This window comes from Gavia stellata, chromosome 9 (genome assembly GCF_030936135.1).
Source record: "Gavia stellata isolate bGavSte3 chromosome 9, bGavSte3.hap2, whole genome shotgun sequence".
NCBI lineage: Eukaryota > Metazoa > Chordata > Aves > Gaviiformes > Gaviidae > Gavia > Gavia stellata.
The window spans coordinates 29,364,435-29,434,254 of record NC_082602.1 but is presented as its reverse complement, the minus strand read 5'-3'; the positions used below and the strand labels follow the sequence as shown (position 1 = coordinate 29,434,254).

At 46.5% G+C, this 69,820-nt stretch overlaps 1 protein-coding gene across 1 annotated transcript; it reads left to right on the top strand.

Moving 5' to 3' along the window:
* Positions 1 to 18,981: 18,981 nt before the first annotated feature.
* XPNPEP1 (X-prolyl aminopeptidase 1) lies at positions 18,982 to 49,786 on the top strand. The gene is made up of 20 exons (XM_009821555.2): positions 18,982 to 19,064; positions 21,813 to 21,943; positions 27,750 to 27,813; positions 29,650 to 29,754; positions 30,049 to 30,141; positions 31,084 to 31,227; positions 31,621 to 31,716; positions 33,941 to 34,022; positions 34,983 to 35,193; positions 38,580 to 38,669; positions 40,006 to 40,056; positions 40,921 to 40,979; positions 41,666 to 41,743; positions 42,283 to 42,354; positions 44,123 to 44,183; positions 45,024 to 45,093; positions 46,305 to 46,478; positions 47,320 to 47,396; positions 48,095 to 48,193; positions 49,231 to 49,786. The coding sequence occupies exons 2-20, from the start codon at positions 21,827 to 21,829 to the stop codon at positions 49,357 to 49,359; spliced, it is 1,872 nt and encodes a 623-aa protein (XP_009819857.2). The 5' UTR covers positions 18,982 to 19,064; positions 21,813 to 21,826; the 3' UTR covers positions 49,360 to 49,786.
* Positions 49,787 to 69,820: the final 20,034 nt, after the last annotated feature.

The following is a 69,820-nucleotide window of genomic DNA, read 5'->3' as shown; positions in this document are numbered from 1 at the left end:
GTGGGGGTTTTTGGTTTCTTTTGCAATCTTTGCAGCTTCAAGAACCGTACAGCAAAACGCCAAACGCTGGTGGTACTGCATGTTCCCCACGGAATACGGACCATAACAGCTTCCTGACCCTGGTCACTCCAGGAGGCAGGCTCCCTCGGGAGTGATGAAAAGCATTTCCAGGGACCAGCACTAATCCTACAGACCACTCCAGCTTCAGCTGGCTATATGAGGAACAAAGCTTCTAAATGCTGAGGGCTGAAGCCTTTTCCATGCTGCTGCAGGGTGAATCTCTAGCCAAGGGGTTCCGCAGTGCCTGCTGAGGAGTCTGCGGCCCTGCACGTGTGGTGGGAGACCTCGCCACAGCCATCTATACATTACGGCGAGAGCCGATGGCAAGAGAGCACTCTCACAGGCTTGGGTGAGGCTGCTCAGAAATTACCTAAAGTTCGGTATTTGCAGCTCTCCTCCTGTAAGGAACTGTCATGGTGGCAGTCAATAATGGCAGCTGCTCCTGAGTCCCTTTGGTTTAAAAGGGAGGGAGCTGCTGGACTTTTGATGTCACTTAGGAGGGCTGTCGGCTGGAAATTGCTGCACAATCTCTTCCCATGCCTCCCCTGCTCCCCAGTGGCCAGATTTCCTTCTGGAGAGAGCTGTGAGAATATACACATTAAAGCCAGGGATGTAGTCAAATACTGCAGGATAACTGGGGTTATGAGAGTATTATGAAGGAATACTATTTACTTTTTCCTGAATCGAACCCCAAGTGTTTCCTGTCAGTCCTCAGTACAATGGGACACAAATGTACAGTCCATTACGTTCACATTTCCTCCAAACAGCCGTCTCTTTCCTTCGAATGCAGAGGACAGGAAAGGATGCTTTCTGCCCCTGCTTGTCTCTCAACTGACTTTATCTCATTTGAAAAGGGATTTGAGACATTCAGCATTCGCTGTCTTCAGTAAGTTGCCTCCCTTCTAATGCCTACTGCCTCAGGATGGGAGAGGTTGTAAATATGGAGGAATTCCTTTGAAATCAAAGAGAGCTTCACTGGGGTAGCATCAGCATGAATGGAAGCAAAATGAGGTCCATGGGGAATAAAATGCTAAGTCTGGGGGAAAAAAAATCAAGATTCACAGCACTAGTCCAGAAGAATAGTAGCTCATATCATATAAAAACCCCATAGTTCTCATTTCCTCCTTATCCCTTCAGGACAGGAAAGAACATCCTGCTCTTCTAATATGAGCAAAATACAAGTTATTTTTGGAAGCAAAACCTCATGTTCAGAGCACATTTTTAAAAGACATCTCTAATCTGTGATTCTGATGGTGCATTTGGAGCACAGCACATCCTTTTGCATCAAGAAACCCACGTTTGTCGGCTCAGCACCATCAGGCAAAAGGTTTATGTTGGTTGAACAAGTTGGGAATTCTTTGTCAGCACATTAACTGTGACTTGAAGCTGAACTGCCACCTCTGACAGGGGTGTGCTGTTGCCAGACCCCCAGCTGGTGGGAAGCACAGTACAACTGCCTGGGGGAGAGGAGCATGGAAGTCTGGGAGCATAAGGTCATGGGCTAGGGGATGTGCATGTTGATTCAGTAGCTCTGAAAAAGGCTTTCTGTACCTATCCTGGACTCCAGGGTAAGCGTCCACTTTCTTCTTCATTATCCCAAGACAATTTGGACATAGGACAAAGCTAGAGTCACCCCCCTCCCTCAGTGGTGATATATCTTTGCACGCTGTGCTTGTTGTTCTAACTCTGGACCCGCAGAGGAGCATGTAGTGTAATTTCCTGAACAAAAGTTTTGAAGTTTAGAGCATCAAGTCAAATTGTTGCTTTTCATATTTGATGGATCACTTCAAAGGACAGCACAGAGATGAAATCAGCCTCAAATTTGTTAATACGCATGAACAATATTAATTCAAAAATAATGTTTGATTTTGGATTCTGCATAGGTAACTGTTACTCCCAAAGCCTCTTTTGAAGCAAACAAGATGGAAGAACATATGTTAGCGCTATCTCTAATGATAAGGATAAACAAATTGTAGATGAGTTAATCATTTACCAATTCAAGATTAACAAACTGCTAATGTACTGTAAAAAGAGTTCCACTTTCCCTTTAAAAAATGTTCATAGAGTACAAGATTTTAGCTCCTCTCAGTGTCAAGGGCCCCAAATACCTTAGCAGACTCTTGGGAATGACCTCATCTGTAGTTTCTGAGTGTATTCCCAGGGATGTGTAATGCTAGGAAAGGCCAGATCGAAAGCCGGGGGGCAGGAACTCGCTGCCCCAGCGCGGCAGGGCTCCCCAAAGAACTGCACAGGCCAGCAGCGCCTACGCGGAGCTCCCTGGCACTCGCCTGCAGCATGCGAGCATGTGCTCAGCACAGTGTCCTTCTGTCGCTGCAACCATCGAGAGCACGCTTCAAAAATCCATCCGGAGATATTCCTATGAAGTCAGTGGATTACTCACATGCTTAAAGCACTGATTTCCCTGGCGGGACAAACTGTGTTCAGTGGTTTTCATACTAAAGGACGTGAGATTGCTTCTGCTGACTGTCTCGGTTTGTTCTCAGACAGGAAGCGGAGAAGGGCAGTGGGACCGATGATTGGGTCTGTGCAAACAGACGCTGGAAACTCAAAACAAATCCATCGCAGAGGTATGTGGATAGTGTGCAAGAGACAAACCTTTGCTTGTCTTTGCCCAGCAAATCCTGGCAATTCTTCAGAATATGTTTTAACTAGCTCCAAGTCTGTCTCTTTCCCTGCTGATGACTTACCATAAATTGCGAAGTCAGTGGTTTTAACCGGGGTATCTGAACTCTCTGGGACTCTGCAGGGGAAAGATAAATGAATCTACACAGCAGACTTCAGTGCCACAGCCATCTTCCTAAGGGAGATAAGGAAACTGTGGAGGAGTAAAAGCACAAATTCCCTTTAACAACAGTAATGTGTAATTCTACATACCATCACTTATATACTAGAAAATAATACACAGATCCACTATCTACGTAGAGTTCTGAATGTGTGTGTTACTCAGCAGAAGAAGCAGCTCAAACTACTGTGCAGAGAACAGACCTTGAATTGTCTAAAGATAGATGGTGAAAAGATGTCAAACATCAACAGAGTTCCCTAGGCTTCACCAGAGTGGGAGATACATCAGTACAAATTGAGTCTCTGGCCCCCTGTAGCTCTGCAAATCATCAAAATAGACATTAATGTCATTAGCAAAAGCAACAAACGTGCCTATACTTATTACTTGTTTGTAATAAGATTTGGCTAGTATATAATTAGCAGGCTGTAGAAGTCTTTTACGACCTCTGAGAACAGTCTCTCTGCCATGCTGATGTTCACTGGAAAATTCCCATTCTTTCCGTGTAGCTACATACTTCCCCATCAGTTTCTACCCCCTCAGATGGACTGATATAAGCATATGCAACATGTCATATAAATCCATGGGAACTATATATATATATACACATACACACGCATTGGTTTGGTTTGATTATTTATTCTACAAGGATAGTCTTTGATCAGGAATGCTTGTTTCCCAAGAGGCAATAACACTCTTCTGCCAAGCAGGACAGTGAGTTATGTTGTGGATTTGTGGTACGTACACACAGGATTACCCATTAGCTGGCTTGAACACATCTCATTGTGCATGGTTGATCGAGCCGGTTCTCTGTCCTTCTGCTGGGATACTTTTTCTCAAGGCTTAAGCATGGCTGTAGTGAATTATTTAAACATGTGCCTAAGGATATGCACAGCCCAAGGGAGGCTGGAATGGGAGATGTCCTTGTGTAGCTGCTGAACTCGGGTCCTGATTTGGATCCCAGTGTCAAAAATATGAATTGGGTGACAGCAAAGGGCACTGAAGAAGACTGCAATTTGTGCCAACACTCCTCAGAAAGCTGGGGGGACTTTAGTCTTTGGTATAGGCTTGGATGGTGCCAGATGGGAAAATGGCACACACATGTTCAGCCAACATCAAAGCAGATGAGAACGGCGGTGTTGGAGTTGGCATTCTGTCAAGCCAAACTGCAGCTATGGATCCAGCATGCTGCCTGGCTTTCGGGTAGGAAACCAGCTCCAGACCTCGCAGCTCTGCTCCATTTTTCTACAATCGGGGGGCTTTTCAAAGCTGTTGAATGAATACATGAGAACCGGCTGTTTCACTTCCTTTTCCAACACCAGAGGTGTAAAGAGGCCAGCACGCAGCCAAGAAATGGGGCCGTGAGTCAGCTGGGAGTTTCTGAGCATCTGACTGATACCCTTACTCGGATCGAGCGCTCCAGCTGCCAGGGCCAGGGGTGGCTGCTGCTGCTGGGGGCCAGCTCTCAGGGAAACAGCTCCATTAATGGTGTCTTCTGAAGCTCAGCTCAGTGACACAGATGCTTTGGAAAGCCATCGTTGAGGGACCTATTTCATCATCCGCATTCTGTCACTTGCACTGGTGCTGTGCCCCCCATCCTTTGAGAAAGCTGCTCCTCGTTTACAAAACATGTAACTCAGACCTTGCCTCTCTGTCCTGCGAGCAGGCGCTCGGGACAGTGATGTGCTGGGGCTGCGGGAGTGCTTCCTCCCCATCTCATGAACGAACAATACGGTCCCTTCACTTGTGATGTTGTTATCAATGATTCAAAACGAGATAGCAAAAATACTTTCCATGCTGTGTAACTAGCTTCCTAGCAGAGAGATCCAGCTGCAGATATGATACTCATGCTCTGGTGCTTTCAAGGATTATCAGTGTAATTTTGGACAATAACGGAAAGATAACATTGAGTGTTAACCCCTCCCCCCCCCAACCAACAGATGTAATAAAATGGGACTGTAGTTCTGTTGCTGCTACAAACTTTATGTATGAGCATGGGCAGGTCTTCAGGAGGAAACAATCAAATTGCAACCCCACATATGAGAGTCCAAGTTTTCAAATATATTGTATTTCAAATCACAGTGCAGCAGATGTTGCCATAATTCACAAACTCTCTTCCACCTGGGTGTTCATTTTCCCAACCCTTGACTGAAGTGTCCTGAGCCACTGATTCCTCCAATTGGATCCGATACTTCATGCTTCTATTTTGAAGCCTGCTAGCAGGCAGGCAACACTAGCCAGCTTTACTTGCATAGTACTTCTGGTTTGTGGTGAACTTTCACTTCTCTCAAAAAAAGTCAAACTGGTGATTCAAGACTAATGAACTGCTGTGAATACTCTGCTTTATCAGAGGAAATAGTTGGAGGCTGAAGTCTTGGTCCCTAACAAGTCTTTGCGAGGATATTAACATGTCTTGCCAAGACCTAGTAATTCCCTCGCAGCCAATGCAACATTCCTCAGAGGCCATAAGGCAAGACTGGAAAAGAGGATCATGTGGCTCAGTCCAGGCTGAATTAGCTACTCCAGAGAAACATCCCGAGCATATGACTTCTTTGCAGACACATATCTAAGGTAACAAAACCCATCAGATTTTGGTGAATCCATTCAAGAAATCTATTGTCAAGATGTCTTGTGTAAGAAAGAGAGAAATAGATTTTCAAAAAAGAAATTAAAAACTGCCCATACAATGCAATTTTCTTGGGAAAACAAGTAGCCTTGATGATCTGGGTTTAAAAAAGAAATTGGGGAAGAGGATATTGTGCAGCTATGACTAGATTTTGTTTGCAGGCTGTCCTGTGAGATAAGTGTCAGAAGAAAAACAGAAAAATGCTAAACCTATACCCTGCAATGTAACTGATTATGCAAAATACCGTCCTTCTGGGAGCTGCCTACAGTAGGTTAAACCTGACTTTCAGAAGATGAACAGCGGGTTTTCAATTATGGCATTTGAGACCTCCGGAGTGGGGGATTATGAGAAGATAGTGTAAATCAGACGGCCCTTTTAAGACATGCTTTTTATTCAGCAACAGGACGAGCCCTTAGACTGGTACTCTTGCAAGCACTCAGGGTATGTACAGTAAAGGGCAGTACAAAGATCCCCTGAACAGGCTTCAGGAGTGGTGGTGCATGGTTAGGGCTGGGGGGGGGAGCAGTGCTTTGGCTCCCGGGGTGTTGCCATCGCTGTGCCCCTGCTAAAATGCCATGCAGCTAATTAGTTGTGGGAGTAGCCTTGCTGCCTGCTATTTTGGTTACCTCTGTGCCACATGCCATTGCTGGGCTATTTCTCCAGCCTGAAGGGCAATGGGAATTTTACCAGCAGCTTCAGTGAAAACAGGCCAGCAGGCAATGCAGATCTCCCATGCTAAGGATCTTTATTTGGTTCACCACTCATTGTTCTGACAGTTGTCTCATTTATTCACTTTTTACGTCAAAATCCATTCCTCTAAAGCTTATGTTCAGCCTTAAGCTTCAGCATGTGCTAATAGTATTAATCATTCTGGAAATAGCTCTGTCTACTCTGCTATCAGTAGCTATCTTGATGACATACTGTCCTGGTTCCACGTTGCTTCCCTGCTTTCTGGGGGTGGCTCTTGAGCAACTAAAAAGGTGCACAACAGGGGAGAGGAGTAGAAGGCAGAAGAAAGCAAGGGGGATGCCCTTTGTGCCTTCATGTTTTGGAGCATGTGCCAAGGTGCGCTTAGCTGCAGTGCGATTCAGTCGTGGTTTCTTCTGGAGGGATCTGAGCTTCCCCTATGCATCCCATCTGTCCTGGAGGAGACATCACACAACATGCTCGGGGTGGTAAAGATGGTCTAGAACCTTTCCAAGAAGGGTCCTACCATCACAGGTGTCAAGGGCAGATGGGACCTGCAGATAGGAGAGCCAGTCTTGGAAATGCTCTGGGATCCTGCAGATCAAGTAAGTGTCAATATTGCTGCATGACCTGCCCATATGGTTTTGCCTTTTTACTAGCCAGACTTCGGAGTGTGCGTCTCTTCAGAAAAAGGAAGGATATTCTGGATGGCTTTGAAATCTTCTCCTGGATATATTAAGAAGTAACACCATGTGTGGAATCACCAGCAGGGAAATTCAACTAAGACTAATAATAGAGTTTCGTTTTGCTTTCTTATTCAAAAAAATGCTAATGCCCAGTTCTAGGATCGTCATGTTTCTTTATCTAATGGACAGTCTTCAAATAAAAGCATCCTCTGGGGCAATGTCATGTTCCCTTTACAATTGCCTGAACCAGGTTTTATCTTCTTTCTGAACATATAATATCTTACAGCTGGCTATGATGACTGTGGAAAAATGCCAGTAACAGTAGTAAGGTTGCAAGTAACCCACTGCTAGCTTCTTTGAACATAATTTAGCTCCTGAAAAACAAATGATGGTTACAAGCATATGACCAGTCACCTGCCTGCTTTCTGGCCCATGGCTTAAGAATTTCAAATTAGGACAAAAATATTTCACAGTTAATTAAAAGCCTTACTTTTATGAAGGTCAATAGAGGTGGCTCTGCCCATGATTGCACACAAAAAATTTCCAGTCCAATTGGCAAATCACTTCCTGTGTCTTAGTTTCCCATTTTTAAATAGTACAAAGTACTTGCAGACCTGACTTTTCCACAATCCACAGCAGGTGTCGGGAGAACAAACTCCACCATGGGGCATTTGGTGGTCTCAGGTATACTACTGTACACTGCTGCTGTACTGCAAGATGCACATGCTGAAATACTCCTTGAATAGGAAAACATGAGGTCATTTTTAGCTATTGATAGTCCATGAAAACATAAAATCCATGGGACCTCAGTAGAAGCGGATCAGAATACTGCTATTGTAATCATTTAAGAAATATTATGCTTTTACTCACAAATCAATTGACAAGTCAACAAGTTCATCTGAGATCATTGCGTATCTATTTGAGGCACTTTGAGGCAAGTAGAACTGGCATTTTAGTACCCTGGTATTCGATAGCACATGTCAAAAATACTGTATTGGTAGTTGAAATTAACTTAATTGCCTGACTTCAGCATTGATCATCTATTTTGACTCTGTGGTCCTTGGGGTAGTACTCTTCCTTGAACTCAGAGCATACTGTCAACATTAACAGTGAATCATAGTCAGGAGAGAATAATCAACTTGCAGCCTCATCTCTTTTCCAGCTAACATTTTGCCATGAAGCATGTTTAAAAAGGCTGGAAATGAACATAAAATTGGATGTTAAATGAGCTGCTTCATGGCTTTTCCTACAGCAGCAACAATACCCACGTCACTGAGCAAGTTTACTGAGAAAACAATTTTTGCTGTCAACACCATTGGGAAAAAGCCAAAGTTCCTATTCAAGTTACAGCAGTATTGCCCAAGTTAAACAAATGTAAAAAATGAGAATTTTGTGATTTTTTTTTTTTTTACTCCTTCCAAAAATGTGGTGCATTTCTTGCATTACAGGCTAAGACATCTTATTCAGCCACATTACTTGTTAATCGAACAGTTTGCTTTACCTGTTGCTTGACATTAACCCAGTGCTCCTCCTCTGGATCCTCTCCTCCATCTCTCCCTTCTTCTGCTGCTGCACTGTTTAAGTTAACATTACTTTCCAAAGTTCCCTTTTAATCAGACCGAGCCTGCTGGCATGAGCTGTCAGCAGTATTCATTCCTCTAGGCTCTTGCCTTATGTTGCATTGCCTTGGCAACAAGATTTAGCAGCAAGGCAACAGCCTTGGACTTGTCAGAGTCTGTTGCAACGCGCCGAGCATATATTACTCTCTGGCACCTTGGGTTGCTATAACAACTACTAACAATAAAACTCATCTCTCGGCTTTAAATACAGGAACTTTTACAGTCTGTTTCCTGGCAGGGCTGCAGAAATATTATGTGAATCCTGGCTGTGCTTGTTTTGCCTTCTTTTTCCTTTTTGCACGTGATAGCAGCCTCCGGGAGCGAGGCGCTGAGGCACAGGAAGGAGCTCAGCAATGGGCAGTGTGGCCCGCAGCAGCGAGCATGGGCACTGCCGGTGCTGAGCGCGGGGCTGGATGAACAAAAGGCTGAGTGACCGCAGGGACAATGAGGGGCACAGAGCCCCAGCAGCAAACCCCAAATGCTCCAGACTGCAGGCTGCACCCGGTGATGCTCAGCCCTGGCCTGCACCAGGCCTTTGGCTGTGGCATTTTGATTTTTCCCCTGCTCCAGTAAAATACACCCTGCGTGGCTGGTAACGGCATCCTGGGAAGGAGACCGCAGCCATCAGAGGGTCACTTTTGGTCTCTATCAGCACAAGTGTTTTCTCCCACTCTTGCAAATACTCAGCTGGCATTACTGATGAGAATAAAGGAGCACTGCTAGCGTGGAGAGATGTGCAAGGGACCGATGATTGTCCTCATGTCATCCAGCTCTGCTCAGCACAGCTTGTCACAACACAAATGTCACAAATTAGGTCTGAATCACTGGTGTTAGGTATTAAAAAAACCCCCAAAACTTTTAGCAGAGACAAGGCTTTCAGTGCCAGAGGAGCCCTTTATGAGGAACATTTTCAGTCAATGGAAATGCAGGGTGAGGATGTAAATTGAGCCAGCGCAGCATCAGGAACTGTGGAAATTTCCCAACAACTCACCCGCTGCCCTGTCACACCTCCTTCCTGTGGCTTCATTCATGAGGACAGTGCAAAGCACTCATCCTTTTCCTGTATGTCACAGCCATGAGTATCTCGTGCAGACTTAACATCATTCTCACTTTTCCATAGCACGGGTCCTATTTCTTCAAAGGGACAGAATTCATAACTCGTGATTCGAACAATGGGAAGGCTTGTTTAAGAATAACTCAGGATACAGCACATTTCAAGCGCGGTGAGGGATGCAAACAGGAACAGGAAAGAAGCAGCAGATCTTTCCTCCTTTATGAGTGAAGCTCAGCTCCTGCAGCCAGGAAGCACTGGCAGTGATACAGTGCTTGGTGAGATGTGGGAGGAGGCAGAGCTCTGTCTGAGCAAAGGTCTGTTTCTTTAGACAGATTTTAAAATGTAAAAATGGTGCTTTTCATTTTCCACAATTGCTGCCAGCCGAAGGACGGTGGTTGCAGGTGGCAGGGGCAGCTGGAGGTCTGTCTCACGCTGCTTTCCAGTGACTGCCACCCTGCGGGGCCAGAGGCTGCGATTCCTCAGGGACCCCAAGCACAGAACACTGCCTGGACCCACAGGTCTTTTAGAAATGACCCTGAACAGGACCCACATGGGCAATGATTTCCTGCTGACAATAACTGAATTAGTGCATGGCAGAAAAGTTGCAGGTGAGGAGCATCCCTGGATATGCACTGTCTTTCTACAGGGACCTTTTCATTGCTTCATTTGCTTTTTCAGGCTCATGCTTTCTCCTGCAGAGTTTTGAGTAAACATTCCCCATACTGAGTTGCTAAGAGCCAAGCAGCTGACCTGACAGGGACGCCTCAGCCCCCAAACTTCTCTGGAGCTCCTCACATTTTCATTTTGAAAAAAAAATCAGCCCAGTTTTCCTGCCTCCTAATCTAGAGTTTTGGTTTCACAGATAAAAACAACTCATCAAAGATAACGAGCCATTTTTTTAAGGAAAATGGCTCATATGAAAAGCCCAGGTCTCAGTTCTGCAGTTAGATCTCAAGACAGCAGTGTCCAAAGACCTGAAATATCATAGACAGGGTCTCAGATGGTCCCAAACCTCTCATGGACATGGGCTATGGATCACCGTCCCTTGGGCTTGGGAGTTAAAAAATGCGGCCAGGCACCGAACTGAAGCACCCGAACAGCCTCAGTTCGGTGTAATGTGCAGGGCATATGCCGGCACCCAGGTTTGTGCCTGAGTGCAGATTGCAGCCTGGGACTGCCGCACGGCAACTGCAGGGTTTGCTCCCATAAGGCCAGTTACAGGATCTGGGCTACATTTTTAAGGTTTACAGTTGTTACGTGGGACACATGTAGAATGTTTAATCCCAACTTTTCCGCTTTGTCCCATTATCTGAGACAGACAGTAACCCAATACTTTGTGTCTGGACTCCTGCACCCACTGGAATAAACATCTGTTTCTTGTCCTGTGATTTGTTTAATATATTGCACAGCATGGGACACCAAATTGTTTCAACACGTTCAGGCCCAAGGGATTTTTTGGCAGGTGAATGGGCCTCGCTCACAAAGGTGGTGACTTCGGGTGGGAGTTGGGGCTTGTAAAATGTGGCCCTTGTATATATATTTACAAATAAATTTCTGCTATACTGCAAATGTTAATTAGAAACAAAATCCATGTCTGGGCCCTCACTGGCAATCCCAGATGCCAGAGACTTGGGCTAGCGCTGCCTGGAAGAGACATGCCACTAACCCAAGCCCTGGCAGGAGCTCGCAGGAGTGCTCCTGCTTGCTCCCCGAGCAGACGGGGAGAGGAGCGGGACCTAGCAGTGTTATAGAAGGCAATGACACCTGGCTTCATTAGTTTTATTGCCAGAGCAGATAAGGAAACCTTGTGTAACAAAAATGCTTCCCAAGTGACAGGCCAAAACACAGGCAGGTTACTGCACCCTGTTAACGTTTGTGCTAGTGAAAACTTTGAGGAAGAATGGCATCATATGAACAGAATAAAAGTCTCTGTTGGGCCATAAGCATGATTTACATATTTAAATATGGAGTAGATCCATAAATATATCCAATTCGTCAGGATATACTTCCTTAGCAGCATGGAGTTTTATGCAAGCTGAACAAATGAACTCCTAAAGCACTTAACAGGGCACCAGTGACCACTGTGGTCTCTTTTGCATGCATTAGATCTAGCTTTTGCCATCTTTTTTCCTGCTGGAACAGACAAGGGAAAACTAAGAAGTCCTGGAAATGGCCACGAGGCTCACATTTCACTTGCAAACAGGCGAGTGCAGGTGAGCAGGGATGTGTGTGCACTGTTCGGTGTTGAAACAGAGCCAGGCAGAGAACTCAGCAAACATTTCATTTTCATCCTTGTCATTAAAGGTTTACAAGCAAAGTCGTAACATCTGGTATTTAACTGAAAAGAGCAAACGTGGAAGTACTCGGATATCTACCTGGCCTGCTGCTGCCTCCCTTTCCTTTCCAAATGCAGCTGCTGGGAACCACCCAACCATGATCAACTTCCAGTGCTGGCTGGATAAATTGTCCTCCCAAGAAAAACTAAGATAAGATCTCCAGAAAGGCTTGTCTCTTCTCTCCCTGCTATCTTTTCCCCCAAACACACCATTTGTTGTTGCAGTTTCTAGTTTCACTGTTTCCAAACATACAAAATTTATTTTAAACGTGATCCAAAAGGACTCATGCCACACGTTTGAAACCTCCGTTTAACTCAGAGCTGAGAGCTTAAAATACAAGCAATTTTCTGCTGAACCACTCTCAGGCCTTTCCTTGCCTTAGCACGTTACAGCACTGCTGTTATATACTACCAAAACACTGGCATTAATTGTTGTTAGGTAATTTTTCTAGGGTGGAAATAAGAAGAAGACGGTAGTTAAAATACTTGCTCTCTCCTGCATGGACACAGGCATGCCTCCGGGCTGGGAGGATGTGACCTTGCTGAGCCAGCGCAGAGGCATGACCATGACCACGCTCACTGCAGGGCTTTTGTGAGTAAAACAACTTGCACGTGATGGTTTGCAGGACAGCCGTCTTGAAACACAAATGCAACTGGGTCGGTTATTGTCCTGGCAATCCCAGCGCTGTCACGCGGATGGAAAGGGCTGATTGGCCATGTGTGCAACCTCATAAAAGCATATTTTCCCCTGCTCCAGGGAAAGTGATCCCCCTCCCTGTTTCTAACCTCCCACAGGTCTCCTGAGATGTTCCCTGGCTTGCAAGCGGTGCTGGGGCTGCTGTGAGACCATGGCAATGGGAGAGGCCAACAGTGCTGGCAGCCCCGGTCCCCGTGGTGGGAAAGTGGGGCTGAGAGCATCCTTTCACCTGTCCAGTGCCCAGATGTCCTAAGCCACTGTTGGGATGGCATGATCCAAAAGCTAGGCTCATAGCATGAGTTGAGCTGTAGCATCTCCTGCCCTCCGTGAGAGCTGTGCAGATGCTCAGCCTGCTACTACAAATCCCTCTTTCCTATTGCTGTCTCCCACAGCATCCTGCACCACAACCAGTGCTTTGGGGGGAAAAGAGATGTGTCCCAGTCACAGACTGGTCACTGGGTCAGCCTCCAATGCTGTGGTCTCATCAAGATGCCAAATAGCTCCGACCACGAAAAGGCTGTGGGCTTGCCCGGTGGGCAGGGGGCATCTCTGGAGATTAGATTGCAAAACAGGGGTCTAAATTTCACAGGTGCCCAATAGGAGAAGGTGTATGAAATTAAAGTTACAACCTGTAGTAAAGGTATCATGGCTATAGGAGGGTTGATAAGATAAGGGGAGTTCTTTTATGGCTTATTTCCTTACCTTGATCACTTGATACAGATCAAGATTACAACAGAGTTAATGGCTCTGTCACTTGGCAAGGTTGGTCTCGGGCAATTTTGGTTGCTACTTGTCAGCTCTTCCTTCCTTGCCCCACTCTTTTGTAATCTGATGCAAATACAGCTCTAGAAGAACATAAAAGATAGTCCAATTACAGAATCACAGAATCACTATGGTTGGAAAAGACCTGTAAGATCATCAAGTCCAACCATCAATTAGGACAATTGATGGTCACATCAATTAGGAAAATTTAATTAAAAACAAGGTATATTGAAGTGCTTTCATAAAATGTCTTTGCAACAGAACTTGCACCATTTTAGCTGAGATCAAACAGGTGCTTAGAAAGGACAGTTTAATCTCTTTAAGCATTTCAGATTATATATCATAGACAGCACTGCTTGCTAAATTAATTATTAAAGTATTTTACATTATCTACATTGGCAAGTTCATTAGGGCCACTTCAAAGCTTCCCAGAGACCCAAAATGCCCAGGAAACAAGCATCAAACATTTTGGCTTAACCGGAAAGCTCATTCCACTTTCTCTTATTTAACTTATTAGTCATGTATTATTCAAACGAAATAAATAGTGTTGCCTCCCGTGCTCATCTGGGCAAAGCCTTTAGCAGCAATCCTCTGCTGGCTCATTCAGCCTGGGCATCCACCAGCCTCCACATGGGCCATGTCTCAGCACCAGTCCCCCATGCACCCCAGACCCCCCAGGGCTCATCCATGGGCTTAACACTGGTCCTGCTGGGTCAGGCCACCGGTAGTACTGAGATGCTCACGGTGTTTAGACCTAGGTGTCTGCAGACAGGCGGGACACCAGCCCATGTGGCACAGTCACGCCTCCACCTGTAAAATGGCTGTTTACTGCAGAGGACTTGTCATGAGCGGCATCAGGAATTGTCTACAAAATGCTTTCTGGCCTGAATACATCTTTTCTTACAAGACCATTCCTCTTCTGGAATGAGGTTCCTATGCAGAGTACCCATCAGTTTATCATTATTCATTCTACCAGGAGGGGAAGGAAATTAGTCTAAATTTTAGTGCTCAATGAGCCAGTTAGAACCAGTTAGAAGTCACCTCTGGGTACAGAAGCCTTCACAACATGGCTCTGCAATACCAGGTGCTTAATAGCAACTAAGAAGCTCTTGCAGACATCAATATTTTCCCTTCTATTTTCTGCTTCCTTTAGCACATTTTTGGGAGATGGGAATGCAGACTTTTTTTTAACCTTTATTAAATCAAGATCCTCATCAGGAAGACAGAATGGGGACACATTTTGGTCACCAAAAACGTAGTAAGGTGTTTTCAGTGGTTGCTTGATTTATTTAATTTTAAATTACAGAGACACATCGATATCACATTGATAGTCTGTCCACAGTGGCGGTTGTTATTTCTGCCCTGAGCTGGCACCAAAGTAGAGGAAGTTAATCAAACTCAATCCTCCTGGCTTGCTCCCCTCTCACTCTGGGGTTGTAGGGTAGCTAGAGGAGGCAGGATAGATCTGCTGTCACGCTGTAGCTGCTCTCCTTGAACTGGCTGTGGACAGGCAGGATGGTGTCTCCAGACCTGTAGGAATTAATGAGGATGGAGATGCTGAGTTTTCCCCTGCTCTGTCCTTCCCCTGGTATGCTGGGCTCTGTGAGCAGCCTGATTATTTCACGCTGTGGACACTCCCCAAGTCACACTCCCACACAGGAGTAGTATGTATTTTCTTTCCCCTCTGTATTTGATTGCCGCTGCTCCCACGGTCCGTTAGCTAACCCAAACAGATTTAATAAAGATTCACTGGCAAAAAAAGAATCAAACAAACAATTTCACTGGCACAGGCATTAAGATTACCTTGTGTTTAAACCACTGTCCTAAATTCAGCCAAACAAAAAGCTCTGCAGAGCAGGAAGGGAAGAGGCCAGACACCCTTAGCTCTGCCCTGGGAAGCTAGCGTGGAGCATGTGGACCATGCCAAGGGGTGGTCGGAGTATCCTGTTCGCTTGGGTACAACATGCACAAGCCGGGAAGCACAGGGGAGGAAAAGGCATCCCTGCGGTGCAGCACTACTTGGTGAGCTGGAAAGACATGTGACAAACATTTGAAATGTTTTGGACTGATCCATCCCCTTTCCCTGGGCTGTCGCAGAGCTCCGGCAGGTGCAGTTCTCCACAACTCTCTATTAAGAGACGCAGCTAAATGCAAAATCTAACCCCGAATTATTATGAGTCAGAGGAGGCTGAAAGAACCATTTCACAACCCTGATTGGATTCAGCTGTACAGTTCACCATCAGCAAATGATCTCTGTGATTGTCGTGCCAATGTTGCAGTGCTTTTAAAATGTCCTGACATGTGCTTTAGTATGAGCATCGCTGGATTCTGGCCAGTTTCCAAGAAATGAATCTTCTCAGCAAATATTCTGCAGGGTGAGCATAACGTGGTCTGTAACACAAATGCAAAACACGGCTGTAGTTTACCCTGAGGGGGACACTGGTGTGATGATTTAAATGGGCCTTTCTGGCCCAGACTGCTGGGATTGTATAAGTCCCTTGTGGGCAAGGCTGGAAGATGGGGTGAGAATAATCGGGAAACAGCAATTAGTTTCACCCAAGGAGATTAATGAGGAAAGAAACTCTTCCTGATGTAACACTCGTGGTCACCAGCCTCCAGCTCCCCTCTCTCCTGTCCATCCTCAGGGACAGCCTGCAGCCCCAGCCCCATCCAATGACCCTTTCTAATGACCCTTCCCAATGCCAGAATGCTGGTTGCAGGACAGACCTTTTATTCTCTTCTGTTGGATTACAAGTTTTGCTGTGCTGTGTTGTGCCCTAGATTTTACTCCAGAGATGTATGAGACAGAGCTCTGCAACATGGAGAGAGCCGCAGAGGGCAGCAGTTGCTGGCCGGGGCTGGCTGCAGGATTTGGGGCTGCAGAGGAGCTGGAATTGCTCAGCCTGGAGAACAGTCAGAGAGAAGAGGGAGCCAGACCCTTTGCAGATGTGCACAGCAAAAGGGCAAGGGGCAAGCTGCAGCAAGGAAATTCTGATGGGGTATCAGGAATAAACCTTTTCGTTCCAGGGTGGTCAGCACTAGCATGGGTTGCCCAGGGAGGCTGTGCTTCTCCTTTCTTGGAGATACTCAAAACCCAGCAGGACAGTCCCCAAGCAACCTGCCCTAACTTTGAAGGTGGCCTTGCTTTTAGCAGGAGGTTGGACTAGAGACCTCCAAAAGCCTCGTCTCCCCCCCAGATTATTCTACAAGTGTGGGGGCCAGAGGGTCCCCAGGGTACCAACTGCTGCAAGCAAACCCCTCCAGCCTGGACACGGTTACAAGGCAGATTTTTAACTTTTGTTGTAGCCTTTCTTGGTGGTGATCTTCTCATTTCTGCGTTTCTGTAACAGCCTCCTGTTTTTGTCAATAGGCTTAACTTACAGCCTACCTGTAAAAAACTGCCAGGGGCAGAGGAGAGCGGCGGAAGGTATTTTCTTTAGGGAGCATGTATGGCAAATGGCCAGATTTTACAACAGTTGCACTCACTGTTGTTACAAATACGACCCTCCTCCCTTCCAAGCTGACAGTAATTTATCATGAAAAGTAGATGGTACCTTTCCTGCTGAGGCTTTAAGCAAAGTAATGGGATGCTGACATTTCCCTGGAACTATGCTCAGCACCAGAAAGCAAGCTGCGGGATACCCGAAGCCCGTCAGTTTGGTGCTGGGGGGGCTGTCAGCCCTCAGCACCTCCGGCGCTGCCCCGGCTCCTTCTCCCGCGCCTCAGGCAGCCCTGAAGCACCAGCGACGCCGAGGCCGGCTGAGTTGCGCGGGGTGAGGAGGGAGAGGAGCCAGCCGCATCTGCTGGGCGGCCTCAGATCCCCCCTCGAGAGCGCGTTTGTGGGAGAGCGAAGCGGGTGAAAGAGGCGAGCGCAGACCCAGGTTTTGGGGAGAGGGCCCTGAGGCGGTGCCAGGCGGTTCCTTCCGCTCCGGCTTTTCCCCTGGGAGAGGCACCGGCAGCCGCCAAACGCCGACGCTTCCCGTCGGTTGCAACACACCCCGCCCGCCCGGGGTCTCACACCGGCTTTCTGGCGCGCCTCCCCCGGAAGACGGAGCCCCCCGCCCGCGGATCCCGGTCCGGGCTCCCCCAGCGGAGGCCGCGCCGAGCAGCGGGCTGGGGGCCGCCGAGGCGGGAGGACGGCGCACCCCGGGGGCGGGGCGGGGCGGGCGGCCCCCCGCAGGGCTCAGACGAACGGCCACGCCGGGCAGCGCGGCTGTGGCGGGGTGCCGGCCCGGCAGGAGCACGGCGGGCCGTCCCGGTCCCGGTCCCGGTCCCGGTCCTCACCCCGCTCCGCGCGCCCCCCGCCTCGCGCCGCCGGCTCCCCCGTGACGTCCGCCGCGACGTACGCGACGGGTGGCCGCGGCGGCCCACGTGGGCGCTGACGTCGCGGCGGCGGACGGCGGGCGGGACGGCGGCAGGTGAGGAGCGGCGGGGCGGGGGCAGGCCCGGCTGGGTGCTTCAGGGTTAACGGCAGAGAACGTTACATGTACGTGGGGGGGCGGCCGCGGGGGCTTCGGCAGGGCCTGGGCTCGGCCTCCCCTGCTGGCCCTGTCAGCCTCTCTGTCCGGGTATCCAGGCCCATCGTGGTGTCCAGGCCCAAGTTGCCCTCTCAGCCCAGTGTGGAGCTGGGGGAGGCTTTTGGCTCAGGGGGGCAGGCCGGGCTGGGCGTTTTAGTGACTTCGGGGTGCAGGTGGGTACTGGGGGGCAAGCTGTGGGGTTTGTGCCTCAGTGCATGGCTGTGAGTGCTTGGGCTGCCCTGCATGCAGGCAGCCCAGGCCAGAGAGGCCTGGTTTTGAGGTGGTGTCGCTGGTTCCTGACAAGGCAAGCTTACATGCTTATTTTGAACAAGTGTATTCATAAAAGAGAAAATGAAGAGGAAATTTTCAGAAGGATGAGCGTATCTGAAGCAAGCAGGACATAAAGACTCAGGGTGGTCTAACACAGCAGCCACAGGCAGACCCAGATGTAGCCTGACCTTCATGGCCTCGCCTCCCTTCCCTGCCGTGGCACTGACGCACACCCTGACACAGATGCACACCCTGACACAGCGGGCCTGGTGTCCGCAACCCTTGCCATCGCTAGCGCCTGGGGTTGCAGCAGCCCATGGCTCTGTGTGCATGTGGGAGGCAGGAGGAGGCGTCAGGTTCCTCCTGCAGCATTTTCGTGGTTGCTCTTTGCCCTGTGTTTCTTATGGAGATGCTGTCCAGGCAGGATCTGGCCTGGGCTCTTGGACAACTGACTCCTGTGGTCTGAGTGGGGTGTAGATAATGTATGTCTGGACAGTGACAGATTTTGGGATCCAACTCTTGACTGCCATCATGCTCCAGTGATACTTTGCATGTTACTTCTGCTCTGCCTTTGTTTCCCCATCTGTAAAATGGGGAGTGGCCTCTGACAGAATGATTGCAAAAACAAATTGGCGTAAAACAGCACACGCTTGCAAGATTTAATCGTAAGTCTTGACAAGCAAATGCCTGGCCCTTGACGTTCCCTGCTGCACCCATGGTTCACCCTTAGTGCATCTCTAATCTTGCCAGTGGAACATAGTGTTAATGCATTTTCAGCTCTTTGCTGGGGGATGAGAATGTTTTATGGGGGCCAAAGTTTGTTAGCTGTTTCAGTTTTGCCCTTTGCTTTCTCAGGCCCAGTGGAGCTTATGAAGGCCAAGCAAAGAGCTGAATGGTATTTTGTGTGAGCAGAGGCAAGAGGTGTCCAGACGTGGGGAACTACAGAGGCAGGTAACGTGGCAGTCTGATACCTTTGAAAAAGTTAGGGCTTTTTCAAGAATGGGACTGTTTCTTGCACTGCTAAATCCACTACCTTCATTTCAGCTGTATTTGATTTTAATCACTGGACTGATTAAATAATGATAGAGAAGCTGTTTTAACTTTGTAGATGCTTATAATTATGGCCAAGAAAGGAAGAGTCACCTGTTAAAAATTACAGGGCGACCAGAGTAAATGACTACCAAAGATTTGGGAGAAAATAGATTCTCTTTTTCTGGAAATTGAAGACAATTTTATTGGAAAGTTTGTGGAGTATTTTTTAAAAGTTATTTCTTATACTGTATGGGTTATCTAAAATAGATATCCTCCTTAATATGGGTTTTGTTGCTAATCTAGCTTAGTTGTGTTTTTAATATTGCAAGCAAATCTTTCAACAGTGAGAGTACTTTTTAAATGATTTTTTTTTTTGTCCTTGAGAGAATCTCTTGCTTGCTAAGAAAACTGTGGCTTGTCAGCAAGGAGCTTTATTAAAAGGCAAAGCCTTGTCATTCCTTGCCTATTTAAGTGCGACTTTCAGGCTCCTGGAGACAAAGCACAGGTCAAGAAAGGAACCTGTGTCCTTATGAGTTTGTAGAAAGAGATTCTTTTCTGCTAGCTAGTTGCTGTGTTGTTGCTCTCTCTCCTTTGTGTTCTTCCTCTGTCTGAACATAAATCAGCAGCAATGTTATAGAATGTTACAGCAGCTCGTTACAGAGGACAGACAGAAACAATCACAGTATAATAAAGTTCAGTGTAGCTTGCAAACACTGTATAAAACTATGAAATTTGTCCTGGAAATAAACCTGAGGTGTAATCTAATCCCAGCGAAGGCACTGGAGTCAACATACCATACACTACATCCTCAAATTGGTGCCTTTTGAGCTTGATTTGCTTCTTGTGGTCTAGGTTTTAAAACATAGTGTACCTGTGGGCAGACAGTCAGTCACACGCAAGTCTAGCGTGCTCTAAACTTCCTGTGATGAGAGGTGTGAATGGTGGTCTTAGCTTGAGATTTTTACACCTGAATGCATCAGATCTTGTTTCAGTTCCTGACTTGGTCACTGTGCTGCTGTGTGACCTTGATCAAATCATATCTTGCTATGGCTTGTGAAATGGAGGCAGCTTTTCTGCCTTCCAGTTTAGATGGCAAACATCACAGGGCAGGGACTGTGCCTTATTGTGTGTTGGTATAAGACCGTAATGTCGCTTGGGGGTCCTGGTAGTTACTGAGGTGTAGGTAGAATAAGTGCCTGGATAAGCAAAAAATGTTTGAGCCTTGCATGCTGTTTGCTTCTCCCATCTATGATCCGTTTGCGGACATGGCTGTGAAATGAGCTGTGAAACGAACTGGTCAGAATAAAATACTGCATAGCATGGCATTCAAGCAGCACAGAGCCTACCCCCCTTGCCCTGGAAAGTGACAGCATTAAAGTTTTAAGATCCCAGCATGTTCTTAAAAATGTGAAAGGAATGGGTAGAGAACCGGGAAGGGGATTATGCCACTATGGGCACCCTTTGGAGATGTGAGTGAAGAAAAGATGGAGAGAACCTCTGAAGATGGTCAGGTTACTTGATTTTCATAAGCTTTCAGGCCAGGCCTCCCCCGCAACTTGAACATCCTCTGCAGTCAGCTGGTGCCTTCCACTGCAGCCTTCACTCGCGCCAGCACAGCAGCATGGCCTGATGCGTCACTGTGCGTGGTACTCACAGCGGGCCCCAGCTATTGATGGTTTCTGGGTAGCAAATTGAGAGGCTGGTGTTCACTGCAATGCCAAAGATGCATCCATTTCAAAACCAAAGCAAGGGAGGGTGATTGGCCTGTGCCCTTGTTTTCCCCTCTGATCTGCTGTCTTCCATCCAGCCTGTGCCCCACCCCTGCCTGCCTGACACCAGCTGAGATCTGCAGAGCATTTGCCAGCAGTCTTTAGAGAAGGTTGCTTTAAGCCTCCCTAGTTGTCCCCTGGCAGTCACTTGTGAGAGCTCAATAAGCTGTTCATCCTGTTACCGTTGTGTTCTTGCTAGGTGAACTAACATGCAGCCCAGCAGTAAATATGGCTAGTGAACGCATCCCTGTGTATGTCCTTGGGAGCAGGTTTCTTTTGTCTGCGTTAATCTGGTCACCAATCCACTATGAAACCCTGGGCTATAGTGAAAGTTCTAAACATTGCATTCTTACCTGGTCCCTTTCTGACTTCCTGATGTGCATGGCTTGCTGTCCCAGCAGCCTGTGCTCCTGTGGCATATAAGCCACAGTATCTCTGCCCCCAGAATGAAAAGACTGAAAGTTTCTCTCTGTGCACATGATGGGTGGGGCTACTTCTGATCTGTGGGTACTTGGGACCGTCAACATCACAGGCCAAGACCTTTCCTGGCTGTCATAGGGCATGTCTGAGGTGCGCTGGTTCCTAGTGCTGTCCACAAGCAAGAGGGGTTGGTAAGTGTGTTAAGCTTGTGTGTGTCACCACTGGGCATGCCAGTCCTTCACCAGGTGGGAAAGGTCCTTTACAGGATAGACCAGCTTTGACTCTTTGGCCTCAACCTGATCCCTCATTCTCAAGGAACATGAATGAAGTGACAAGACAGGAGAAATTCTGGGCTGAGAGGGATGATGTTGGCACAGTTGTCCTCAAGGGGAGTTTCCAGTGCTGATGGCCTCCAGCCTGTGCGTGTGAGTGGCCGGGGACGGCTGGAGAAGCTCTGAAGTTTTGTGCTTTGTTTTAGTTGCAGGTAGGAAGATGAGTCCAAAAATTACAACAGAGCTGCTGAAGCAACTGCGGCAGGTGATGAAGAGTCCCAAGTATGTCCAGGAGCCTGTCCAAGCCTACATAGTGCCCTCTGGAGATGCTCACCAGGTATGGATGGATGGATTATGGGAATGATTGCACTTTCCTTCCCTGCAAAAAATAAAAGCCAGGGATAACTAAAGTCATCCTTTATTCACTCGCTTTAATGGTTCTAGCATAAAAGCCTGGGTAACCTGAGAAACTTCAAGTTGCAAAAAGTTTGTGTAGTCTATTCAGGAGACTGAGGTTTTTATGTTCTTGTAACAGATCAGTGTGGATGTTCCACCAGCAGCTTCTCATCAGATTGTCTCCAGGGATCTCACGCTGCAAAAAAGGGAGCTTGCCAGAGCACTTGCTGTCCCCATCCTGGCTGTTGGGAAGAATGGATTTGCTGGGGGAGGAAGAGGCATTATCTGGGCTTTAGTTTCCCCATTAGCACCTCCTGATCAACACATACTCTTAAGCGCGGTGGCGAAGGATTAGTTGCAGAGCCTTCCCTTTGCTAGATCCAGTTCTTGCTGGAATTTGGTGCCTTATGCTAAAGCCCTTCAGATCCCATGCGGAGGGGCCTTTGGAGAGGCAGGGAAAGGAACAGACCACAACGACACTTCCCTTTCCATGCCACTCTGTATCAGCTTGTTCTGTGCACTAAAGACAGGAGGGAAGTCTGGGCCCAGGGTGGTAACCCGTGGCAGTAACTGTTGTGTGCTGCTTCCACCGTTAAGATTTTTGTAGTCCGTGACGTTAATTTTAAATTGCTGAACTGCCTTTTACCTCCCCTGCATGCTCATATGCTAGTTTCTCTCTTCTGTTCTCTCTTTTAGGAGACCCAAGGGTTTTTCCCTCCTCAGCCATTTTCAGGAAACAAAAGACCTGAAGCTTTCCTGGCTCACACCCAAAGCTCCCTTTTACCCCAGGGTGCACGAAAGCAAAATGCAACTGAATTGGAACCTTTGCCCTTGACTTGGCACTGGAGTGAGCTGGGTCCAGACTTGCCTGTGCCCTAGGACTGTATGTGCAGCATCGTGTTTCCTCTTAGGGAGATCCAAACTTGGGCAGGTAGAGGGAAGGCGTTTTCTGCAGCTGCTATTGTCTGCTGCATTCCTGCCTCAAGCTGCCTCTGTCCATATATAACTCTGGTTTCATTTCACTAGACGTTAAATGCTGTCATGTGAGTTGAAGAATGTGACCCTCAGGACTTCTGGGTTTTTCTGTTGCTTTCTTTTCCTTGACAGAGTGCAGTTAAGCAGAGAACCCCATGTTGCTATTTCCTGCCGGGCGAGTTGGTCAGGTTTCTCTGCAGAGCGAATCTATCTGAATGGAAATGATTACTGGAAGTTGCTGATTCTGGCGCCTCCTGACTAGCTAGTGCAGGATTTTGTCTGTGAGGTTTGGGAATTGGTGAAATTTTAGGCATTGGCAGAAACCTGTTGATCCCAGAACAGGCTTACTGATTTCAGGTAAATAGTGATGAGCTGAGATTCTGCGCCCCCCCCGCCCCGCCCCGCCCGCCCCCACCTCCAAGAAAGGGTTTGTTTCCTGTATGCAAATAAGAACTTTACAGCCCTGCAGTCAGATTTTGCTCTTAGGCAGCTCCCTCCATGACTCAGAAGGCTGTGGTTTAATGATACACAAGCTTTTGGTGGCTTGAGCCATTTCCTCCCCACAGCCCAAGCTACTTATTGCTGTCCTTGCCTCTCTCAGCTGTTCCTGAGGCTGTCGTGGTATCCACATCAGAGAACTTGTCAACAAAGAGGGCTTTCCCTCCTGTGGTGTTGCCACAGGGTTTAGATTAGGGGAAAATTTATTCCATTCTAGGTTGCAAAGGAACCCCTGGATTGGACTGATGCTGATACACCCCGATGCTGACTAATTTCTCTTTGCAACACTGGGAATGTTTGAGCTCTGAGATGCTTTTAATATTGGTTTTCCTGCCAAGGCTAGAAGGCTTAGGTTACAATACTGCCAGGAGGCTTGCCACCAGTTGTATCCTTTGCTTTCCATGCTTAGTTGTGTAAGGAGCTGAAAGACTTGCAGAGCTTCTCAAATGCAGCTGGCTCTGACTCTGGCTTAACCAAGGCTGCTAGTACCTTGGATTTGTGGCTCTTGCAGCCAGCCCTGAATGTTGGCTGCTTTGATTTTTGAAACTTTTAATGCAGGTGATAAGAAGTCAGAAGAAACAGACTGTTTCCTTGGGGACCTGGGTGGTCCAAAGGTTGGTGAGAAAGGAGGGCAGTCCCAGCCAAATGTGGGCTGATAATGCAGGTGATAAGAAGTCAGAAGAAACAGACTGTTTCCTTGGGGACCTGGGTGGTCCAAAGGTTGGTGAGAAAGGAGGGCAGTCCCAGCCAAATGTGGGCTGAAGGCCATGCAAAGAGCCCCGCTTCCTTTCATGAACGCTGGGTGGATCTTGTGGCTGGAGGTGTCAAAGGATCATGAAGGGGTGAAATGCCGTGCTTTTGGGAATGAGGCACCTAAGTCCTTTGTGGTTCGATTAAAAATGCCTGGCTGAGCTTTTCGGGTGTTGGAGTGGTAAATGCAGGATCCATTTTTATGTTGAGTCACCCAGTTTACATTGAATCTGGAGTTTGCCCATATGGGAATATTCAGAGATTGGAGGAGCTTTCTTCTTAATGGGAGGGAATGATGTTTGAATTAGAGCTTGGGTTTGGAGCCAGTCACAGCTTAACTGGGGCTGGTTTCCATCCCCAGGCCCTGACTCAGTGAAAACAAATTTGGTCAGATCTGGCTGGTCTTCCACATCAAGGAAGCACCTGCCCAGCTCAGGGCCTCATATTTGGGTTGGCAGAGGTGCTGTCTTCTGCTCAGGGCTGGCTCCTCTGACACATGTTTGTTCTGAGCCGAGGAATCAGCGGACTTGTAAAGCAAGAGACGGCTTGCGCACAGGTTGCACTGACCTGTTCCAGATCTTACCAATGCAGTTAGGTTTTTGGCAGTGAATACCGACCTCCCTCCAAGTACACAGCAGTGTTTGTTCTTTAATGGCATCAGTGTCGCAGCTCCAAGGGCAGTGAGCTGCATTTTCGTTGCTGATCTTGGTTGACATTAGGATAGAATAAGCTTTAACATGTTAATGGCCCAACCATGCAGGCTCTGGTGATAAGCACCGCTGATTTTTTTGGGTTCTTCCTGGCTTAGCTGAGGGTTTCTGTGATGCAGCCCCCAGTTTTGTCTGCATGTCAAGGACTGACAGGTGTGGTGGAAAGCAGATGTGAAAGGCCTGAGGAGCACCAGGCTGAAGGCCATCGAAGCTGCAAGACAAGCCCCAGGGAGATACCTTGTTCTGACTGTGCTGTGGCCTGTACTTTGTGTGGCGTACGCAGGTGTTCCCCTTGTAATTTTAGCTCATGCAAAACATGGTCTCATCTTTGCACAGTGGGGGTTGCCGCATGGAACAGAACGGGCGGGTATGCAAGAATTCAGACTGACAGATGAGTGAACCATCTTCCCCTCCAGATCCCTCATATTCCCTTTTAAAGCCCATCTGCCTGATTGTAAACTCTTAAAACATTCTCTGGATTTGTTTGTGAATGGGACAGCATGAGGTATTTCCGATGCAGTCAAGGTCTTTGTTAGTTTAGGCCAGCTTTTACCAGATTTAAAAGTGATAGACTTTTTTTCCTTTTAGATTTTTTTTTTTAATTGTTTTAATCCATTTCACTGTCCTGTGCTATTAATGCAGCTAGCTCAGTGTTAACCCTTCCTATGAATGTGAGATTGCTTGTCTGCACAAGCAAACTAGCCTGTAGTCTCTGCTGCGTTGGTCAAGAGAAAGGGAAGAGAAATCGCTGGTCTGATTTGAGATGTACTTATAGATAATATCCGCAATGGGAAATTTCCAACATCCCCTTTAGGTGTTGGACCCTGGGAGATGGGGTCCCAGCTTTGAGCTGAGATGTGTAGGAGAGGGAGGGTCATAGCAGTCAACAGGCCAAATAGTCGTGAGGAACTGTTGAAATGGGAAATCCTCCTCAGGTCCGGCATCGCTCTGACTTCATATTTTGTCCTGCTGCTGTGAGACAGGCAGCTGGGGAAACACGTGCCTGATTCTGTTCCCCGAAAGACTTTGTCCTCTCTATCTGCGGATGCCTCCGTCATTATTTTAAAGGGGGTTAGTGGTGATGGTGGTGCTGTGGTGGGCTGAGGTGGATCCACCCCTTCAACCAGAGGTGTGCAGAGGGCAGTCATCCTGTCCCAAGGTGAGTATCCTGACCCCTCTCCTCCCCACAGCTGCTGAGCGTTATGTCACATTCCTGTGGGGTATGTGGGCTGGACAGGAAAAGGCACAGGGAACTGGACTGGCTCAGAGATGAGGGCACCCATTGTCTTAATACCTGCCCCATTTCTGCCAACTTTCATTAGTGGTTGGATAAAATAGAGGATTTCATGGGAGCATGTCCCAGGAGTCTTCCCTGGCAATCAGGAACGAAAGCTACTCAGCCAGATCTTCTTTAGGGCCATGGGTTTTGCTGTCCCAAGGCTCAGTTTCAAAATGTCAGTGGTGATCGGTTGGTAGCTGCTGCCTAGGGCATCTCCCAGGAAGGGAGAGACATAGCTGTTCTGGAGGAGTTTTGACCGTGGAGTGATGGGAGCAGAAATAGAGAGTTGGTCCTGGGTGTTGCAATTTGTGCTTCTCACTCATTCCTGTGCTTTGAACCTTCTGCCTTCTTTAGAACAGTGAAGAGTAACAGATTTGAAGGGAATATTTTCTAACACTCAGGTGATTTAAAAATAGCCCTGGCCAGAGACAGGGAAATGCAGTATCTATCACAGTAGGAACTAAAACCACCTGAGAATCGGGCTGTGGTTTCTCAGCTCAGTCCCTAAAACGTTACTTTTGCCACAGCACAGCTGGGTGCAGAGAAACTTTATGGGCAGAGGAACAGACTTCGGTGTCAGACCATTTGTAAGGTACAAATCCAGGGGTTTTCCAGCTCAAACATTGGCGCTGTCAGCCTGGATTAAGCTGATTTGCTGAGTTGTGCTAGTTAATTAACAGGCCTACTCAGCAGTTCTGACCTCCGAACCTGCCAGAATGGGATCCCATAAAAATGGTGTGTGGGCCATTTCAAGGTACAGTTGTTCTTTTAATTTTGGCAGCTCCTGTGGATGTCAGGTGTCTGTGCATTCTCAGGCTCTTCTGTAATGCTGCCAACAGATGTGTCCACAAACATAGGTCGTGATGGGTTTGGGATGAGGATGGACTAGTAGTCTTTCATTCCCTCTCCCCCACCAAACCATGGTCTGGTGGTTTCTGGTGTAGTCAGGTTTTGAGTAGGCAAGAAAGAAGTGAGAGGATCAGCATCTAATTATGAAAGGTCCTAAGGGTTAAAGTTTTTACAGTTTTACTGCCTTGATGATTTTCTTTCAGTGTCATTGTTGTGGAAAAGAAAGTCTTGAAGGAATACTTATAAATGCCAGTGAGGGGAGTTCACTGGAGATAGTGAATTTTACAGATTTTATGTGTTGATTACTCTGGTCTCCAAGATCAAGGGGTGCTTCTGGTTTCTTTTCTTTTCACATTGCAGCTTCAAAGGCAGCATTTGTTTGTTGCCCAAAGGAGAGGGTGAGTGTGAAATAAACATCTGCAAACTCTGAAGCACTTCAGTGTTTACAGACATTTGTGGGAGAAAAGTGCTGCAGCTTAAAAAAACCCAACAAACCAGTTGGACATAAATACAATATAATCACAGATGATTAAATGTTCCAGTGGAGTAGAGCCCAGGATTTTTTAACTCATTTCATTCTCTCTGTGGCGTCCTTTAGGAGAAAAAGCTTATCAAAGTATTTGTCATCAGCTGATTTTTTTTTCCCCCTGCTGCTATAAATAATTGCTGCCTCTTTTGTTTTCTAGAGCGAGTACATTGCACCCTGTGATTGCAGACGGGCGTTCATCTCTGGATTTGATGGCTCTGCAGGTACCTTTCCAGAACTTGGGTTCTTGCTAATGTACATAATTCCCCTGTAAAGAGATAGTCTCATTCGTGGCATAGAGGCAGGATGGAAAAGGAAACCTATCCAGCTTGTTTGGACTGTTTTCTTCCCATTTCAGCATCTGCAGAATTGTGTCTTGGCTACCCGCTGGAATTATGTAATATCAGTGCAATAACAAGTTTTCAGAAAATGTTTGACCCCTGAATGAACCTCTTGTAAAGTAAAATCCTGTTAACTCTTTAATGTGGTGCTTATAACCTACGGTCATTTCTTTTGATGTGCAGCCAGTATGAACAGATTTTTACATTGCCCTTTTGGGCTGGGTGAATAGTAGATGGACTGTAGCTACCCTTTCTGTTTAAACAGAGCCAGGGCCAGAAACACTGCATTTGGAAACTGAACACTGTGGAAAAGTTTGCTTATCTTGCCGAGACAGGATGTTTTCTTGGCTGTAGGATAGGTCTGTGTTTCAAGAGACCTAGTTTTTACCCTAGCTGTACCCTAAGCTCTGCAACTTACTCCACTGTGTGATTGTTGGAAAGTCACTTTAGCCTATTGAGGTCTTCCCCCCCCCCCCCCCCAATTGTAAATTGGTTTAATAAATACTGCTACCTATGTGTTTGTTGGAGGATCCATTCATCCATTCCTATGAACTACTCTGGGACCTCATGTGGAAGGTGATAAATCCAAGGCTGCGGGCTGCTGTTAATGGATAACATGAATCCTGTATTAATTTCACGCCTTCTGCATGGCCTCTTCATAACCTTCCTCTCTATTTTGGGCCCTTATTATGTACTTGGAAGGTCTGTGTTCCCAGTCTAGCACTCAGCGAATCAGTGAGGTTTCACACAGGGGCTCACCTTGTGTTTCTTGCTTCATCTTTTCAGGCTGAAGCAGCTTAAAATGGGGTTTGTGTTGGGGGAGTTTGGTAGAAGACAATGAATTCATATTCGGAAACTCTGCTCTGCTAATCTGGGCTTCAGTTTCTGGTGACAGAGAGTACGGTCAAGATGCAGAGACTCAAAAGAATTGGATGCAGTTTCTGTTTGTGCCTTGTTTTGTTTTTTTTTTTTTTTTTTGGGGGGGTGTTTTTGTTTGGTTTTTTTTGAATTGCCAAGGGCAAGGCAGCTAGAGTGCCTTGCTGAGATATCACTGCCCCTCAGCTGTCTGCTTACATCCCTCCATCTGGAGTCACTGGAATGGGACAGACACTGAAACCAGCAGAAGTTTATGTTCGTATTTCCTGTTCAGCCATCTCTGCTAGAGCTGTAACATTTGGGAAAGGGGTGCAGCTGAGAGCTGGGAGTGATACCCATGTCTGCTGGCCTAGTAACAGCTGTTTCTTGTGGATGGCCAGAGCCCAGGCTTCCTCCCTGTAAGAAGATGGGATGGAGTCTGGGGATGTACAATATGTGTTACTGTGACAAAAGCCAAGTGGAGACCACAGTCTCTGTTACAGAAGGTTTGGAAAGCCCCATTTACCCAGTTCCACCCACTGGCTGAGATATACTTAAGTTGAATTCATCTGAGACAATTCATTGAGCTGCATCCTTGTCCATACTGTGTCTGATAGGATTTGGAAGGTCATAGTCCAGGGGAAACAGTGAATATCTCCACTGAAACTGGACTAACTTTTTTTGGAAGGTCGTAGTGCAGGGAAAGCAGTGAATATCTCCACTGAAACTGGACTAACTTTTGAACAGTGAGCAGACCTGCCTTTTGGGGAATTGGGGTGCATTTCAAACACTCCCCCTGCTGTCTTTGTCTCTGCATGGTGGCTGCCCACCTAAATCACCACATCTTTCTGCCTTTCTGCCTAGGTACTGCCATAGTAACTGAACAGCATGCAGCCATGTGGACAGATGGACGCTACTTCCTGCAAGCTGCACATCAAATGGATAACAACTGGACACTCATGAAAATGGGTACGCAGGAGGCTGGGATACCGCTCCACTGATAAACAGAGAACAATCACAGGCTATTTGGTCACTTTACACATGTTACAGCTTGGGCTGTAGGGATACCCCATCACGTAGGGGCTTAGGGACTTTTTGGATACACTGCTGCTCCTGCTTCAGTGTCCTGTGACTCTTCTTGCCCATTGGCCTACTACCCATTTGCCCTCTACCTACTTCTTAGGTAGTGTGGGAACGCTTCAGTATGACTGCTTCTTTGAACCTCTTTTTTTCTTTTTTTTTTTTTTTTTTAAATCCATGGAGGTCTGAAAGACACACCGACTCAGGAGGATTGGCTAGTGAGTGTCCTCCCAGAAGGCTCGAAGGTGGGAGTGGACCCTTTCATTATTCCGGCTGGTTAGTTTTACTTTATTTTGTAACTCTGAGTTGGGCAACTAGATTTTTGCTTCCTTGGTTCTCTGGCTAAGCTGTTGTGTGATGGTATGTAGCTAACCACGTTTCAGCCCAGATGGGGTGGTGGGTTAAACTGTTATGCAAAACAGGTTGGATTTTGGTTTTAGGCATGTATCATGAGAGCTACACAGCAGTGCATTGACTCCAAAACACAAGGGATGAGAACTACTCTCTGGGCTTGCAGTGACCTTACCTGAAAAGCAGAGTCCCAATTCACCTCCTTTTGTTGTGGCTTGTCACGGGCACTTCAGTACAAAGTCGCTGAATTTCTTGGCCAGCATGTGAGCCCAAACACCCAGGCAAAATTTATGTTGCTACTCCTGTTTGGTGGTCTTGGCATCTCTGCAGCTCTCCCTGTAGGAAGCACATTCCTGGAGACGTACCACTTATATCAGATGAACAAGTATCTATCTACTTGTGCTTCAGAACATGAGGCCCAATCCAAAGGTTGCTGGAGGCAGGGGGAGACATTTCCTTGATTCAGGTGGGCTAAGGGTCAGTCTCGTGGCTGTGTGGAAGCCTATCTCATCTCTCATCTAGCTGAGATCTAGCATGGTTCTGCCCTGGGGTAGAGGACACCCTTATGGCAGCCTCTGGGGTAGCTTATTCCATTGACTTCCGTCTCCCAGCTGGAGCAGTTCTTCAGCTGAAGCATGAGGCTCTAGGGCTGTGAGGTTCTGTACCTCTGCTGCTGGCTGAGTGGCTGCCTTTGTGGAACTGTAATTGCAATAGCTTTTGCTTTGTTTTTTAAGGGAATGGGAAGAAGGAGAGGCTGGAAGGAAAGGAGGAGACTCAGATTTTTGAGTTTGCCCCCTGTGAACGGTGCCATTGTTCAACCAGCGTGTGTTGTTTAAAGCCATCACTCTTAACTCTTCCCTTTGGCAGACCAGTGGAAGAGGATGTCCAAAGCCTTGAGAAGTGCTGGCCATGACCTTGTGCCTGTCAAAGAAAACCTGATCGATACAATCTGGACAGACTGCCCTCAGCGCCCCTGCAAGCCTCTCATCACGCTCGACCTGAGTTACACAGGTGAGAAGCTTAACTCCCAATAGAGACAAACTGTTTCTACTGCCCTATCCCACTTTGTTTTCCTCTTACAAAGTAGTGAGAAAAACAGCACTGTAGCGCAATACGATCTACTATGAATAGATCAAGAAGGTGGTCGGACCTCAGCTAGTGACCCCTTTGTCCTCAAGACTTCAAATAAACATTTGCTAGAGGCTAGATAACTTCAAAACAAATCCATGAATGTCTGGAGGGCAGCTTGTTTGAGCTAGTTCATATTGGTTATTAGAAAGGAGTGAGGAGCACAAGCCAAAACCAGTGTGTTTTGGGTACCTCCAAAATCCAACGTGTTGGTCTGTGTTTACGTCATCATCCCCAGTAAAGTTGGTGACTAACTTTTCATGTTGTGTTTTGCAGGGGTCAGCTGGAGAGACAAAATTGTAGCCCTCCGTTCAAAAATGGCTGAGAGGAAGGTCCTGTGGTTTGTGGTAACAGCCTTGGATGAAGTAGCATGTAAGTCTTTGCATCTCCTTTCTCAGTTCTTCCTACAAAACAAACATCCTTCCTGCCTTGGAAAGGAAGAACCCTGCCAGTGTGGGAGGCACTCCTGACAGCTGATGTGTTTGTTAGAGGTCAATTAACTTGTATCAAGTGCAGTGATGATAACAGGTCACAAACAGCAAGGCTGTATTTCTACACAGTGCATTTTTAGACCAGTACGGCTCCTGAGTACATTTTTGGCCCAGGAAACACAGCAAATCACCACCTTTGAAAAACAGCCCAGGCAAAGGGAAAGGAAGGTTATATATAAAGCCTGAGGCAGTTTTAAGGGAAAAAAAAGACCTGTGAGGTTTTCTGGCTATAAAATACCCTGATGCTGCCTCACCTTATGGGAAGATGGAGACTGTTTTCTGCTGTGGAGGCTGGGCTATAAACAAAGCAATGCAACATGTGGCTTTGTATATGTAAGGCAAGGGTGGGGTACACGGCATTCACAGTAATATTCCTAATTGTCATGGCTTTTAAAGTCAGTCTCTACCTCTCCAATGTTTAGCAAATGCTTTGGTTAAAACAAGTAAGTCAGGGCTCAACTTGTATTTCCAGATCATTTCAACCCAGGGTCCCACTAGAGAGTTCCCTCCATGTTTGGGACCCCAGGATGACTAGGTCTCCACACCCTGGCTCCCAGCCCAGTGTGTAAGAAGGGAAAAAGGCCAGAAACAGCAGTGGTTCCCCCAGGACTGTTGTTACTAGTGCTGTGTGTCCTTTGTGCCGAAACCACCAGTGCGCAGGCTGGTGCAGTGGGAACATAGTGCTGGCAGGGTGTGAGTGCGGCTAATGTGTCTGATCTGAAACGGTAGAAATGAAGGTGGTGTGTTCCTAGCTTCAGCACTGCCAGCGCAACATCTCTGGTGCTGGGAGAAGTCAGCTTGATGAAGTCTGTGGGCTCTCCTGGATCTGGGACATTGAGCAAAGAGCTTGTTTCATGAAAGAAATACTTCTGAGAGTGGTGATATGACTCCTCCCTGGGGAGGCCTGAGTGAGCAGAGATTGTGTGTCTCACCTTTTCAGGCGCATCTCCAATTAAATTAATGATAAATTGGTGCCCTGAGGTGGTTTAAGATTAAATGTCTCCAGCAAAGCCAAGCTTGGTTACGAATCAAGGGTTTTAAGATGGACCAGAGGGGGTCATGAGAGAAGCTTATTGCTGGATGCCTGGCTGATTTCCTATCCTAAAGGCAGAAAGAGGAGAAGTTGTCTTTAATTTTATCTAATTCAATCCACTTTATTAAACTCCAGACAAGTTTCTGGGGACAGAAGGAGAGCCTCAGAGGAGGCTGTTGTCTCCTTGCTGCATTGGGAGTTGGCTGAGCAAGGAAGTTTGTACCCATGCAGTAAAGAGTTCTTTGTGGCTCTTTCCGGCTTTCAAGTGACCTACTCCTTCCCTGGGGAGAATCAAACTCTATTTTTACTTTCGTGGCAGAATTTGCACAGTTTGATGAATGCAGTGCTGGGTTGTGATTTAGGACATGTTGGTTCTTTTCCCAGCTGTCCTGCTGGCTGGCCTTATTGCCTTGAGTAACTCATTTCAGCTAATTGGATACCCTGGGGTTTTTATTTGATCCTAAAATCAGGAGTTTGGAGATGCTGAACATCTACTTCCCCTCTTGACTTTGCCTGGAATGGTAAGGGGTAAAATCTTAATGAAAAAAACCTAAGACTATGCAGTCTGAATCTGAGATGTTGGAGGCACCCAAATGAGAGGCTTTTTTGGAGTATTTTAGTCTTGCCTATTGTGTCTCCCTCTTCCCTCAAGTATCAAAAGGATTGGAATGAAATGATTGCTTGTAACTCTGAAGTCTTCTGGCTGTTAAGAAGTAAGCTTTTATTGCATTACGCAGACCAGAAAGGGCAAAAACTACTTTTTTTTACATGTGTCCTTATCTTTTTTGCCTGTACCTGCTTTCTTGCAAGCCACTCCTCCTTTAGAAGTTAAACCCCACTTTCCTTGCCCGATGGGAGTGTTTAAACTGCAGTTCTGGTGCCATCTCCTGGCAAAAACTTAGGATTGCTGGGAAAGCAGCAGGATGTGGGACAGCTGAGTGGGAGCTGGACCCACGGCCTGCACCCGTGACAACTCATTGCTTGACTGTGTTTTGCTGAGATTATTTTAGGCTTTCTCTAATGTTGCAAAAGATGAACCAGGACTGTGATTCTTGGCGTTCTTATTTTCCAGGGCTTTTCAACCTCCGAGGCTCTGATGTTGAGTACAATCCTGTGTTTTTTGCATACGCCGTCATAGGAATGAACACAATCAGGTGCTTGTATTCCCCTCTTCTGTCCCTCAAGATGCATTTTTCTGTGGGAGAACTGTTCTAGCAAAGCATTTGTCTTTTTAAAACGCCTATGCTCGGGCGCTTTAATGTCTCTTCTGAGCACTTTTGTCTTCAACATTAATTACTCTACTCCCCTGATCAGAGCTAGAGAGGCAGCCAAGAGCTCTGCTGCGCTCCTCAGCACCTCAGCTGACTTGCTGGGTGACCTTGGGCAGGACGGCTGACCCCTCTGTCTGTCACCCTGAGATAACATGGAGGGCCCTTGGAGCCCTGGGTGAAATGTGGGTAAAAGCCGACGCTGGCCTAGACGTTAGAAAACTTTTCTCTAATGTCATTGATGAGTCACTTCAAGACTGCAGGGACTATGTAGAAAAGTTTCAGGGCTGGTTTATGACAGAAGGCTTCTTTCCTGCAACTGCCCTGTATAATGAGCCTCAGCAAGCACAAGTCTTTTAGAGGGACCTCCAAGCTGCTAGCTAGATGCATCTGAGGTAAAACCTGGCTGGGTGAGTACAGGTTGTATGTGAAGGTTTAGCTGAACTTTCCAATTCAGTGAAAGCAAGAACAATGTGGTACTTAGAACAACAGTAGCTTTTCCATTTCCAGATGTTGCCCTTAAAAAAATAGAGAATGGCCATTATTTGCCTCTGTTACTCTCTCTTGCTTGAAGCACAGTGATGGGATGCAGCTATTTTGAATGTATCATACAAACAAAAATGGTATCAGCTCCTTTCCTCTCAGCAATGTGGTACATCTTAATTTCAAAGCAGGATTTAAGCTGTGTGAAGGTCAGTGGTTAAAACAATATAAAACAAAGTATAGCACATAATTAACAAACTCCTTTCTCCCTGAAATGTCACCAGAATGGTTTCTCCTTCCCTCCTTTACTCCAGCCATGGTCAGATGTGGTCCCACCTATGCTCTGTCTGATTTGTTTCTCAGGCTCTTCATCGATGGTGACCGGATGATGGACCCAGCTGTGAGGGAGCACTTACAGCTCGACTCCACCCTGGAGCCTGAGTTTAAAATCCAGGTGATGCCCTATGGATCTATCCTGTCAGAGCTGCAGGCTGTTGGTGCAAGCCTGTCACCCAAGGAGAAAGTGTGGCTCAGTGACAAAGCCAGCTATGCTCTGACTGAGGCCATTCCCAAGGTTAGTGGCTCTTGCAAGGGAAAATACTTTTCTCCTCTCTGCTCAGCGTGGTCAGGAACGGTGTTAATGAGGGCAGCTGGTCTCAGCTTCCTCTTTGCAAAGCATGATGCAGGCTGGAGCTTGTGCAGAAGGGATCCAACCATGCTGAGGTATCGAGGGGTTGTTAATCCTGGGATTGCTCTTGCTGGAGCTGCCCTTCCAACTCATTAAGCCGATTTACCCAAAGAATTGTCAGCTTAAGACAAGACAAGTACAGCGAGAGAGGGGAGGGAGAGAGGGAGCAGGGTGAACTCGGGTCATTGTGCCCATGTCTGGAGCATCAGCCTTATGCGGACCAGCAGTAAGAGCTGGAAACTTGCAGAAGCTCAGGCAGGAAAGTTGGGCAGGACTTTGGCAAGGGGCATTGGGCTTGATCTGAGTGTCTGAAGATAGCTGCCCTTATTTATTTCAGTGGCTTGAGGATATCGGGCAATATGTGATGTCTCGTATCGAAGACGGGAGGGACAGGGCACCAGAGTTGTTGCAGCAGGGAACCTTGTGAGGACATGGATAACCTGCAGGCACTGGTTGTGCATGCAGCGAGTGCATCTGCTGAGGGACAGTTGTAGCATCAGAATAATTTCTGTACAGCTGTACTTGCTATATCTTACCCTTGTACTTGAACGTTGCTGTCTGGGAGTCCTGTAGTCCACCTAATATTCCAGTAGTCATGAAAGGAGATACTCAGGGAAGGACACAGCAGCAACTACGGACAAATAAGCTGGTTTCCATGCTGTGTATATCTTGTTTGCTAGAGATCATGTTCTCTGGAACGCAATCCAGTTTACAGAGATACCTAGTACCTAACAGATACTGTGAGCAAATATGGCTGGGAGTCAGACACCAGTGGGTATTTTCCAGGTGTTGCCTTGGAAGACCAGACCCACTGAACAGAATCTGTGCTTGTGCTGGGTTACTAAACAGTCCAGGCTTCCTGCCTGAGAATTGCAGGGCTCAGATGAAGGAGTTGCTGAAGGAAGAACTAAATTGTAAAAAGTGTTTGTCTGCAAGTCTGCATTCACCCACCACCAGGTTTCTGCCTCCACCAGGCAGGCAGATATCTCCTGCCTGTTTCATGTACTGCATGGTTGTGCTGCAGGTGTGCATATGATACAGCCCTACCCATGGTAACAGAGCTAACTCATAGGGCCTGAAGGCATTTTCTGTATACAGGAATTTTAAGAGTGGTCTCAGCTTTGTGTCTCCCAAAAGACAAAATCCCAAGAGCAGGGTCTGTTTGTGTATCCCCAGGCTGCCACAGTTTGATACCAGCACAAATCTCTGCTTAAACTCTCCAGCTCTCATGGCCAAAATAGCAGTTAGCTCTGTTGCCCGTGCAGCTTAAAAACCAACATGACATATATATGAGCAAGATAGACAGTTTTTTGCCCCTGCCCAAGGTTAAATATTCTGACACCATCAATGCATTTCTAGGTGCAAATGGCCTCTTAATACAGAATACTGATGTTTTGCACACTCTCTTTCGTTCAGGGTAGCAGAAAGCATAGAGTCTATGGAGCATGCAGGATAAGTTGTTGCTCTTTTGACTTCAGAGTAGAATACCCCGTGCTGTAGTTGGAGTCAATGGACTAACCCCACTTTGGGTAAGTTGCTGTAGATGATTTATGCAGAACGTCCATATGGAGAAGTGCAGCAGGTCTGGCCTAGATGAAGGAATGTAATGAGTTGTAGTGACATTATTTACCCCTTTAGCACTGGAAGATTTGACTGATACTGAGTCATTACAGTGCTACATGCCCTCTGTATGCAATGGGAGAGTCCCTGCCTCAAGGAGCTCTGTGCAATAGAAAGCAGGAGAGGAAGGACTGACATGTCTTGATTAAAAAAACACTTAGAGAGTCACTGAAAGAGCCAAAGGTTTCCCAGTTTGTCATGCTGGGTGTTTTTCTCTAGCTCTACACCACTTTACACCAAGTGAGCAACTGGTCTGGGATGTTTTGAAGAACCCCAGTGCTGGAAGTCCATCTACTACTTGTCTCCATCAAAGCCAAATATTGACACTGGCAAAAATCCTGTCCCATTATTAAACACAGATCTACAAACCCTTTCTAGACTTGCCTACAGCTGCATGTAAATACGCTTTTTACAGAAGATTAATAGAACCTACCAGTATCTGTAAAAGGCAAGTTAATCCAAGAATCTGACCGTTGAGAAGTTTTGTCCTGACTCTGATAAAAGGTCTTCCCTGGCTTTCTTGTGGCTTCTTCAGTAGTTTAGTTTCTGCATAATGTAGTGTAGTTTTCTTGCTATTTTTAAGAGTTTGGAAACTGAAGCCTGTAGAATTTGTGTGAAATTGGTCTTCGCTGAGGGTCTACTAGGCCTTTCTCATGAATTTGAGTGGTGTTTATTTGTATGCTGGTGCATCGAGAACAGGAGAACAACATGTTGCTTGAGCTGTGATTGTGTGGGTGCTCATCCCATCTCTTCATATATAATGGGTAGAGCAGAGAACTGTGGGGCAAAAGACTTCATTTTTGTTCCTTCTTCTGATGCCAAGTGTGATGAGGCTTGGGCAAGTCACCTCAGTTGGTGAATTTCTGAAAATGTGTTCAGAACCAGCCAAGCATTCCTGCTAATCTAAGGACAGCTGATGGGGAAGTGCACAGCGGTAAGGGATCAGTTACTAGTTCTTAATGCAGGGCCACCCCTTCCAGGCACAGGAAAGTTTTGTCTCAAACTGCTGATGTAAGCTCCTTTCAGAAGTGGAGAGCATGTAAAGCTCAGCTTTGCAAAGGCCTTTCATGTTTCTTGGGCCCTTGATGTGTTTGTCAGAGCTGCTGATCGTTAAAAATAGTGATGCTCAGCGCTGGAGGAGCCAGAGCTGTGAAGGGCCCTGCAGCTTCAACTCCAGTGCTCGGTACCTGGGCTGGGTACCCTTTGCTCCCTGCTACTTGAGGGTGACAGTCAGGTAACAAGTCAAGGTGACTTTTTAGGTCTGCTTGCACAGCCTAAGTTCCACCTTAGTTCCTGGGATTGGTATTTCTCATTGGCTGTCTCTGGGCCTTTAGTGTACATCAGCAACAGGTAACCCATGGCTCAGACATTGATATATATGGTACTTAGGATATCCAAATATTCATCCTGCTTCATGACAAGCTGTTGACTCTTTAGTTCCTTGGATTTCCCTGTGGCTGTTCTTCCTTCAGTCAGGGACTGTTTCTCCTTATTCCCCAGTGCACTTAGCTGACTACTGGCAACCAGTATCTCACAGCGCTGAAGGTGGAGAGAGACTGCCAAAGTACAAATTGTGGCCAGGCTGAGTTATTAAACCTGTAGGATTATGTAGTCTGTCTAATCCACAAGTAATCCCTGTCCTTCTGCTGCAGGCTTACCGATACCTCACCCCATACACCCCCATCTGCATTGCAAAAGCTGTGAAGAACGCATCGGAAACAGAAGGCATGAGAAGAGCACATGTAAGTGAAGCCTTGAGAGCCTCCTTGCACATGGCAAGAGGTTTGCTTTAAGTTTAGGGAAAGAAATTATATTTTCCTTTCAGTTTTAGTGTTTTGGATTAAAAAGCAAATAAGAATTTGGATGGCAGGATAAAAATGGTTTTCTGTCAGACATCTACTGCTGTTGAAGCAGTTTTTTTGCTTGTTTAGCATTCCCTTGGAGTGAAGAACAACATTTGTAGTAGTGTGAGAAACCATCCTTGCTCTGTTGGAAGACCATGCAGACTTGAGAAGTGTTGTTTTAGAGTATGGGCCCTCAAAGGGATGTTCTTTCCCCTTTGCTAGTTCTGCTGTCTTTCTCAGTGGAGTCTTCAAATTGTTATCACTTGAATAAACACAGCCTAAAAAACACAGAGAAATCCTTCGACACATGGTGCAAAACACAGGCCAAGATGTTCAGAAGCAGCCAGTGTCCTCAAAGCACTGTGTTTTTGTGTTATCATCATGACACTCTGGAAATAGAGCTGATTTCCCGGGAAGCTTCATGTTTTCAAGCAAAGAAGCTGCCTGTGAAACAGGTTCATGGTGGGGCTGAAGTTTTCTCTTGTTTATTTCCTGTTAATTTTCAAGCAGCAGTTTTCTCAACGGGAGAAATGTGCCAGTTAAAACAGGGCTGGCAATTCTGGACTTGTCCCATATTTTCTGCTAGTGTCTTGGAAACTGCTACTTTCTATTTCAATGCTTTTCTTTCCCTGTTAGTTAAGGGGAAGTAAAAATACTTGTATTGAGCAGAGACACTTTGTCACCTGCCATTTGAGGACAAAATTGTGCCTTGCTCTTGTACCCTTGTCTCCTGCTTCTTGCCCCTGCATGCTGCAAGCATGTAGAAAAAAGGAAAAAAAATGGGGGTCATCAGGCAAGAGAGAAGCCAGAAGCTGTGTGTCAGAGACTCTGTGGTGCCCGTGTGCCCGAAGGGCACATTCCCCTGTCACATCACCAGATGTGGCGTGTGGTTACCTTCCACAGGCTGAAAAACCAGATGCTGCCTGTTGAAGCAAAAAGACTTGAAAGTCATGTGTGGAGTAAAGCCAGTGTTTGCTGAGTGCTTGGTAATTCTGCACAGTAAGATACTTCCCAGCAGTAAACCTTTATTAACGTTTATTTAATTGTCCAGATACATTTCCAGCGCTTGTATAATTAAAGGTTGCAGAACTGGGAAAGACCTCTTAGGTCATCTCTTAGTTTGTGTTTCTGAAACTTGCAGGTCGAATTCTTTTGCATCAAAAGCTGTTTATACTGAGGCTTGATAAATGTTTTTTCTTCTCAATTTCCTTTTCTTGTGCCTATTTTGACATAGATTAAAGATGCTGTTGCCCTGTGTGAGCTCTTTAACTGGCTGGAGAAAGAGGTAGTGTATTAATTTTTTTTAACTTAGAGATTTTATTGCTATGTAAAATTCTTCATTAGCATAAACTTTTTGATAGTCTTTATGTTACAGAATTTATGAATGGAGAGGTGCAATCATGCTCATGTGCTGTGAAAATGGGATAAAGACAAATTACTTGTGTTTTCTCTGGATTAGAAGTACTCAGTGGAGGTGCAGAGTGCCAGGTGTTACACAGCAACTTACTAAGCTGTGCTCCTTTGTGCTACTGCATGTCTGAGTTCATTGACTTTGCCTATGGAGATAGCTTGATGACTTCCAGAAGGTGCTTTTTTACATGTCTGAGTACCTGAAGAAGCCTGCCTCAGGGGTTATGGAACCTAGCTCTTGCTCCCCTTTGCCTGTTGTCCAGTCCTGGGGAAGTTGTATCACAGGTTTTAATTTATCAAATGCTGAAAGTAAAATTTAACGTCCTTTGTTTTTCCTACAACTGCTTCAATTTCTGATTTAAAAGCATAAAAATTCTGCTAATACCATGGGCTGTTGGAGACAACTGTTTAAGCTTAGTGTAACCTGTCTGTGAAGAGATGTTGCCTTGTGAGATGTTACCTCTGTGCATATCTCAGTGAAGTTAATACCGCACTAACTGCTCCCTAGTCAGCGTTCAGCAATCCTGCTGTGACCGTCTCGGCTTCCTGCTTCTCATATGCCCTGCACAATATTGCTAGGTTTGTGTTTGTCATTACTGAAGAATGAGGACAGAAAACCTGAAAAGAGACCACTTTAAGGCTGGGTTTCATAATGCACAGATGAGGCCCAGTGCTTAAGCAAATAGCATTTTCTTTGCTTGTTGGTGTACTAATTCAACCTACATCTTTGTCCCCCTAGGTTCCAAAGGGAACAGTAACAGAAATAATTGCTGCAGACAAAGCAGAGGAGTTCCGCAGGTAAAAATTAAATCCTCTGTGAGGATGTTTTCTGGGTAGCGTTTTTACCCTTTATTTTATTCTTTAGAAATCCAGCTCACTCGCAGATATATTTTACCTGAGGACAAACCATTACTACAGGATGTCTTTGAACACTTGAAAGAGTTGGGGAAGAATTGGGTCTCTTAGAAGATACAAGCCCCAGCCCACTGGATCCTATCCCCTTTCCTTTTGAGATAGCAGTGAGGAGTGCCGCAGGTTAGGACACTTAAATACGAGGCAGTTGCTTTCTGACTACTGAGGAGTTGATGTAAGAATTAGATTTCCTCCTCTTCTGCTGGAGAACGAGCACCATTTGTATTGAGAGATACTCCCATATGTACATCAACAGGACCTCTAAAAATGCCTTTGAGTAAATAAGTAACAAAGAAGAAATTGCCCAGAAAATCTCTTCCCTGGGTGGTCTGGGCAGTGAATTTCCTGCTTGTAAGGAAAGGGTAGGGATGGAAAGCAGGTTTCCATATGGTTGGGAGGATAGGGCTTCGATCTGTACAATTCTCCTACCCGAGCGTACTTGCTCAGATGGCTTTCAAGGCTAAGGGGAAGCCTGAAGTGATTTGAAATTGAGGATGGGGCACTCCAGGTGCCCCAGGTGCCTGGTGTGCTCCTCTCACTTGTGCTATAGTGATCACAATCTTTTCTTTCAGCCAACAGAAAGACTTTGTTGAATTGAGTTTTGCTACCATATCAAGCACAGGTCCAAATGGAGCCATCATTCACTACAAGTAAGAGAAACACAGCTTCTCCTTTCATCCTTCAGCAAACATAGTTGGAATGAGCTGTCTAGCTTTTTTGTGGAGTCAAAACAGAGTACTCCAGGGAGATGTAGTCACTGTTGATTGCCATCTTGCTTTATTCCACCAGAGCTTCCACACTTGCTAAATAAAGATCTCTCCCTGCTGGCAGCATGCTTGTATTATGATGCTGATCTGCTTAGGGGCCATAGAAAAGGGCTATTTTGGGGGTAGAAGTCTGGGAAGGATGAGTATGAAGTGCAAACTGTTTTGAAATATGTCCAGGAACAGATGTTGAGGGTTTTGCTGGAAGCAACAAAGCTATTCTCTCTACTGTAGTGCTATTTACTGTAGATAAATACAGTCCTCAGTATGGTCCCTGGCTCAGTATGTGTGGGATTTCCATCCCTGCCCCAAGAATTCAGAGCCGACACATCCAGGCTTGTACTTAATATGGTTTCTGGACTGCAGACATGTGCTGGAGACCTTAAAACTGTGGAACAAAAAAACTTTTGTGTTTAACTGAACAGGCCAGTTCCCGAGACCAACAGAACGCTGTCTGTGAACGAGATCTACCTCCTGGACTCGGGAGCACAGTACAAGTGAGTGGGATGAACGGTGCTGAACCGCTACATTTTCTGCTCCCAGTGACCACTTGCAGGGTCAGCTCACAGTTGCTGTGGCAAGCACGGCAAAGTGTAGTTTTGTGCCATTTCACAGAGAGCCTGCTCACTGTATCCCCTCTGGAGCGCGTTTGTGGGATTCTGAATATAACAGAGTGCATCAGTCAATGGGTGACTGATCTGTGACAGGAGGCCCTGAGCTAGGCTGAGGACAGCAGACTAGGGCTGCTGATGAGCCTTGTCCGGGGTAGGGGACGAGCTCTAAAAGTACAGTTCCTGTCTGAGTCCCATTACCAGTGTGATGGTAGCTGTGCTCTAGCTGGTGGTGCATGTTTCTGTCTGTTGCAGCTCTGCTCACCTGGCGCATTGGTGTTAGAGCTGCAGGGAACAGGGAGCAGACACAGCAGCCTGCACAGCTGAGTGAGGCACATACCCTGCCAGGATCTGCCCTGTGGACAGATTTGACTGATGTTGAGGTCAGAACAAGGTGGGGCAAAGGAACAGGACAGCACTGCCCTGTGGTGTTCTCTGCCTTTCCAAAGAGAGACTCAGAGACAGGGTTTCTCATCCCAGTGGCCACTTGGGTCTCAGGCGTGTTTTTGGGAAGGTGTCATGTCTGTTGACTCACTCAGTGTTGTTTTGACAGTGCCATTCAGTGGCCTCAATCTCTGCAGCTATTTACTGTGGAACTCTGACTCCATGAAAAATGAAAGAAGTGGTGTTTTTAACCAGTGTAAATAGATGAGAAGTGGCTTGTTCAGGAAGATGCAGGACAGGCCTGGCTGCTCCTTTGAGATGAGCTTTGTCTTTAGAGCTATGCCTTTTTGTTATGTCAGTCAGGAAGAGCTTTGAAAAAGAACCATACAGACATCCTTTGATAAGATTTTTACAAGGAAATCTTTTTTCCCTCCCCTCTGATGGCCTAATTAATGATTTCCTTAGTGCCACTATGAAAAGCAGCCCTTTGAATACAATATAAGCTGGACATCAATGGCACTTACCACAGCATTGTGGCAGGGATGCTCCACTTGTCCCTGCTGAGAAGTTAAACCGTGGGTTCTTTGTGACCATGGCCTGTGTGTGCTGGGGAAAAGTGTAGGCACAGGAGTGAGTGTTTCAAGGGAACTCATTATTTCAAGAGCCTCTGTGTTTTTGACAGCAGGCTCAAAACGATATTTGTAGAAGAAACGTAGAGCCAGTTTCTGACATCTCAGACTAACCCCTATCCAAAAGCTGGATAACTTCTAGAAATCTCAGCACAAGACATCCTGAGCATGAAAGGGACACTATACCCCCTCACACTTGCCTTTCCTGAGCTGGTTGCTCTCATTTGTGCATAAGTATATATTTTTAAGCTGCTAATGAGTCATCTTCCATACAAATAGACTAAATTTGGCCTTCTCTGTTCTGTTCTCAATGGGTAGGTACCAGTTGCTAAACCTCAAATTAGCATCACTTTTATGAGCCATTTAGATTCTAATTTGCGAAGAGCTTTGGGATGCTTGTGCATGAAAGATAACATTTTGAATTGTAAATTATTATTGCTACATCTGGGACGTGTGTTCAGGAGTTTTTGAGATTAGGAACTGTTACATCATCAGTCTTGTGTAGCACAGAGCAGATAACTTTACCCAGTTATGAGTTTGGTTGGTTTGCTGCAGTGTGACTGGATTTTCTGTGCATTCTCACTTTCATCTTTCTTTTTCCTCTATCCCTTTGCTTTGTGCATCTTTGTTTGCCTCTGAAGAGATGGTACAACAGATGTGACCAGGACAATGCATTTTGGCACACCATCAGCCTATGAAAAGGTAAGTTGGCATCTCAGTGTGGTTTGTGATCTGACCCTTATTATTAGAGATACTTAAATTAGTAATGTGCCTTATTGCTATATAGTCAAAGTGCTCTATCAAGTATCATTTATTTAATAATATGTGACAGCATTTTGATAAAGACTGAAAAAGGAGGCTGTCAGACTTCAGACTTCCAAAATATAAACTAAGTGATTTGGAGAATGACACCTTTCTATATTAAAATGCACACCTCTCATCTGCAAAGTGACCTGTCTCCTCTAAGAAATAATAAAATCAGCGGGCTGAGGATAAACATTACTGGCTTGTCCAACATGGCAGTTAGAGGCGTTTAATTTAGTGCAAAGCTCAGTGTCTAATGCAAGGCTGCAGTAGTGGTTTGTATCTAGTATACCATATCAAAAACCAGTCTCAGACTTATCTGAGAAGGTCGGTGTTGGAAATTCAGCAATGTAATTTTGTCTATTTTAAATTGTTTTTTTAATTAAAACTTATTTCATCATTATAGTTCACTCAGTTATGAAAATATGTTGTAGGGTATGCTTAGAAGGTAAAACTACAGCCACAAAGAAAACCAGTCATGTAGGTCAGATGAATCCTTCTGCTAAACCTGCAGTCTGAGTTTGTGACACGCTCTCCATAATTAGTGGAGAAAGATCTTCAGAGTAATTTAAACTCTTTTTGCTCATGGTTTGCTTTGGCATTGCCCGCCATAGGAGAGCATGAGCAAGTCTTTCTAGATCCTCCACAATTTGCTACAAGATGCAGCCTTCTTTCCATTCCTGGGGAAGACAGAGTTTTGCCTCTGCTGTTTACTTATGGCACACATTTCTTTGACAGGAATGCTTCACCTATGTCCTGAAGGGACATATAGCTGTGAGTGCAGCCATCTTCCCCAACGGAACCAAAGGTAGGTTGGTGAGTTGGAGTGTTTTGACCGCAGCAGTGACCTCTGAAGAACTGTTAAGTGGTCTGAGAGCAATGTTATGGTTGACAGGTCAGATGTATTAGGCAGATGTTGATGTAACTGTGTCTGTTTCCATCACAACATTTTTAGATTCTGGATTACTGATGCCTTCTGTCTTGGCATCAACCACTGCTGAAAATTCTGAGGACGGAAGCCTGAAGGGTGTTCAAAGTGCTCCGATTCTAGGGTGATAGTGACTTTCATCAGTCAATGGCACTCTAACACGTCTGTGGCCTTCCTGTGCTTGGCAATTATCTTTATGCTTTAGTCATGGCCCTGTCAAAGTGAGAGGTCACTTTCCTGCTTCAAAAGGACTGGCTAATTCTCTTCCAGTTAATGTGGAATCTCTTTTATCAGTGCGCAGCATGAGAAAACAACACACAAAGGAGCTGTTTTGATTTTGTGCAGGAGAAGCTGTGACATACAGTCACCCCTGGTAAATTTGTTGCAGAGCTATTTTCTCCCTGATCAGACACCTTACACAAAGATGCCTCTTTTTAGAGTTTTCTCCAGTTTGCATTCTTGGGTAGGTGAGGAAAAACCAGCTGCATAGTGGTACGAGAAACCCCAGCTGAAATTGGAGCTTGTCTGAACTTGGACATATGGGCTTGGGGTTCACATGTAGGCAATAGAAATTCTCTGCGTTGGGATTGAAACAATCTCAAATGACTGGCCATCCAGGTAAGAAGTCTGTCTGATTAGTTCACCAAATACAATTGGCAGGTCTTCTACTTTGAGTTCACTTAGTGCAGCTATCTTTAAGAAAGGTACTGCATTTTCTGTGGGACATTTAACCACTAAATTCCTTCCTGAAAACCCCAGTGGAGCAAGCAGCAGTGTGATGTTTCTGTTACAGACCATCTTCTGAAGAGCTGTGTAACAGGAGAGAGAGAGAGAGGGTTTCTTTAGTTGAGAAAGGGCTCTAATGTCAGACTTGCCAAATCTGCCCTGTAACTTCTAACAATCCAATGACTTGCTTTCTTTGGTTGTTGGTGGGTTTTTTTTGAGGGGGTGGTGGTGGTTCTTTTTGGTTGGTTGGTGGTTTTTTGCATGTTTTCCAGGTTTGAGCCTTCAATGTGATTATCAGCGTCTCTGAGGGAGACTGACTTGATCAAATTCTCTCTCAATGTCTGTCTCTTCCCCTTGGCCTGCAGGTCACCTTCTAGATTCCTTTGCCCGCTCTGCCTTGTGGGACTGTGGTTTGGATTACCTGCATGGGACAGGACATGGAGTTGGCTCTTTCCTAAATGTACATGAGGGTCCTTGCGGCATTAGCTACAAAACCTTTGCAGACGAGCCCTTGGAGGCTGGCATGATCGTCTCTGATGGTATTTAGCATTGGTGATTCTCTCTGATTACTTGGGGAGGGACCAAGCTCTTTAAGTTGCAGAGGGAATAAATCTGGCAATGGTGTAAAGGAAAGGTGGGATCATAAGCTCTGGTCCTGCTTCCTCAGTTTGTTATTTTGTCATTTAAGCTCTCTAGGTAAAGACCCTCATTTTAGATTGCAGGCCTGCGTCCTGCTCTCTACAGTGCAAACCTCAGCAGAGCTGTGCTGCTGACCAGCCCAGCTCTGGCATGCTGCCTCCCATTCTGCAGTGGAAGAGCTGCCTACGGTACAAGGTGGACACCAAGCTTTCAGGAGCTAATCCTGTCTTTGCTATGGGCTATTTGAGGCAGCTGTTAAATCTTTACATGCCTTATTCTTCCAGTAGTAAAATAACAGTCTGCTGGGGGTTGCTGAGAGACTTGCATTCCATCAGGGCTTGCAAAGTCCTCTCAGGAAGTCAGGGGAGCACTCTCTAAAATAAGTGTTTTGGGGAAGGGGTTACCCACCTGCCTTTCATAAAGACATTAATATTTTCAGAGTTTCTGGTATTTGGAACACATGTACTCTGTGCTCTCCCTTGACTTGCAAGGAGACTCTGTGAGCTTGAGGGCTGTCTGTCTTGTTTCTCCTCTCTTTGAGAACTTTTGCTGTCACCTTGCTTGGGGCTTCTGTGCAGATTAAGTAGAGTCAGAAATTTGTTTGCCTCTGTGGATGCCTTATGTCAAGATTGCTTAGTGACTTCAGTGGACTAAAGCCATGGAGGGGAAGTTTGGCCATAGGGCATAAGTATTTGCACAGTGCAGCCATGTGGCTTAGTTAATTACTGTCTGTTTCTGCAGAGCCTGGGTATTATGAAGATGGGTCCTTTGGGATCCGAATAGAAAATGTCGTCCTTGTGATCCCTGCCGAAACCAAGGTAAATGATGCACCTTTCTCCATGACTCACTGGTTGTAAAACTTAAAGTACTGGAACTTGAGGTGGGACCATGCTGCAGACAGTTGAACCCTACTAAAGACTCCTGGTCTCCACAACCCCGCTTTGGTGAAGACTGATTCTAAGTCTCCCTTGCTAACGGGGTCACAGAAGACAGTTCTGCTTCTGCAGAGTTTCCATAGGTTGAAATGTGTATGTGAGAGTTGTTCTAAAATGTTTTCTGTCTGGATGTCAAAGATCAGAAGCATCTTTATTCAGCCCCTTGGAGTCAATGCTGTAGAGCTGCTTGATCTTCTTAAGTTGGGATTTTCTTCTCTGATAGAGAGTCCTCAGCGGCAGTAGAAACAAAACTACAGACAGATTTTGACATTATAATTGCCAGTCTGGCTGGGTTATGCTTTTAGAAATGCCAAACTGAAAATGACCATATAGTCATCAAGCTGAGTCCTGTACAATTGCGACCTGTGATGTGGCCTTTAAAAAGTGACCATTGAAAGAAATAACTAAGGTTTATATTGAGATTCTTTGCTTGAGCTATAAGAAAAATTTTATTTTAAGTTGCTACCCTCTCATCTGGATGTTACATGGGTAGTGTAGTGACAACATGAACCGAGAAGTAAGTGTGATCTGGCTAGAGCGGTTTCTAAAAATTTACAACCCCATTTGTCTTTCTGCTGCAGTACAATTTCAAAAACAGAGGGAGCCTGACTTTTGAACCCTTAACCCTGGTTCCAATCCAGACAAAAATGATTGATGTTAATTTGCTGACACAAAAAGAGGTAAGTGAAACAGTAGGTTTGCATTGCCTTCTTTGCAGTAGAACCAGCTTGTTCTGTTCTGTTTACTAGAACCACTGCCCTCTGTTCCATTTCATAGATGCAGAGAGCAGTCCTGAGCAATCCTGAGCAATCTGACTTAATTTTAAACTTGATCCAACTTTGAGTGGGAGGGTGGACTAGACGAGGTCTCCAGAGGGTCCTTCCAATCTAAATTATTCTATGATGACGGCAGCGAGGACCCCTCCAATGATGTTGTTGATACGATATTTGCCACTATCATCTCTTCTCTTTTCCTACTCCTGCCTTAATTTGCTTCTGTCAGACTATCATGCTGTCTCCCCAGAGACTTATACTAGCGGCTGTCCCATGTTGTTGTTTTTATCTACTCATGACCAATCCCATTCAGCCACACCACATTCTGCAGTACATACAGACTCTGAGCAGACCATCACTGATACCTGCTCAGCAGCATTTATTTCCTGAACAGCTTCATACTCTAAACTGTCTGTTTAGGTCTCCCACTACCTTCACCATGACGTGTTTCATCCTGTTTTTCTACCATACATTTATTTTGCCTCAACCCATCCTCCTTTTCTGAATGATAATCCTATTTGCATTTCCTTTTTCTGAAGAGGGCTGTGGAGAGTACCAAGATCTGCTGTAAGGTTAGGGCAACTTGGGTCTCAGGACTGCATTGTTCAGTTACAAATTTGCAAAGCTATTTACTAGACTGTGCCAAGCTATTCTGACTTGCTGGAGGCAGTGATTTGCAGAGACTTCAGATGCTTGTCAGCTGAACTGAACCTTGGCTCCTCTGAAAATCCGGGATGAATTGTTTCAGCTCCTACCCTCATCAAATTTACAAGTCACTTCTATGTATTAGAGGTCTGTCTCTTTGGGACAGGATCCCATCCCAGCCTAACAGCTCAATCCCAGGGAGCACAAGGGCCTACAAATGTCTTTGGCTGTACACAACTTGTAAGGGCACCAACTCTTCTGTGTTCATACTGAATGTCATACCTCCTCCCTTTCTCTAGTGTAACTGGGTGAACGACTACCATCAGAAGTGCAGGGAAGTAATTGGAGCAGAACTGGAGAGGCAAGGCCGGCACGACGCTCTTCGGTGGCTTATCCGGGAGACAGAGCCTCTCATCAGAGTTCAGTAGCACCACAGTTGTCTGCGGTGTGTAGAACATCAGGGCCGCTCGGTGTCACAATAATCTACGTCTTCTTGGCCCTTGACACCACTGGGAGAATGTTCTTCAATAAACCTTTGGAAATCAGGAGGGGATTTCATGTAGTGTTTCGCTCCCCCAAACATGTGTGGGTAATGTAGGGGTAAGGAGGGTTACCTTCTGAACATTTTTTTTGGGGGGGAGTGGTTGAGAAGAGAAAGCAAACAAAATAAATGAGCATGTTGCCTTTGAAACAGGGGTCTTACTGAAATAATGGTTCTAAGAGGTAATACTGGAATATTTTATACTGTCTGGTTTTTCACTGTGAAAACTCAGTATTTTTGCATACTTGGGTTCCAGTTGTTCAGATGCTACCCACACAGCAGGACTGATTACTTAATAAAAGATTCCAATCCGCTGTTTGCTCCGTCTGCCTTCTCTTGCAGTCAGTGATGCGTTGGGTTTGACAGCTTTAAGAAGAGCAAGAAGCAGATAATTCCACCTTTATGTGTGCATCCAGCTCAGACAGTGAAGAAATATGTATAGGGCTGCCCTGTGCTAGGCGCTGGGGCAGATGTTATGGAGAGGCCTGACAGGAGCCGTCAGTTCTGCATGTGCTTTGTGACAGATCGTGGAAGGGATGTGGTGACACTCAGCAGAGGTTTCTTCGTGCAGAGCACCCAGGCCAGTACTTCTTCTGTCTATTGTTACGACTTACTGAGTACTTGTATAACCCTTGGCAGTGCAGGATGCGTGGGCAGTATCATGGAATTAGAGCTCTTCCTGGACACAAAGCAATTACCAAGTTTAAAAATAACAATGGACAAAAGAAGGCCTCTGCAACTTTAGTTCAAAACCAGCCTGGCCTTGGCCACCAGGAGCTGTGCTCTGGATTGCCGGGCAGTGCGCAAAGACATCTAGTGGTTAAGTGAGCTAGTACAAGTTAAACACAGGAGAGGTTCCCTACTCTGTGGTCTCCTGAAAATCACTGTGTGCAGGTGCGTCAAAGCGTAGTCCATAATATTACATGAGGGGGTAAGAATATGTTTACAAAAAGAAGTGATTCTTAACATTTACACTGAAAGTGTTTTGATCAAACTCAAGTTCAGTATTTGATCTAAAAAGAGCAATCGGGTAACCACAACTCAAATTCCTGATGTTTTAAAGTGTTCTGTGCAAATGGAAATGTTTGTATACATAATTTTCTTTCTCCCCCCAAGAAATTCTGAGAGGGAAATACTAATCTCTGTTAAATGGGATGAAATTAGTATTTCCCTCAAGAGTTCTGGAAATTGGAAGCAGTATCATGTAGCCAAACACAAAAGGACTGGGAAGAGAAAGTTGCCCAGCCTCCTCGTTATGTTACCCAAGAAGGTGATAAAACAAAAGCACAATAAGGGCTTTAAAAGGTCATTTTCATGCCCCAGACTCTGCAGATATGTATATGTATTTAAATACCCTCGTGGTTTACCACCACCACCTGGAGGTACTAGCTTTCATCTCAGCTGTGTCTAGGGGAATCCTGGCTCACACATCAACCAGTCTGCAGTGTCTCATCCAAAGTACGTGCTATCAACCAAAACAGATCAGGGAAAACATTTTTCCAAAGGTGCCTGTTGCTTCTGTAGGTACTGACTGTGCCACAGGATCAAAGGACAAGCAGGGATCTCTGAACAGGTTGTGCTGTGACAAATCAGGACTTTCCCAGCAAAACCGATGTCCATGCAGTGAGGGTGAATGATCGGGGTGTTGTCAGCCAAACGCCGCAGCCTCCCCCAGCCAGGTGGGAGGCCCGTGAGGCTGGAAGGCAGCTGGGCTCCAGGGTGAGGGTAGAAGTTCAAGCAGACGACTCTGCAGGTGGGTGTAGACCCGTGGGGGGCTGCACTGCTGGCCACAGACATTCCCAAGAACAGCGTCCCGGATGTCCTGGCAAAGACCCAGCCTGGGTAGGTCTCTCCTCAAAGTCAAAGGCAAGTGTTTCCCACGGGAAGGTAGAAGAGGAGGATTTCTACCAAATGACGAAACACAACAGCCAGGGAAGCTTTTGTCCTCTTTACCCAAAGCCACTGTGGTGGACTATTCCCACCCAGATCCCAGACAGTCATGGCTCTTTCCCATCCCAAAGTCCCCTCCAGTACGCAGCGCCAGAGGTGGGGCAATCCAGACTTGTCTTCTGCTCTAGGCAACAGCCCAGGGAGCCTCAGCAGATACCTCCTGCTCTTCACTCCCCAGCTCATCCCTCCATGCCACCTCGACCCTGTGGGCTTTTGTTGCAGGGAGTCTGCCACCACGTCTTTGTCACAGCTTGGAGATCTTTACACCTTTCTCGGGTTTGGCACCTCAGCAGAGGGAGATGGGGTGTTTCGCAGGGTGGAGCTGGCTGACGCGCATTCCTAACTCTAAGGCATTCGTCTTTCTCCGTATTCACTCCTTGACAACACAACTACATTTTATATCCTTTCCTGTCTGAGCTTCAGGTTTCCAATGGAAAATAAACTTGGCTTCTTTTTTTTAAATTCTTCTTCCAGGTTTTGATTTATTCCATCAGTGCCTGCTTTCCCTGGGTGGTCTCTCCCTTCCCCTCTCCTGGAGGATGGAAAAAGTTAAGGGAGAGAGGAGCAAGGAAAAGAATGAAGGGAAACCAAGCTCCTGTCAGGTTTGGGATTTATTTTTGTGTGACAGAAATGACTACAAAATTATACTGTTCAAGTGAAAAGTGTAATTTTATTTTATTTAAAAATAAATAAAAATTTTTCCATAGAGGTTTTTTTTCGTTGTTGGTGAGCGAAGGAAGGGGCATTTTCAATAACAACATGCTTAGTGATCTATTTTCAAACCATTCAGTTTTGCAGTGTTTTTAACCCAGTGGTGTCTCATAGTTTTAGATGATACTGCAAAGCACATTTCTCTTACAGGGGTGCTTGCTGGGGCAAGCCCGTTCGGACCTATCACTTCATCCAACCCAGGAGCTCGGCAGGTAGTTCTATCTCACCACCACCTGATCCTGTTTCTACCCAAGGGGCAGGCCTTCAGTGAATGCAAACCATACTCAAGGTCCATGTGACCACCCTGATTTATGTCACCAGAGCACTTCCTTCACTGTCCCCTGCCCAGCTGTTTGTCAATGTTTGTGCTAGAAATCTCCAGCTATGCTATTACTGTGTTTGGGGGCTCTGAAATTCTTTGTTTCCCTTGGAATAAAAATGTTACAGCAGGAGACAGACCCTATTTTTCAGTGGCGAAAATCCACATCAGCTTTACCGTTCAATCACGAATCATGATGTCTGCATTGACAATGTGCCTGTTGGTGTACAAGGCTTTTGAGGCAAATAGACCATTTCTCCTTGAGCAGAAGGATTTATATTCATTCATCACCAGCAACATATGCTCTTTCCCTCCATAAGCCTGGTGACTCCTTGGCTTCTCCACTGTCATCCCTCCATCCTCAATCTGAGGGTACTACCTTAAGTGCGCCTGGCAGCAGTAAAATCCAGGGTTTTTTTAACTTAAATGGCTCATAACTCATTTGTGATAGAAACCCCACTGTTGTTCACATGACTATTAAACCCATCACTTTCCATGACAGCTATTGGAGCAAGTTTTGATTTACCCCAGCCCAGCCTCAGAAAGAGAAAGAAAACTTCTGAGAATATTGTTGCTGAGGACCTCCTCAGCAAACCCATCAAACCAGCGTGATGTTCAGGCTGCACACAGTGAATTAGTTGCCCAGTAATGACGAGGGGCTGGGGTGTGTTGTGGAGTATGGATGCTTATTCCTGTGGTTCCTTCAGCAGATAGCGACAGTGAGAGCCAGGTGGTTGGAGCAGCCAAATATTAAAGCTATCCTGGGGATCAGGAGATGACATCTTCTTTCCTTTGCTATTTCTTCTCTTCTCTGTCACACGGTGCTCTGAGGGGTCTCTTCTGGGTGGTGTGTGGCTGAGGACAGCGTGGAGGACACCCGCATTTTGGAAGATGCTTATGAAAGGTTGGATGAGGCTCCTCAGTCATTTAGGAGACTGCCTAAAACACACCTGCCTGCTGGCACCTGATGCCTGGAGAGGACCTTTGCCCACCACCGACTTCTTTTTGCACTCAGTGGGGACGAGTTGGCTGCTGGTGCTAAGGATTATTGCCATTTATTTTTGCTGACTTGTAGCAATTCACACCTTGTTCCCAGAGTCCTCCGTCTTCTTTTTGGGGAAGAAACTGCAGGCCTGGGCATTTGGCAGAGGCGTCTGGAGAGCAGGAGTTAAATAAGTTGCCTGGTGTCACTGCCCTCAGCTTGTTTTACATGATTAGGACAAAACTCCCCATGGCTTTGGATGTAATAAGAAAAAAAAAAATGAAACAAGAGCCTCTGGAGGGTAGAAATATGAACTGGGTTAGTGCTTAATTAAGTTGCCTATTAACAGTTGTGTAGTGGCCTGGAAGAATTTTAATGTGCCAATTAAAGCAAGGAGCTATCTCCTCAGCTTTCCACCACCTCTGGGGACGCTGTCAAGAATGGGGAGCTTGCAGATCAAGTGCTGTTTATTTTGCTTCTTCCAGCTTGGTAAAATTGTTCTAAATTTGGGATGCGGCAGATGCCCACAGGCACGTTTGTTTCCAGGAGGCAGTGGAGCGATGGCTGTCTGATGAAGGTTAGTATGGGAATGAAACAGGACTGTAAGGCCATCTGACCCCGTAAAACCCCTCTTGTTTCTTAGTTTCTCTGCATCATGCCACGAGAAGGAGGAGGTTTGGTGGCTGCAAGGCGGCTCCATGCTGACGGTGGTGTGTGTTGGTTTGGCACATGCAGCCCGGACAGCCAGTATGGGCTCACACCACGTGTTTGGAAGGGATGTGCCGAGTTATCCTGCCTGTTTGCTGGCTGTCCTGTCACTGTGTCGCACCACCCTTCAGAAGCTTGCTGGGCTCCATCGTAAGTAGCAGAGTTGGGGGGGTCCCCCTCCAAATGTACCTCGTGCGAGGTGGTCAGAGGACGTTGCTCCTCTGATGACTAGGAACCTTCTGATTACAGCCAGAAGGTACTTAAGGTCATTTTAGAGCCATTTGCTCAAATTGCTCTTTCTCCCTGGTTGTTTACCCTCCAGAATGTGCTGCTGAGGAGCGGTTGTACCTCCTGCCTCTGACCAGCCCGAACAAGCTGACCTTGTCCGATCTCTGAGCCCAAGCCCCGCTCATCCTTCTTGCTCCACGACAAACTTGTGAGAGGACTCATTAGCAAAACCAGATAGACTTTAGCCATCACATTCCTTGAGAGCTGGCATTTTGGAAGAAGATGAAGAAATTTACCCCCATGGCTGGTATATCATGTTATGTTCTCACTCACATGTAAAGTATCTTCAATTTGGACACGCCAAGCTCAGCCGCGATGCACTGAAAAGACTGAGCAGAAAGGGTAGATGAAACATCACTGTCCAGTGGAGAAGGGGCTTAAAGACAACAGGAGCCATTGGCCTCCTCTCATCTGAACAGCACACAGTCTGGACCCCTTGATGGTCTTCCTTACAGGGGGGAAGGCTGCGGGGGAAAAATGGCTCAAGAGCTTGGCCAGGAGAAGAGGAAGGGCAGGCAGATCACTTCAGCCCTTATCAAGACAGCAGGCTGGTGGGGTCTCTGTGGGCACGTGTCCCTGGCACTTCGGTTGGGAAACAAAGAAATTTCCAGCCACAGCCCTTTGTGCTGGGCTTGGCCAGGGGGACAGGGACACTGGTGGAAGGGTCTGAGGGAGATTCACAGAATCACAGAATCACTAAGGTTGGAAAAGACCTGTAAGATCATCAAGTCCAACCATCAACCAACCAACACCACCATGCCCATTAAACCATGTCCCACAATGCCTCGTCCACATGTTCCTTGAACGCCTCCAGTGATGGTGACTCCACCACTTCCCTGGGCAGTTTATTCCAGTGTCTCACCACTCTCTCAGGAAAGAAATTTTTCCTAATATCCAGTCTAAACGTCCCCTGGCGCAGCATTGTTCATGCTGAACAACCCTGCTGATGGACAAGTTGGTCTGTGCGATCATCTCTCTTCTGCTGGCTGGTCAGGCAAAGGCTGCAGGCAGGGGTTAGGAGAGGCAATATCAGGGTTTAGAAACTGGGGTCAGAAAAATGCAAACACAGAGGTCTGAACTCCTCTAGCAAACCTTCAGCCTGATGAAGAGAGGACCCTGCATCTCCCCACTCCCAGCCCAGAGCTTGATCCAGGGGTGAATGTTAGTGCACGTAACGCTGACGGTGATCCAGACCACAAACGCACAGGGAGTACACAGAGCCAGCAGAGAGCAGCCTAAGTTGTATCAACAAAGAGAAACCCTTTGTTTTAAATTTAAATTGCTTGTATTTTACTGGCATGAAGGCTGGTGAAGGCTGCAGGGAGTTTGTTTTCTCAGGGCTAACCATCGCCAGCTCTCCTGGGAGCATGGGTTTCTGGCATGTGATGCTGCCCTGCTCCCTTGATGCACTGTCTGCAGCGTAATTTCCATGCTCAGATGGCATTTGAAGGAAAAAAATCCAATCCCATCCATTTTTAACGTACCTGCCAGTGGCTTGCTCTGGCTGCTGGCGTCATGGGAGCCTTTTGCCCTCAGAGCCTGAAGGTGGGTGTCCTCCCCTGTGCAGCTGTGAGCCCTTTCTCACAGCAGTCTCTGGGGAAGTTTGTATGGGCCAGCAGCTGGGCGAGCACAGAGCCTGGCCCCTGCAGGGCGACCTGCATTCACTGCTCCTGCTTAAAAACCAGGCTGGGGCCAGCATGTTGTAAACATCTCCCAAAATATAACGTTAGCCAATGGGAGAGGGTCTACTAAGAGCTTTCAATATCCTCCCCATCACCCATCCCCATCACCCATCCCCATCACACGATTGAGCATCGTGTCAAGCAGCCATGGCTGGGCGTCTCTGGAGCTGGAGCAAGCCCCCGCTCGCTGCACCCTGTACCTCTGTGCATCGCCTCTCCTGCGCAGATGCTGCTCTCCCCTCTGCAGTGGCAGGGGACTCAGCGAGCGTCCTTTGTTTCCATTTGCATTTGGAGCACATCTTCCAATAAACACCACCATGTTCCTCTTGAGGTTTGAATGCAAAATGAGCTGGGGAATTTCAGATGGAGGTAGCATTAGTTTGGAGCACCACGGTCTTCTAGGAAGGGGTTTAAGGAGCCTGGAGTGGTTTTGAGAATACCTCTGCTCAAATCCAAACAGGCAGCTCGGTAAGTGCGAAGTTGAGGAAAGTGTCCTCTTCCCCTTGTATGCTATTAATATTTAGGGCTGGGCTTCAATTATTCACTCCTTCAGGGTGTGTTTTTATCATCTCAGTGCTACAGGATTAGCTTGTGCACCTTCTCTGGGCACTCAGAAAAGACCTTTTCGTAAGATTTGTGAAATTTCTTATCTCAGAGGCCTTTTGCAAGCAAAATGTATGCCATGCCATTAGTCAGAAAAAGCAAATATTCCCCATCCTCCCCCCCAGCTTCTTTAAGACCACACAGAGCTGAGCCTTAGTAGATGTACAGGATCTCACCTTGGCTGGAGGTGGGATAATCCAGCATGGCTTGATGAGAGGTTGGGTTCATTATTTCTTTTTTTATACAAGAATGAGGAGATATCTAATGATATTAGATAGACCCAGACCAGCTCCATATGTGTCCATGACCCTTGGCACAGCCAGCTCGTTTGTCTGAGCTGTGGACAAATCGAAGTATGCTGTGATTAAATACTCCAAATTATTGACATCTGTGCTATAAATACCTGACTTGTTAATAGCTCGTCTTCCTGCTGGGTCACAAAGCCTGACAGTCACTTTGCTAAAATGAGGATAATCAGATTGCATGTTTTTGAGCACAGCTTGATCAGGGCAGGGTCTGGGAAGAATTCTATTTTATTTGCCCAAATATTCTGTTTATTTAATTAAGTAAAGCCAACCATGGAATTAACATTCCCTTTCTCCCTTCAGGAGCCTAAGTGCCTGTGGGAGCTCAACACCGCAGCAATCACTGCAATTTCAGAGTTGGTCAAAACAAGAGACAAAGAAGAAATCTCTCTTCTGCCTTTTGAAAATATTTTTTAGGGTTATTCCCTTCTGGGGTGAGATGATAAGGCCTTGGTAAGACCAGAAAGAGAAAAGCCTGGAAAAATTATTGAGCCAAAAGAGTGACATCCATCAAACCATTTAGTTTTCATTGCTTTAGAAGATGTTTTGTAAATACTGGCAATTTTAATTAAACTTAAAAGCTTGGATTAATTTTTAAAGCAAAAAAAAAAAAGAAGTAGAAGTTGGGAGTTTTCAATTTAGAACTTGTTGGAACAAGGCAGTCTGACAATTTTTGAAACTGTATTAAAATATTTTTTGACACAAATCTGATGAAACCTGGCTCTAATCCTCTGTGCAGATTGAATTTTGAAGTACTTGAATTTTTCAGATAAGAAACACAAAACCATAAAAAACCCCTGAAGTGAAACATTTTGCTGAGAAATTCCTGCTGCAGTGATTGCACTACTCCTGAGAAACAGGAGTGGCAGCTAAGACACATCGAAGTGTGTGTTCATCCTATCAAACAGAGCTAACATCTTGTGTTTGCTCTCCATAGTCAATGGAGAGAGCTACGTAACCCCAGAAATGATGTAACGTATTTGTGAATTGAAGGCTCCTATTGGGGTTATCGCCTTCTCCATTGACTTGACAAGCAGACAAGGCTTCTCTCTCAGCCATCTCAGCCACATGGTTACAGCTAGGTGGAATAAATTAACCTGTCTTCAAGTGACAAGACTCAGGATTGACGTGGAAACCTCTCCTTCACTTCGAGCAATGCTTCCCACTTAGGACCTTCACCGACCCCCCGCTGGGAGCAATGCCGTGTTATCACTTCTGAAATGATCACATAATTTACAAAGTTCTCAATTATTCAGACTTAAAAAATGTTTCAAATCCAAACCGACAGCACTGGACAGCTCTGAATCCATCAGATTTTGAACACAGCTGGATGTGAAATGCCACGTGCTATGCAAGCGTGGGCTGAGGTGGGTGAGCAGCTTGGTGGACCACACTCGTGGCTAGTGGCCATTTGGGCATCCTCACTGATGCTGAGACCTGCTGTGGCATCCGTGGGCAGGCAGCACTGTATGCCAGCACAGACTAGCGAGCAAACTGCCTCCCACCTCTGCTACCCATAGCTGAGCTATGATAACATGTGCCTCTTCTAACCTCTTGTCCAGATTATGGCAAGGCAGTTTAAAAGGCCTTGCCACCCGGGGCAGAGACGTCAGGTGCTGTTACCGTCTTTGGGTTTCCCACAGGGGAATGAGAACAAGCGTTTCCACTTGGCAAAGCAAATAACCCTCAGCATTGATGCTTTTGCATTTCCTTTGCTGAAGGCCGTGGGTAACGGTACCTCGCGCCTTGCAATGCACAGGATGTGATAGAGATGTCTCGTGGAGTTAAGTGCTCCTCGCTGCTCTCTAGTCAGATGGCATTGCCCTGCTTCTGCTGCAGAGCGGTGGTGACAGGAGGCAGGTGCCTGGGCCATTGCTTAAAAATTATCCCCTCTTCCCAAGTGCACTGTTTAAAAGTGCTTTTTATTATTACCACAGGAGCAAAGTTGGCTGTTTCCATAACACCGTAAGGCAAACATCATGTGTTTGCTCCACAGCAAGCAGCAAGTCAGCAACACAAGCTCCCTCCTGGGTGGGAAGCAGCAGGTAAGACTGTCACTGTTTTGGGATAACCAGCCCCTTATGAAGCCAGGTTCAAATGTAACAGCTCCTGCAAAAAGCTCCCCTGAAAGCATTGTCAGCTGTGATAGTGTGAGCATCCTGATGGAGAGATACCCAGCTCCCTCACCCTTCCTCACAGGGTCTTTCCACCAAAAGCTGCAAACCCATTTTATATTAAAGGCTCAGTGTAGCTACAAGGAGGCTCAGTAGGACTCGATTTTTAATTGTGAAATATTGATAGAGACAGCTTTTTTGTGTGCTGCCTTTTGCTCCTACAGCACTGGTTATAATTTCTTATCAGCTCTGGATTCTGCAAGCGACCCCAGCTGAGCACCAGGGAGGGGCTGGCATTAAAGAGGGGGCACCGTGGGCCCCGAGACAGGGCTGGAGAGCAGGAATGGTAACTGGCAGTAAAAGCTGACAATGAGAAATTAATGTTGCTTTTAACTATCAACTCTCAGTACAAATAAACCTTGAATCCTACCAGGCCCAGCTGTAAAATCACACGGATCTTGCTTTAATCATCGGCTGAGCACACTGAACTCTCTGTTTCTGTCTCAGGGAGGATGGCGTAATGCCTGTCCTGCTCATTAAACGTGATGTGGGCTGAAAGATGGAGATTATGTGAATCCAACAATCCAGCAAGGGGTGTTGGCACTGTCAAAATGTGGGCTGTCCCCAGGGAAGAGGCTTGTCCAAGAGCAACCCCTCTCATATCAGTGTGACCTGCTGTGTCCTGCTGCTCCTGTCCTGGGATGGAAGATGGGCTCCAGGGCAGGGCTCACCCACCCTCCTCTGCCTGTAGTCTTCCTCCTGAGCTGTGTGAGCTGTCTTAAGGAGAATTGGGACACCCATCTTTTCCTGGGCCTGAAGATACGAAGTTATCTTGCAACAAGTGTGATCACAGGCTGTTATGCATGGTCTGGATAAATGGGAAAGCTCCTGAAAAAGCGGGAGGCTTTTCTGCAAGGGCAGAAAAGTACTAATAATAGTAGGGAGGAGGCTGTCTAGAAGAAGGCATTCTGGCTCCATTTATTCAGTTCTCTATGTACAGAGGGACATCGCTCACTTGATCACAAGTCAGTCTTTGTAGGCTAAAATATGTGGGACACAGGTAGAACTACAGCAGGAGAAGAAGGTGAGTTCCCAAAGCAGGGTGGAAGAGTTGTAAAAATCCAGAAATATCCAGCTGCTGAATCAAGAGCAGACATGCAATGGCACCAGAGAAGCAGCAGTCGCAACTATCCTGGTAATGACCCTGCAGTAGAGCAGGTTCCCGTTACCTTTAAGGAACAAAGCAAGTGAGCTGCTATGGTCAAGCGTTTAAAAGTGCATTTTATAAACATAGCATTTTTAATGCAAGCATTAATAGCAGTCTGCCTAGCATTAAAAACTGTACCACAGACGCGTGATTTTGCCAGTTTTGAAACATCAGCAAATTTAGGTTTGATCTGTTGTAGAGCTAGAAAGAGTCACTGTAAGGATGATACTGTTTTGCATTCAGTGCATTTATTGACATGAGAAAACCAGCAAGCATTAATGTAAAGTGATTAATTCAGGAACATGCAAATGCGAAGGCTGTATGGAAGCACATAAACCACGTGTTGCAGAACTGAGTTTGGTTCCTTGGTTCCCCTGGGTTCACCACCTCACAGCAAGCCTTCTGCGCACAGGGAGAGAGAACACAGTCTGAAGCAAAAGTGCTGGTACCAATGAAGGATCCAGGATGGGTTTTGGGTTGGCACTCACCTACCTGGGTGGCAGAAACCCAGCAAGGAGGGAGACCTCCAGGTGGTGATGGGCAGTGAGTTGGACATGAGATCCTGGCCAGTGTGGTCCGGAGACTTCACGTGCAAGAGGCCTGAAACTAATCTTACCCGAAGAGAGCGCAGGGGAGCTCCTTGTACGAGGAAGGCAGCGTGACCTATCCCTCCTCCGTACATTGCATATTGAATAAGACTCTCAGCTATCCATGACATTTTTCACAGCGCTTGACAGTGTGAAAGTGCTTTTAAAAGAGAGGAAACCACAGCCCTCCTTGTTTGCTGGAGAACAGTCAAGGGACCTGTGCAAGCTCTGCCCTAGTGAATAGGGTAAGAGCAGATTCAAGCCTGGCACAAATTGCTCTCAATTAGCACCTGTCCCCCAGGCTCAGGATGACTTGTGGGAAGACGACAGCCATAAGGGTCCTCTATCTCACTGGAGAGCCCCCACAATGCTGCAATAAAGAAGCTACTGTAATGATTTGCTCTCCCTTTTTGAGAACCAGACATTGGCTTGGTCTGTAACACACACATCCCAGCTGGCAAAGACAAACTAGATCATTAAGACAATAGAAACAGTGAGTGTACAGAGAAACGTGAAAAAAATTACTCTGAGATGCATTCACATTTTATGCATTTACTGGGATAAAACCTCGAGTCTATAATATTAAATCAGAATGTCAAAGAGATAGCTTATGCTAATTTAATTAAAGGCAGCATCCTGGTGCACATGGATAAGGAGCTGAATTAATATTGTGCACCACCCACTAATTTTGCCTGCCGTGGGTGTGCTTAGTCTGGGACATCCTGATGTGCTCATGTCTCTATTTGTTTTTCTAGACAGGATGAGTATCCCCCCACCACTCTACCAAAATTAGGCAGAGTCAAATTTTATGCTTTTCAGTCCCACAACTGGCAAACTGTGTGTAAATGCCACCTCTGGGCACCTGGGCACCAATTTAATTGTCAGTGCTAGAGAGGTGGGAGTCCTTGCCTGCCTTTGCTTCCCATGGGGGAGAAAGAGAGAGGTTTCTCAAGGAAGCCTGAAGTTAGGTGCTGTGAACACCCCCCCAACCCTTTCCCTAAGTGTGAAACAGGATTGAACTCTTCTGGCAACAAACCAACTTGTTAATGGAGTTTGAGGCATCATAAAGGTACCATAAGCCTTCAGCTTCACACTTCATATGTTTATATCCTAATTTTGTTTTGGGCATGTTCTCTTCCTTCATGTGTGTGGGCAAATCATCCTCCAAGAGCTATAGTAGGGCGCGATTTTGAAAAGCTTGACCTTTGCATGGGTGCCACAAAGGAGCTTCACTAGCTGGCTGGCAAGGCCAGGGGATGGTGAGATCTGTCTGCTGTTTTGGTGGGATCTGTCTGTCTCTTTGTTTTTCATGGCATCCAGCCACTGCTCCCCTCCCTTCCAGCCATGTCCTCCCACTCCCAGCAGTTAGAGATGACAGCGGTGGATGTCCCTGTTATTTATACAACAGGAACATCTTAAATCCTCAAAGCAGAAACAAATACCTCCTTATGTGCTGGACCTTGGCAAAAGCTAGATGACTTTTTAGGAAATTGTCTCTGGGCCCAACTCAAACCTCAGCCAAGCTAATGGAAGAGTTTTGGTGGATCTCAAAGGGATATGGATCGAATGTTTTGCTTGTTCCAGAGTCGGATGCAGAAAAGAGCTTACAGCTTCCTTGTGCAACACATTGTGATGTGCTGAACGTGGAGAACGTTTTGAAGTCCCTCAGACTTTCTTGGTAGCACCAAAGCTGCCAGACAGCTTCTGAAATGCTAGGTCCTCCCTGCTTCGTCTTTGGCATGGCAGTGTTTGTGAAACATACTTCAGTTCTTCTTTCCCAACTTGGGCTGGGAAAAGGGAGAACAGGCAATTAAAACATTGTTGGGTAAAACCTGGTATCAGTCCTTAATATTGATTTCACACTTAGATCTTCAAATCTTCTTGCTTTTGCCTTCTGCAAATCAGGCAAGGAGCCTGGGTCCATCGCAGAGGGAGCTGCACAGTTTGGGGCTGAAGCTGTAGCCTAATTTGAGCCCATCAGAATCAAAGGCAGTCTGTCTGTCTGTCTGTTCGCTTCAGTGGGGCAGCGGCTCTCTGCTCCAAAGTGCTTGGTGGTTAAGGGTGCCAGGAAAGTGGAGAGTTTCATTACTAACTGTGACAATTGTGGAGGGAAGTGCATCTCTGAGGGTATGAGGATTGCCTTGCTGGTGAATAAGACTGTCATTATAAGCAGGACGGGATGCGGTTTTAATGTGAAGAAAGTAAAATAAGAATAAATTGCAGCATAAAGTTTCTTCTTAGTGCTCTTTTTCCAGGCAGAGGAAGCACTAAGCATGAGCGCACTGAATGGGCAACAGAGCTCTAAGACTGCAGTAATACCTTCTGCTGCTAAGTAATAAGAAGAGCAAAGCATTCACGGGATGGCACCTGTGACTCCTCGCTGTTAGGCTAAAAATGACATATGGAGTGTGTGAGCGCCTTTGCAAAGAAAACTGCTTGCGTGCAGGGATGTCTGTGTTCTGCAGCAGACTGAGACACTTGGTCGCGAGGCCAGCTCTGCCCATTAGTGACGAACATACTGAAAATAGTTATCGTGGAGCAAAAGTATGCAGTCCCACATGAGGTGACAAGACTGAGCTCTTAGAGACTCCAGGCGTCAGTGAGAAAGAGGGAGCATTGCTACCATCTGGGATATTCAGACAGGACCTTTCTAGGGTGTGTCAGTGCTGAAACAGAAGCAGACTTGTGTGGGCTGTATAAGAGATGCTTCAACAGAGTTTACTGAGCCACCATCATCACTGCACTGGCAGAAAGCTAGCACACTGCCCTCTGAAAGGGTGCAACTGCAAACATCTGTATTCTGCAAACAGGAGGACTAAGAGGCAGGCTTTTCTTCTTCCATTAAAGCTGAGCTTCTCAGATGATAAACACCTACTTATGAGAGCTGGAAAAAACTCAGACGCCAAACTAGGCATGAAATCTGCAATAGTTAGGACTTGGATTTGCACTTAGTTCTGTGTCCTGCTAAAAGGCATGAATGAAGCAAGTTAATAACTTACTTGCCTGAGGAGTATGTAATGTTAGACCCGCAGAGGAGTTGGAAGGACTGCTCTCACCCCGTGAAATTTCCTGCTGGCTACCAGCTATTCTTTTAACACCACACCTTAAAGTGAAAACACTCCACATTTTTCTCTATGACTGTATTGCAGAACACCACTTGGCAATGACCTGAATAGGAAGGTCTGACAGACTGTTTTTTTAAAAGGCTCTTTAGGGAAAAAGGCAGACACAACCCTCTGCTAAATTACACCGGTGTTAAAATGATACATTGCCACAGCTATTGACAGCATCACACCTGGCTAAATGAGCGTGAAAGGAGGACTGGGATCAGCATCACATTATTTTTCACTTAGCAGGGCTGCTATGGTCTCCCCTGAGGCCAGGGGGCCCTAGAAAAACCTCCGTGGATCTGACCCCCTTCCCCCAGGTTTGGCACGTCATTAGAGATGGTGAACCAGCCATATTTTCAATCTAGTGGTTTGGGGCACTTGGAATGTAAATAGTGGCTGGATTTCAATTTCTAAAGAATATTGCATTATTTTGGACTCTATCAGTGGGAACTTCCTGTAGGTGATTTGTGAGAAAGGTGGTTGAAGCCAATTAGTTGGGTACCAGCTGATGAACTGCAGTGATCAGGAAAATCACTTTTGGTCCATCCTCTGCCCACTACACTAAGATGAGCCATTCTTTCCCTGTTCTGCCTTTTCTCCCCAAAATGCTGCATGTGTGTGAGTTTGGGCTATGTCTGTGTCACGGAATCACAGAATCATTTAGGTTGGAAAAGACCTTTAAGATCATCAAGTCCAACCACTTGTCCCGGTCTTCTTGTTCTTCTTCTTCCCGTTCTATCTTTTACAACTTTTTCCTCTTTTCCTCCCCCTCTTCATCTTTTTCTTTCAGCTTTTATTTCTTCTATTCTTTTGCTGAACATTTCCTCCTGATTTTGTTCATTTTCGTTCTTTTTACCTTTCACCTTCCCGTGTTTTTTCCCCTGTTCCTCTTGTCCCAGCTCCTTCTCATCTAGCTCCTCCTCCTTTTCTTCAAACTCCGGCTCCTCCTCTTCCTCTTCCTCTTGCCTCCTGATGCCTTCTCCTCCTCCTCTTGCCTCCTGATGCCTTCTCCTACCCCTCCTGCTGTTGCCTCCCGTTGCCGTCCCTGCTTTCCATGTTTTTTTTTAGTATTTCGTGTTCCTGGAAGGTCTGGCTCTGTTAAAGGACAGCTTACCTGGCAGCCTGAAAACACCCGAGTGCAGGCAGCGCCTCGTTTTGCCTTTGGGATGTGGCCCGCTGAGCCCTCCCTGCTCTGATGCGGAGGAGAGGGAAAGATGCGGTGGGGCCGCACCGCACCCTGCACCGCTACAGGGGCCGGACCCTGCGTCCCCTGGCACGGGGTTCATTAGCCCCGGCCTGCTGAGGTGCTGCCTGCCCCAGCGGGCCACGCATCACCATGGGATCAGATCCCACATGGCTGCTGGCGCGAAGCCCGTCTTCCTGCTGCGGCGGCGCTGTAAGGCCGTCCCGGGCAGGAGGTGCGCCCGGCTGGGGCAGCCGGCGGGGCTGGGCAGGGCTCTCCGGGAGACAAACCCGCCCGGGGCTCGCCGGGCGGCTGGCTCTCCGTAAGGAAAGGGCAGGAGCGGCCCCTGCTCTGCTGCCAGCCGGCGCCGCCGCTTCCCATCACCAGAGGGACCCCTCGGACCGGGCACGGGGTCCCGCAGCACGGCCCGGCCGGGGAGCGGGTGGCGGCGGGGGAGAGCCCTGCCGGGGCTGCCAGCGCCGCAGCCAGGCTTGTCCCTGCCTGCCAGAAACCCCTGTAAGCGTGGGCTTCATAAGAAGAAAAAGGGGATGACGCGAGCAAATAGAAAACAGCAGGCTTGGCATGGAGATGTGAAAGAAGCTGGATTCACCTCCGTTCCTCTGGCGCTGCGCCGGTGTGTGTCCGTTAGGAAAAATCTGCTGATAATTACACAGGGATGCAATGTGTCCGAGAGCTTTGCAGGGACCCAGCATAAATCATCTGCTCCCTACCGTGGAGAGTTAGTGTGGAAAAGAGCTATGGCTAAAGGAAAAAAAAGGTGGGGGAAAAAAAGGAAGAAGAGAATAATCATGGCTTTCCGGTCACCTGCAGTTTGCTTGGCACTTTTTTGCTGCTGACAAGTATTTGAAATTATGAGGGTAGAGGAGCCTTGATAAAATTAAGGGCTGTTGCTACCAAACTTGTTCTGTAATAGTCTTGCTCATGATTTTGTGGGCACTAAGACACAAATAGGGGGTGATTATGTCTGGTTTTAGGTGAGAGCAGGAGTTTGGTCTCTTTTCTTGGGGCACATCATATGCCTCTACATATGCCCATGGCTCAGCATTAGAGGGGGAGTGTCATCCCCCCCCTCCATCCTCCCCCTCCAAAAAGAAAGAAATGCCCCATGGACTTTTCTTGATGGAGTCAAGAGGGTAATAAATTAGCAATAGGAAAAAAACAGAGCAACCAAAGGGCATCTGCTACTTCCTAAGAAACTGCTGGGTGCCACTATGCTAAAAGCTGCAATTATTGCTATAACAGACAGCAGGGTTGATTTGAAACCTTAGTGAAGTCAGCTTTAGCATTTTTTTCACCCTTATCAGGGCTAAAATTTGGATTAGGGCCTTTCAGAGAATGGTTTTCCTCAAAGTCAGAGCAGCTCCTGGGTTTGAAGGACACGAACTCCCCGGCCTCAGCTCGCTTGAAGGGGACAGCCCTTTGGGGGGGAGTTTGCTGAGCATCCGTGCTTGCAGTGCAGCACGATGGCTGCGTGCTCGGGCTGCGCCAAGAGCTCCATGGGTACCCCTATGAATTCTGCAATTCAAAGTGCTTCAGAAAGTTTTTGTCTTTCTGCTGTCCTTCAGAAATGGCCAGCTGGAGGGGGACGACTTTTTAGTGCATTGACCAAGATTTTTTTGGAAATCAGACACTTGTTTGTGTTCGTCAGTCCTTTCTCTCTGCAAAGGATTTCCTTCTTTTCATAATTACCAAATGCAGTGCTGCGTCTAGGAGACACCAAATACGGGTAGACAAACCTCGATCGAGCCAGAAGCTTTATACCCAGCTGAAGTGGAAGGACGGGTCCCCGCCCCAGCTGCTTCAGTCATCTGTATTTATCTTTGCTGCAATAATCCTTCCTGCACAGCCAGCCATATGCCTTCGATACCGCTGCGTGACTAACCCTTAAGTAATCATTTATCGAGGGAATGTCACCTCTGGGTGTGCTATTTATTGGTCCATAATGGTACATTTTGAAGGGAGCAGGTTGAAATAATCCAATCAGCATTTCCTGGAGGGGGATATGACCCCTTCCCCTTTTCTCCTTGTCCCCAGCAGAGTACAAGAAGCACATGGTGTGTGTGTGAAGAGATGGGAACCTGAGTCTCAGGGAGATGAGGGGTGTCTGAAGGCTGATTGCAGTGTGAATGGTAGACTTGGGAGGAAACACAGGGTAAAACAATTTGGGAAAAGTTGCTTTGCAAACTATCAGAGCTGCCTGCAGTAGGGCAGTGGAGTCCCAGAGCACTCTTTGAAGACATGGTGGGAGCCATAACACTGTGCCTCGCTGTGGGATGCTTTGTGGCTGAAGAACACCTGGGCTTCCATGTCTGAGGCCACAGCATGGCCACACTGTGCTGTATGAGTTACAAGCAGCACAAGCATTTCTAGTACTCCTGAAATGTCCAGGTCATGATCCACCAGGGTGCCGAGTTCTCTAATGCTGGTCTCTCATGAGCTTTGGTGGGCTGGAGGAGTGTAGTTGAAGCTAGATGTGTCTCTCCTGTTACAAGCTGGTATATTGTGAAGGTCACAGCACAGCCAGCTATTCTTTAAGGGTGCTGGCAAGACTGACAACTAGGAAGAAGGTCCTGTCTGGAGCCAGATCCCATCCCAGCAACCCCCATGGAGAACCTGTCTTCTCAACGGTGAGCTCTTGAACATAATGCTTCAACTTTTTTGTACTGCTTAACTCCAGTGGAAAGAACATTTTCAGACCAAATTCCTCCAGGTTTTTCACTTCACGTCTTTTTTTGACTCATATAAGCCAAGCCAGGAACTCGGCAGCTTGAAGAGGAGGGTGCTGGCAGTCCCTGGGGCTGGTTCCTCGCTCTGGCCTGCATCCCAAGACAGGGTTTGAGTTGTTGGCATAACTCAGGGAAAATTTGGCCCATTGCAGGACTGGTTGCTGTGACACTTTGTAGCTCACCATATCGGGATCTGTTGGTGCAAGAGTAACCTACATTCTGCCTTGTGTCTGATTAAAGCCTTTTTGACAGGAACTCTATGTGTTTGGCATGAATATGTATGATTTGGGCTTCACAAACCTGAAAAATCTCTATTTATCCAGTGGTGATAAAGGATAACTCCTCTGGGACAGCTCTGGGGTCATTATACCTTTTAAAGGATAAGTTAAAAATAAAACTATTTTTTATTCAGATGTTGCTTCCTTTGGTGATTATAGTCATCACTTGCTCTATGGTATAGTGATGAAGAATTTCTTGGTGACAATTTGATTTGGAAAGTCAGAGGAGACGCTTCTAAACAAACTGATTTCCACAAAATGAAGAGAAGAGTGGGCTGGCATTTTCCTCCACTATAAGATAAAGAGGTCAAAAAATGGGCATTTCCAGACAAGTCTGAAGGTATGTTCCTGCCCTGCTCGCTAAAAACCAGAGATGGTCAATGGGCCATTGGTCAGTTGTCCTCGGGGCATTATATGTAAGGCAACTTTGCTAACTTTCAGTCCACGTCCTTAACACTACTGCAGTGAAGGAAAAAAAAAGCTGGTTCAAATGAGGACCAGGATCTGGATGTCTGGTTCCAGGAGCATTTTTAAGGCAATGCAAATGTTTCTTAAGGCTATTTTTTTGCATTCTAGTTCAAACTTCTGTCTAATCCTGCCTAGCACCTGGTGCTTCAGAGGAAGGAAAGGAAGAATGAAATGAAACCTCCCTCTAGACCCAGAACATTCAAGTAAGCTGCAGTTTTTCTTGTCTTAAACAAGATTAACAATCATCAAAAAAACAACTCACAGAAGAACAGTGCTGGGTTATGGTCATTTCCATGAAGTTATCAATATGTCCTTAGGCATGAAGTCTTCGTTTTCAATGCCTTCTATTAAACAGCAGCTCAACAGGGTCATCATGGGGTCGATGACATTACGTGAATTGGTTACTTTTCCCAGCTGATGCTACTACCTATTTTTGGCTTTGCCCTTTGGCTTGCCTTTGGCACTTGAACTGTATTAACCACTAGCAATATGAATCAGTGCACAGGACTGACAGTCTTACAGCTACTCAGGCAAGCTGGAGATGTGCCGAATAAATAATCAAAGCTGCTAATGAGGCTGCATAATGCTGGGGGCTTGCAGGGAACTTTCTTGCAATGTAGTCATGAGTGTCACAGTTGTTTGAGAAGAAGAGGGAAAACATAATGTTTGTTACAGCAGAGAGGAAATCGGACTAGAATATTTTAAGTTAAGTGAGTAGCAGCTATGGTGGTGTTTAGATTTTCTTGCCACATGGTTGTGTATGTTCATTATTTATGACAGCATTGTTGGAGCTGCAGTGGTATAAGGAGAAGGGCAAAATGATTTTTGTAAGGACAAGTAATAGCTTTTAGTTGTAACAAAAGCTATTGTCGCTACCTAAAAAATCTTTTTTCATTGTTGCCACATAGCTGTCCACATCTGGGGAGTGATCGCGCAAGTTGCAAGCATATCATCTGCTTTTTTGGCTAGAGGAATTGTTCACTATAGTGTTTGCAAGCCGTAGGCTTATCTCGTGTGGGAAATTCCAGGTGTTAAACCATCAATTATTGGCTGGGACTTGTGGCAAGCTATTGACTGCCAGGTCCACTAAGGAGAGTGCTGCCTCT

Bases quoted from the DNA above. Each gene is read 5' to 3' on its own strand.
- XPNPEP1 (XM_009821555.2), top strand. From the start codon at position 21,827: ATGAGTCCAAAAATTACAACAGAGCTGCTGAAGCAACTGCGGCAGGTG. The intron at 27,814-29,649 runs GTACCTTTCCAG...CTTTCTGCCTAG, and splicing joins TGGATTTGATGGCTCTGCAG to GTACTGCCATAGTAACTGAA. The intron at 31,228-31,620 runs GTGAGAAGCTTA...TGTGTTTTGCAG, and splicing joins GCTCGACCTGAGTTACACAG to GGGTCAGCTGGAGAGACAAA.